At 33.2% G+C, this 60,948-nt stretch overlaps 2 protein-coding genes across 4 annotated transcripts in view; both read left to right on the top strand.

The window, feature by feature from the left end:
* The first annotated feature begins 8,860 nt into the window (after window positions 1-8,860).
* Window positions 8,861-38,486, top strand: LOC127708665 (fidgetin-like protein 1). 3 transcript variants are annotated; one of them, XR_007985349.1, is made up of 20 exons: window positions 8,862-9,029; window positions 11,560-11,734; window positions 13,108-13,193; window positions 13,807-13,860; window positions 14,275-14,357; window positions 18,170-18,437; window positions 19,021-19,067; window positions 20,762-20,881; window positions 23,287-23,378; window positions 23,847-23,906; window positions 24,843-24,975; window positions 26,423-26,523; window positions 26,820-26,899; window positions 28,701-28,771; window positions 30,554-30,715; window positions 31,429-31,484; window positions 34,335-34,498; window positions 36,665-36,700; window positions 36,891-36,955; window positions 38,273-38,327. XR_007985349.1 is itself a non-coding variant. In XM_052213747.1 (19 exons), exons 2-19 carry the CDS (start codon window positions 11,586-11,588, stop codon window positions 38,399-38,401), a joined length of 1,956 nt encoding a protein of 651 aa, XP_052069707.1. In that variant the 5' UTR covers window positions 8,863-9,029; window positions 11,560-11,585; the 3' UTR covers window positions 38,402-38,486. The 3 variants fall into 3 exon arrangements, 2 of the variants coding, with proteins under 2 accessions (XP_052069708.1, XP_052069707.1); XM_052213747.1 differs by lacking the exon at window positions 36,665-36,700 and having other exon boundaries at window positions 8,863-9,029; window positions 36,855-36,955; window positions 38,273-38,486; XM_052213748.1 differs by lacking the exons at window positions 36,665-36,700; window positions 36,891-36,955; window positions 38,273-38,327 and adding an exon at window positions 36,806-36,846 and having other exon boundaries at window positions 8,861-9,029.
* Window positions 38,487-54,509: 16,023 nt separating this feature from the next.
* LOC127708693 (uncharacterized) overlaps window positions 54,510-60,948 on the top strand; it is an 11,531-nt gene continuing 5,092 nt past the window's right edge. Inside the window, exon 1 of the mRNA XM_052213808.1 lies at window positions 54,510-55,561. Within this exon, the coding sequence (XP_052069768.1) occupies window positions 54,539-55,561 (1,023 nt within the window). The 5' untranslated portion in view covers window positions 54,510-54,538. The remainder of the gene's footprint in view (window positions 55,562-60,948) is intronic.

Raw genomic sequence — 60,948 nt, 5'->3', positions numbered from 1 at the left:
AGCCGGTTTATACAAATGAATGGGGAACTTGTTTAGACTTGAAGTGGTTGTACCTCTTCTCCTCCTCCTCCCCATTAAAAAACAAATACTTTACAGATAAAAAAGAAACGTTAGCACTAAGGAGCAGTCTGGAAAAACTGAGAGCAATTCGCAATAACAGGAACAACTCTAGTTAAATTAAGACTAGTACGTACCAACTCAAATGAAAACGAAAAAAGGAAATCACCTACAAAGAACTGACCACTTTCAATAGGAATCGTGGAAAACTGATAATTTCAACGACTGGAGATAAAAATCAGAAAACTGAAATGAATAGATAGTTGGTTTTTTTTATGGAAAAGACGGATTTAGCTAGAATAATATTTTGACCGAGAGAGATTAGTATGCAAACAGTTCTACAAACTTGAGGAGCAGATGGTTGTACATGGAATCGCCTAGCTTCACGTTTTGAAATCTCATACCAAAAGCAATGGAAAATTATGTAGAGGAATGAAATCTTTAATTTTACATATTAATCATGAATAACATAAAGGTTTGAGAATTTGTTTTAACTATCACAATAACTTATACCTGTCCATTTACAACATCAACAATTCCCCTCGATGTTATTTTAAATTAGAAACAGAATCATATAACAAACACTGTAACAAATGAAAAAAAGATTTTATAGCACCAGCGAAAAGTTGTTACCATCACCGCTTCTTCTACCATATACACCGCTTTCAATGCCGCCGATATGCGAACACCTCCATCAAATTTAGGCAAAGACACTAACATATGTGTTTGTAGCATTTTATTTTCTATTCAATCAGTTTCTTGAAAAACGCCTTCCTTTTCCCGTTTTTTTTTCCAATAAACATTTTTCAATATAAGTCTTAATTGAATTTTATTAAGAATAATGAATTCTTGTTTAAATGGAAACTGTGTCTTCGTAGTATGGCTTTCTCGTCAGATCTCATTTTTCATTCACAATACACCGAATTTAAAGTAAAACATCATCATACAGGGCAAAGTGGACAGTTGCATTGTGCCAAATTACGCAGCATTTAAAAAAAACTCTTCTGTCACCCATTGTATTCAAAAGTATGATTTTGATTATATTGAAATTTACACCGAGAATATAAAAAATATACTTTTATATATCAAAATATATATAAATATTTATAAAAAATTTAAACAATTCTTCCTGCATACCGATAAATGTAAAATTGTTTTGATTCGCCTTTTCAAGATTTCAGATGATGAAAGATAGTTTTGTAAAGTATATTATACAGTCTACCAATATTATATAAGCTACAAAATTAATAATACAAAAAGTTGTCAATCATCTTTATACCTGAAGTATAACTTTTGTTCTTATTTTGTAGGCTGGGCGCCTGATAAGTAGCTTACTACGTCATATTTTCCGTATAAGAGCGGTGCTTTTACTTCATTTACGTATTCAATCAGTTTAAAAATATGCAATCTTCATTCATTACGACTTGCGTGTTTGCATGTTACATTCTAAGAATCATCTTCTTAATTGCATGTTGCAGTATTGTTTCTGCAGTGACTGCTCATTCGTTTTTCAGACTTTCTTTTAACATGTCTTTGATTTGATTACTGGTTCTTTGTACAAGTATATTTACTACTTTTTAGTCACGCATTTTAAGACATGAGGGATATGTGGGTGGGAGGTAAAATATAACATTCCAACCAAATATTTTACCGTATGTCTCAGTCTTTTATCTACAATGCACAATCAATACACAAAAAGACAGACTTGCAACTATACTTACCGAAAAGTGGATACAAAGCCAAAATCAATGCCCTAGTACATTTCTACTTGTCATGAATATAATTATTTATGTTGAAAGGAATGGAAGTTCAATTCCGCATTGGGATACGAGTTGTAAATTAAGCGAACAAGTCTTCTTTAGGTTACGGAGAGTAACTATAAATTTTCTTAATGACATAACAATTAATGTAAACGGGAAAAGAATGCCAAAGAAAAAAAATCTCTCGATATTTCTTACTCGACATATTGACGTAAGATTATCTTGGAAACATTTCTTAATGGAAAATGGTTAATGTTAAACGCTTATATTAGAATCAGTGTCTGACATTGTTTATGTTTCTTAATGTCTCGCACATTATGATCAAAATGGGTAGAAATAGATTATCAAAACAAACAAAATAGTATACTTATAATTTGATAATATTATCACTATTTATAACAGTATAAAATTGGAGATTCAGTCCTTGGCATTTGTTCCATTACTTAGTAACACATCGATTATCATCAGAATGAAGTAGAAAAGATAGGGTTAATATCCTCTCAAATTATTTCATTCAATATTAAAATAAGGATACGCGGTACGATAGTCAATGTGACAACTATCCACCAAGGGACTCCGGAGGATTTAAAAAACTATAGTTCACCATAAGGCCTTCAAAAATGAGCAAAACCCTTACCGTATATTACAGGCTCATCACTTGTGACAGGGTGTCCATTTCTAAAATTAATCTTTACCTACATTCAAAATATTATAGCTTTCTTAACAACATTATGGCGTATTTTCTGGGTAGTGATATAGTAGAAAATATAAATGCTATATATGAATTAATGCTGTGATTTTGATGGATTTTGGGCAAGACTTGATAGTTTTATCCAGAAATTATTAATTGAGGGCCGAACGATGGCCTATTATAGTTCTTCACTAACAAAACTAGAAGGTATGTTTCATATCTTTATCTTTTCCTCGATATTGACACAGATGGACAACTTCAAACTAAAATCTATGAAAAACGTGATGATTTCAACTTTCCACTCTCAGCACTAACACATCTCAGTTAGACATAACGCTTGTACATGATCACGCTATACGGACTTCATTAGAAGGGTTATGCTCCTTACACAAAAAACTACTCCAACAGAGTTACGAGGAAGAATGACTGAAATCGACACTAAATAAGTTTTACGGTCACCACCACGAATTGGTTGACCGATAGGATATATCTGTGTTTCAACTTACTAACGACATGTTTTGGCATTATAAGATCTACATCCGAGTGTCGTCTTATTCGTAATTTTACCGATTGTATCCTTTTCCCGATTGGGACATATTTACGGAGAGTGGATCTGCATGGCGGGTAGCTGCGGAACCGTAACTCTTATGGTCCTTTTTATATTTTTTTTTGATTTTGCGGACCATCCCGCAAAATAAAAAAAAATATAAAAAGGACCATAAGAATTACGGTTCCGCAGCTACATGGCGGGTGATGCGTGCATAGCAAGAGTCGCTTACCCTGTCGACCAACACGGTCCTGCGCTCCTTTTGGAGTTCTTATTATTTTCTCAATTTTTTCATTTGTTTTCTCAATCGATTCATGAGATTTGAACATCGGTAAACTAATGTTGCCTAAATTTACATCCTCGTCCTTTGGTCTCTGATGGATAGTTGTCTCATTGGCAATCATACCACATCGCCTCCTTTATAAAGTTTACCTAGCTCGTTTTCTTTTGAAGGTCTTGGTTTGCATCGTAGCTCAGAACAATGATAAAACATACAAACTGATCTAGTAATCATTGATTTTGCCAAAGCATTTGATAAAGTGCCACACAAACGCTTACTTTACAAATTAAAACACTACGGCATTTCAGATGAGGCAACTCATTGAATTAAATCATTCTTTTCCAACAGAACTAAAACAGTCCTTCTCGAAAACACAACCTCTGAAATAATTTCAGTAACAAATGTAAGATCCTTAGAGTTTCAACAAAGAAAAAATTATACAACATGCATGCATGGTCATATCCTAGAAATTATTCACTGCGAGATTAATATTTCCAAAGGGCTGTGAGAAGACGAACTAATTACGGTTGACATAATTGGAAGGCCGTTTACGAATGATTCCGATAATAAAAAAAAATAGGCGTGGTATACACCATTTTGTAGATAATTCAATGTAAATTTACCGGATAACAAGTTTCAGTGCAAAAGACAACCGCAACAACGAAATATAACGGAAGTTCGCAACCGGTGACATTTCTCAAATATACGAGTTAGGTACCTTGTGTTATATTAAGGTATATAGAAAATAAAAAAAATTTCAGAGACAAGTGTCTGTGAGGCATGCGCCAGAAAGTAATCCTTAACACGTTGATGGTAATCCGTATCTAAAGAAGAAGAAGAGATTTATGTATGTATGAATATTTAATTTTTAATAAGGAGGTATCGGTTTCCGAGTGGTCTAAGTAGTTCATTTATAAATAGTGCTCAACCTGCAAACATTGAAGTTGTGAGTTCGAATCCCGATCGTGGAAAGATGTGTTCGATTCGATCTTAATTGAATATGATTGTAAATTTTCCTGTCGAAGACCGGTTGTTCTTTCTTGGTTCTCCGACTTCCTCAACTAATAAAATCGGACAGCCATGATAGTGTTCAATCTGTATCATTATTATTTTCACTTGACCGAAAACCAAAACTATACCGAAGTTGGTTTGTTATGGGAGTCCTTTGTTGCGAAATTTTGCAAAATCATGCAAAATTTGCAATATTGTATCAAAATTGTCTTCAATAGCAATATTAAAGATCGACTAACATTTTGATATTAATTATGTTTTTTGTCATATTGTAAACAAATTTCTTTACCAAAATAATAGACTATTTTATATTCCAGTGGGTTTAAAAACTTTCCAACCCGGTGAGTGAAACAAATACATAGAGATATTTTGCTCTACCTCTTTATAGTCTTTCCCAAATTGACCCGGGCGATTAAGAGCCTAGGCAGCTCTGTTTCTGAAGACCTCTTGATCTCTTTTTGTTTTTTGGGTGTCCTTGGTCTATACATTCATTTATCAGAAAATGCATACTCTATACCAGATGGAAATTGTTCATCATACGGTAACTGGTAAAGTATTTCAAAGTTGAACGAGAGGCAAACTTGGAGTTAAAGTTTTCGTTCGGGAAGCAATCAAGCTTTTCGATAGTGTTCAAAAATGGTTCGGTCACGCTGTTCGTGTCTTTTTTAATTTTTGTTATTTTTGAAATTTTATCCTCGATGCGTTCCAAGATTTTCAAGTGCTAAAAATGATTTCCTTTCCGCTGTTTATTGTTTTTTAAAGCCATAAAATCTAAAATTTCCAAGTTTGTTTTATGCAAAGAGGTATAGTCTTTAAAAATGTATATTATCATTCAGTTTATCAAATGTGTCCCAAAAACTGTTCTGAAGCAAAAATTATTTGAAAGCAAATTCCGTTTCCTTCTACTGTAAAAACAAAAAACTAGAAAAATAATATTCATTAATATAAGCTGTGAATTGATGTAAAAAAAAATCAATTTGACAGACTGACATTTTTTCTTTGAGATTTATCAAGCATGGAATAAAATTCGACAATATATTTTTTTTTTATTCAAGTAACATTTCCCATCAATTGTTAAGAAAACTATAGATAAGAATAGCGTAACGGAGAAAAAAGCTTGATTGCAACCTAACAAAAAAAAACACAATTCTTGTACGGGAAAAACCTAACAGGTGAAACTGTCATCTGAAATGGGAAGTGATTTATACGACTAAACAATACGGAGGAGAGCTTCTATCTAGACTATTAGACATATGTAATTGAAGTTTAGTTTGGTTGGTGCCTATTAAAACGTTTAAACCCGCTGCATTTGTTTGCACATGTCCTAAGTCAGGAACCTGATGTTCAGTGGTTGTCGTTTGTTGATGTGGTTCATAAGTGTTTCTCGTTTCTCGTTTTTTATATAGATTAGACCGTTGGTTTTCCTGTTTGAATGGTTTTACACTAGTCATTTTTGGAGCCCATTTATAGCTTGCTGTTCGGTGTGAGCCAAGGCTCCGTGTTGAAGGCCGTACTTTGACTTATAAAGGTTTACTTTTACAAATTGTGACTTGGATGGAGAGTTGTCTCATTGGCACTCATACCACATCTTCTTATATCTATGGTATACATAAAGTTGAATATATCTTATCCAGTCATGAAGCCACACAACGAAGAATCATTTATTTATTTCTACGTTTTAGTTGCCATATCTGGTCATTTTCATAGTGCACTCATATCTGTCAAAACCCTGGTATTGTCCGTGTCACAAGACACCGATGACGCACCGCATATATAATCCCCCACCCACGGGAACAGATAAATTGATTTACATGATTTGGTGCATATGAAGTTGTTAATAATTAGATTTATTAAGCAGTAGATATTGTACATATATTAATGTGAATTCCCGGTTGATTTATGACAAGATTGCCTATATTCCATTAATCTTTATAAAATTTCGTCCAGTTTCGGTTAATTTTCTGATTACTTTTTCAATAACCAATTGTGGTATGTACATGATATTTGCTCAAGATATGACTGGACCAGATTGAAACTTACACAAGAAAATGGATGGGAGCCCAGGGGTCATTCAATATATCATGCTGCCTTATCGAACATCGCTATACTATACTAAATAAGATTGTATATCAAGAACTACAGTAAAACAATCAATCTTTTTTTTCCATTATGATATCAAAAGTTATGATTGTGACAGTAAAACAAAGCTAGAAGCTATCAACCTTCACAAACAAAATTTATCAGTGCAAGAGTTAATTACAAGACCAATGCATCATTGTCTGTAGTTATGAAAACATCGAAACCAAAGAATACAAAATATTTGAATCTGAGGAAAATTAAATCAAATGGTCTGTTAATGACATTCCGTTATGATTCCGTCTGACTTTCCGTTATGATACCTTTGTATTCGACTGTCTGTAAATCATACCAAAGACTGTGATTGCGATACTCTAATGCAAATATTTTTGTCGCATTTAAATAACAATACAAAAGAATACTGTTGTCACCAAGGTGTTACATATAGGTTAATATATAAAACATGTTGAGTATACATCAATCAGACATCTGCATACAGTATTAAACAATATGAAAAGCACTAAATCAACCTATTCTAACAAAAACTTGTGAATAACTATAACCGAGACTGTTGAAGATCTGCCATCAACATTAACGTACCAAAAATAACACGAGGCGGTGTTAAACTAGTTTTTTATTATATAAACCGCCTTTTTTTTACTAGTTGGCTAAACTTGAAAAATGTATATAAAACAACATGCCAAAAAATGCTCACAGTGACTGAACGCAAGCTTAAACACTGAGCTTAAACTACTTAACTTGCTGATATCATATCGTCCTACATTCTTCTATCGGTGGTTGTAGATTTCATAATGCAACATCATTAACAATACAATATGCGTCTCTTATCATCGAGAAAATATGTCTTTGTATATTTGTCTTTGTTTTTTTGTTTGTTTTTGTATTTGTATTTTGTAATCGTCAGCTGGTATCATTCCTGTATTGGAATTTACACCAATAGAATTATTTGATTTGATTTTGATTTTATTACATGAATACACGATCGAGTGCAGTGCCCTTAACAAATCCGTACATATTTTCAATGTAGGATAACAAAACGAACATGGTTTTGCCGACTTTACCGCTAGTATGGGTTTTTCATTGTTGAAAGCCGTAAGGTGGTCTATAATTGCTTACATCCACTTCATTTGAACTCCAGTTTGTAGTTGTCTCATTGGCAATCATACCACATCTCCTTTTTACATCGGATGACCGTGAAGGCATTCCGGTGTATTGTTGCCACAGACATTTCTACCCACGTAACTTTAGTTTTTGACTGATAACCGAGCGCAAAATAACATTCCTTATCGCTTGTTATATATCAATTTCATCAATAAATATTCATGAAAATAATTTTTAAGAACATAGATAAATGATATGAAAATGTTTTGTCGTGAGAAATATATATATCAATAACAAATTAAGAATACCGAAAATGTGTGTTAACGCATGCGGAAGAATATCTCAAGAACGTTTTGCTGGAAAATATGAATGTCTACTCAAATCCAATCTATTAGAAAAATCGAATTATTACAGAAGAGTGTCCAATGCACTTGCACTGCACTGTTATTAGAATAGTAGAATAGAATGATATACAAATGGATGAAAATTATATATACATGTAACTGTAATATACAAATATTAATATAATATATAACAACAGACCAGAGTATACTGATTTGTATCACTACAGTATAATAGTTATGACGGTGAGGTTCAATTCCCTCTCATTTATTCATCATCCACGCACTAACTTGTCTCAGAAAAAAATATATCTATGGACCTTAACCTCACTTTCAGGTATAGAGATGTGATTTTTTTTCTGAGACAAGTGCTTGTGACCATCCGATTGCGGTCATCCGATGTTCAGTACTTCAGTACTTTGATTATTATATGTTAGTCCGGCTGGCTTCAAACTATAAATAAACGCAATGTTTGATTGAATGTTGCTTGCTGTCCAGTGGCAAATATTTCAAAACACAAAGTTATACAATGCTCAGAATAAATATATGTTTAATTTCAGGACAGACAAAAAATCATTTTAGTCTAGTATTTAACTATTTATAAGCAAACTGATTATACCCTCCACCCTTTTTTCCCTGAAAAAAAATATGCTATTTTGAAAATATGATTTTTATACAAAAAATGAGCATTTACCCCTATCATTTTTCCAATTTGACAAATTTGAAGGAAATATAAAAGTTATACAAAATTTGAGGTATTAAAGTCGAAGTTAATCATAGCAGGTCTGATTTTTTATTTGACGACTAACTATAGGAAATTTTTTATTTAAAAAATGATCAAGTATCATTAATTGAATTTAAGATCCAAAGGATATGCATATGAAAAAAAAAAGATTCATAAGTTTGTTTGCTCTATTGGGGGTCTTTTTCATCTCAGTGTTTTGGTCTTTAGTCGAACCTCGAATAACGAAATCTTCATTGAAGAGGCGATTTATAAATACGGCGGGAAATATTTGAGCTGGAAATCAAGACGTACGACCAGAAAGGCTAACTCCCAACAGCCCAACGAAAGAAAAATTATATGGAAATGTGTAGTACAAATTATATTCTTTGAACGTTTGTAGGGCGTTCTCTATTTTGAATTGTGAGTAAAATTTATTTTTTCTTTACGAATTATTACCAACTGATTTTGTAACTGTTAAAGTCAAAATTTCATTTTTAGAAACTCTTAATTTATGCAGGGACTTTCTGTACTAGTTAGTATAGACTGTCCCTGATTTATGACACTTTGAATTGACAATATACACTTTAACAAAAATAGCTGTGTTTACCCCATGAAATTTTCTCTGAGTACAGACAAAACTGTGTAATTTTAAAAGTTTTAATGCCTGGCAGCACCTAGATAAAATAATGTTACATCCAATTTATATTCTAAAAAGTTAAAACACTTTATGGATTTTGATGAACATTTTCTTCCCTTGCCACAGAAGATGGTGAAATAAACAAACACCTGAGTTTTCTTTGATACAGTCCACTCATTTACACTATTTAAATCACCTTTGTTGTGAGTAGATTTCTATTGTCCCTCTATTGTCCATATCAATCAATATGATACAATACAAACATTACCTGAGGGGGACCATCTCAGGACATCACATGACTTTGTTTATTTTTACACCACCTATAGCAAGGAAAGAAAATGTTTAGCAAAATCCACAAAAGTTTTTTTCTTTTTAAAACACAAAATGAATACAACTTGTATATATCTAGGTGCTGCCAGGATTTAAAACTATTAAATTTACACAGTTTTGTCTGCATTCAGAGAAAATTTCAGGGTGTAAACACAGCCATTTTTGTGGAAGTGTATAAATGAACCTTAAGGTTCATGTGGACCCTTTCAGGCTTTGGTTAAAATGGCTGCGTTTTTACCTCAAAATTTACTCTTGAGTACAGACAAACCTGTGCATCTGGAAAAGTTTAAGACATAGTATGCCTTAGATACATTGTAGATAAAATTCAAATGCATTTTATGTTTTAGAAAATTAAAGACTTAACTAGATTTTGCTGTGGACTTTTTTCGTCCTTGGAGAAGATGATAAAATTAACATACAGTTGAGTTTCATTTGATATGGTCCACTCAGTGACACAGTTTAAACCTCAAATTATTGTCAGGTATCTTTTGTCCTTCTATGGTCCATTTCAATCAATACAGTTCACTTCAATACGCTTGATTTCAATCGTTATCTTTCCAGTGTTTGGTTTTAGGTGACGTTATTTGACGTCATTTGTGCGTTTGTTGGGCATAAAATCTATTTCAGTACTTTGAGCTAAGGGATGAATGTTCAAATGGGGATAACTTTTTCATGACTACTTTGATAACTGTTTTTAAATGATAAAATTGATATATTTCTTAAGGCCGGGTTGGATTATAAGAATAAGGGTGTTTGAAAAATGTCAAGCAGTCACAATTACTTTATCAGTTCGAATTCAAAGATGCAGGGATCCAGTTAGCCCATAAAACGTTTAAATGATGTGATAGTAAAAATGAGCGTATAGTAAAAGAGTATTTCTGGTAATGGAAATGATATGGATCAAACGTATCATTACCTGTGGGGAAGTTCTCAAACCTCTTTCCAAACTTTGTTTATTTTATGCACCTTTTGTAGAAATGAAAAAAAGTGCACTGCAACATCCAGTTAATTTTTTAATTTTCTAAAACATAAAATGCATTTGAATTTTATTTACCTAGTCAAGAGCATGCTACTTTTAGCCAAAGAGTCCACATGAAGCATAATATCTGCACCATACCCATGTGGTTGGACCATATAATGAGTATATACGCATATGATCCAAATACTCATATGGTCTGGAACATATACATAATACATAATTTCATGATGACATCACAATTAACTGACCAATCAGTCATGTCAGATGACCCCTGTTGTTTAAATTAATTTCATTAATTTGATATCATTTTTCGTATTTATATTCCTATTGGGAATATGAATTTGAGTTTCATTTCCATATCAGCAAGAGTTTATCAGCAGTACCCTGAATATCTGAAAGCGTTTTTTTATATAACTCTAATACCGGTAATATTGACAATAAAGACACTATAATTTTGAGATATGTGTGCATGTCATTTTTACTATGTATATAACATTGTACATTTCAACTTCAGAAATACAATTTAATCAATGGTTTATTGTAATGATCCTTTATGAAGTGCAGAAAAGAATGAAACTGAAATAACACTTTGTATAAATTTTTTGTGCTTAGGTTTTTTCTCGATTTACCTTCATCATAAACGCTCAAAGACCAAAATATAAAAGCCAAGGATGTATGAATACAAGAATACTTAAAGAGCTATATGACCAAATGGGACCTAAAAACATAGTCGAAATCCATCTACATGTGTAAGTCCACTTTGACTGAGGAGTTAGAACCTTCGTTTCCTGATAATTTCTGAAGTAATATTGATGGAAGTATGTTATGAATTAAGTTGGGGATTTCCCAAATCTATCGCTGAGCACTTTTCATACAAAAAGTTATTTATTTGTAAACAAGTTAAGTACATGCATTTGGTATGTATTTGATAACTTTTCATTAAGTCAATTTTAAATAAAAAATGGTAACAAATATACAAGATTATATATATATTATTTTTATAGGGAAATTTTATCATAAATACACAAGAATGGACAAAGCAGAGTTAGGAAAACAGTTTCTAAATCAGTTTCAAAGTACTTTATTCTCCAGTAAAGTAGATGATGGTACTGCGACAGAAAAAGCAGACATATTGAGGAGGACACTGATGGAATTAAAAGTGGCAAACAATGTTAATTTGTAGGTTTTGACTATATATACATGATGACAAATGTAACTGTACAAGCTGTATTTGGCAAAACCTTTCAGAACTTTGGGTCTTCAGTGCTTTTCAACTTCATACTTTTTTTTGCCTTTTTGCCTTTTTTGATTAAGCATCACTGACGAGTATTTTATAGACGAAACACTTGTCAGGCTAACAAAATTTTAATCCTGGTATCTATGATGAGTTTATTGTACAAGGAAAAGCAGGTCATATTCTGAAAATATGTGCATAACATACATTTGTACATTATGGATTTATATTTCCTGACAAACATAATCGACTTGTTGCTTGAAATGTCAATGAATACACAGGATAAAAAGACATTAATATACAATTCCCTACAACAAGTACAAGAGTAACTCATTTGCTGATCTTGCATTATCATCAGTTAATGAATATTAACAATAATAAATTCAGAAATAAAATAAATTAATTTAGTCAATATTTTAAGCTAGCTAGGTAATCCAGTTCACCATGTCAGATATTGCTTTGTATTTATTTCTACCTTGTTCCTAGTTGTTTTATCTCTGAACTTGGGACATGTTTTAATAATCTTTTAATTTTCTTACATATAAAAAAAAAACAAAATTGATATATATATATAGGTTTGAACGTTGTTTTCAATTTAGACTTGTTTATATTTTTTCGTTTGGGCTTGTATTATATTTGCCTTCGGGTTTATATGATCCGTTCATCCTATTTTGACTCCTCAAAATTCAAGAGTCTATCCCAAATTGAGGTAAATTATGTGGCCTTCCAATAACCGTTTTGATTCCTAACATCACTGAAGAGACATTAATTGTCGAAATCCGGATATGGTGTACAAAAAATATTTGCACCTTTGTTTGCGGTATACCATCTTCGCCGCAAGTTTATTGTTTTCTGTTTGGTATTAAATTTAAAGTTAAGATCCATTTATTACACCTTGTGATCCGTTTATTTGGCAATCGCCAATGGCAGTCAGCAGGATTTAAGAACATTTGTTTTTACGACCTGTTAGTCAAATGCGTTTTGTTAAAATATACTTTTTCACTTTTTTGATCTTTTGGAAAATGTTGTTTGTGCTGTATTTAGACCCCTCTAACAAGAAATTTGTTTTTCATGCACACGTATAAAAATTGCGGTTTTTATCCAACGCAATCATAGGTTTGAACGTTGTTTTCAATTTAGACTTGTTTATATATATATATATATATATATGAGGGTTTCTTCCTTACAAATACTTCATATTTCACTGATTCTATGGAATTGAATATTTTTTAGAAGGTCTTGACGACATATCACACTTTTAGTATCTGTAGCGGCATATTTAATGAAATACATTTTACTTTGTGATTGCTATATTTAGAGTATCAGATGAGAGTTGTGGTCTCCTTTTGAAGAAATATGAGGATTCATATGCAGCTATTGTAGACTCCATGGAGGAAAATAATGGTATGAAAGTTTTTATTATTTCTTTTATTCAGTCAGTGAAAAATTTCTTGTTAGTCTCTTTTTTTCTGTTGATTGAAATATGATATACCGGTAATCTACAATAGAACAAGAAAAAGAACAGGTTCACATGACAAAAATGCATGAGTTAATACTGGTTTAAATAGACCTGTGAATACACTTGTAAGCAGTGTCTGAGATAAACATCAGTGATAAAGCAAACAATATTCGAAAATTTATAAAATTTAAAGTTTAAAAAACAATCTTCTAGAATGGTCAAAGTGCTCACACCACATGACACTGATAAGTTCGGAATAAATTCTGCTCAAATGACCATATGTGCCTGACAGCAACTGCATATTTTTCCCACAGCTGATAACTAGGTTCTCAACTTGAGACACCTAAATTGTGATTAAAAGATTTTTAGTTGAAAAGTAAGCTCAAAATTTACTTCATTTGGCCACATTAAGCTGCTAGTTTATTATTTTAAAGGATTTTTGAAGTAGTAATTTATAACTTTAACAAAGAGAGAAGACAATCAAGTTATCAATGAGAGGGGCACTTTTAGATCCCTTTTGGAATGTGTACAATCTGTCTTCATATATTTGTATTGTAGGTTTGAATAATTATGCAGAAGGAGCATTGGCAATATGTAGTCGTTTTAAAAATGGTAAGATTATTATAAATAAGATTCTTCTTACAGCAGAAAAAAATCAGAGAAACAATTATTTATGTTGAACCGCCTTTCTCCTTGTTAATGTTTGTTGGTGGCTTTTATCTTTGCAACAGCTGTGGAATTTGTTAATTCAGTTAAATTCTTAAAGGAAACTGCTTTTATTTCATTGATATTGTTGATTTGACAATGTTGGCATAAAATGACGACATCCTGATACAAATTAAATGCGAACATTTTATATTGATACATTTTATGTAAATACATGTAAATGGTTTTTACATTTTCATAATTTGTAAAGTAATAGTTGATCAACTTGACTTTTTTTAAATTTACACACTGAAATATACCCAAACTAAACCAGCTCTGTTGTTTATCTACAAATGTAAAATAAATATCTGGTTCTTTCAGAAAGTCATAACTGGAAGTCAAGTCTCTCAATGGACAAGATAAAACAGATGGAATGTTACAAAAACATAACAGCAAAGAATAAGGTAATATTTTAGGTTAAGTAAGGTCAGATGGCAGAAGTTTTAAGATTTAAACATTTTCCCGTAGTCATTTACCTACTACATTATTACACTCACTAAAACTTTTAGGTGGCCAAGTGGAAAAGTGGTTCATCTGCTGTATCACTAGCCTGTCGACACTAAGGTTCTGAGTTTGAACCCGGCACATGGCAGATGTATTCAACTCCAATCTTAATTGAAGAGGATTGCCAGTTTTTCTACCAAAGATTGGTTCTCTTCAGGGACTCTGGCTTCACCCACCAATTAAAACTGGCTGCCACAGTATAGCCAATAGTGCATAAAGTTGCATTAAACACCAAAAATTAACCAATTACTAATACATATCATGTGATTGTTTTATATTACTGATTGTTCAGTTGGTGTATGGAGAGGTCAGAGAATTTGGTCTACCTACATGAAAGTCACAAAAGGAGAGATATAGCTATAGGTGTCATATTTTTTATTTCTCTCATTCTGTATGCATTTATACTGGTTCTGACAAGTTTGATGAATTTTGATTAACCACCTGTCATGATTAAGAGAAATAGATTCTACCACTTAAACCTGTTTATTACAAATTGATCCCCTTCGATAATTAAAATTAATTTTTTTTTAGTTATCTTGAATTGATGAATATTGTAATCAACGGGCAGGGGTGTTAGAATCTATGTCTATGAAATATTTGTAAAATCTTTTTGTAAAAGTTGTGTTAATAAATTAAAAAAAAATTGGACTCTTTTTTGCATGTGCATCAGTAAATCTCATTTTCATGGATATGATATTACCCAGACTTCTCTGACATGGTCCATTGACTTAAGAATTTTTGTATTAATGATTAGTTAAAATTATTGTATTCAATTTGTACATCTCAATCCATCAAGGCATGGGATTTTTCACCCCTGACAAACATGCTCCTCTTTTTCCTTCTTAAGCATCCAGCTGCCGAGTGAAAGTTATCTTTATCAATACTTTCTCTATTCAGATGGTTATAGAAGAAGTATAGTCATTTAACTTGATCAGCACACACACTTGAATATTTTGTCATAGCTTTAACACAACTCAGACATGTTTAACATTAAATATCACCAGAAGTATAGCTACTAAATGTCCACTTTATTTTGCAAAAATTTGTCACTCATAGCTTTATAGTTGCATTATATCTTGTTTTTAGCTCACCTGGCCCGAAGGGCCAAGTGAGCTTTTCTCATCACTTGGCGTCCGGCGTCGTCCGGCGTCAGCGTTAACTTCTTCTAGAGAACCACTGAATGGAATGGAACCAAACATGGCATGAATGTTCCTTATGAGGTGCTGACCAAGTGTTGTTACTTTGTAACCGATCCATCATTCAAGATGGCCGCCAGCGGGGGACTTAGTTTAACATAGGACCCTATGGGAAATACATACAAATGTCTTCTTTTAGAGAACCAATGAATGGAATGAAACCAAAAATGGTATGAATGTTCCTTATGAGGTGCTGACCAAGTGTTGTTACTTTGAAGCCGATCCATAATCCAAGATGGCCGCCATCGGGGGACTTAGTTTAACATGGGACCCTATGGGAAATACATACAAATGTCTTCTTTTAGAGAACCACTGAATGGAATGAAACCAAACATGGCAAGAATGTTCCTTATGAGGTGCTGATCAAGTGTTGTTACTATGAAGCCGATCCATAATCCAAGATGGCCGCCTGCAGGGGACTTAGTTTAACATGGGACCCTATGAGAAATACATACAAATGCCTTCTTTTAGAGAACCACTGAATGGAATGAAACCAAACATGCCATGAATGTTCCTTATGAGGTGCTGACCGAGTGTTGTTATTTTGAAGCCTATCCATAATCCAAGATGGCCGCCAGCGGGGGACTTAGTTTAGCATGGGACCCTATGGGAAATACATACAAATGTCTTCTTTTAGAGAACCACTGAATGGAATGAAACCAAACATGGCAAGAATGTTCCTTATGAGGTGCTGATCAAGTGTTGTTACTATGAAGCCGATCCATAATCCAAGATGGCCGCCTGCAGGGGACTTAGTTTAACATGGGACCCTATGAGAAATACATACAAATGCCTTCTTTTAGAGAACCACTGAATGGAATGAAACCAAACATGCCATGAATGTTCCTTATGAGGTGCTGACCGAGTGTTGTTATTTTGAAGCCTATCCATAATCCAAGATGGCCGCCAGCGGGGGACTTAGTTTAACATGGGACCCTATGGGAAATACATACAAACGTCTTCTTTTAGAGAACCACTGAATGGAATGAAACCAAACATGGCAAGAATGTTCCTTATGAGGTGCTGACCAAGTGTTGTTACTTTGAAGCTGATCCATCATCCAAGGTGGCAGCCAGCGGGGGACTTGGTTTAACATAGGACTCTATGGGAAATACATACAAATGTCTTCTTTTAGAGAACCACTGAATAAAATAAATTCAAACATGGCATGAGTGTTTCTTATGAGGTGCTGACCGAGTGTTGTTACTTTGAAGCCGATTCATAATTCAAGATGGCCGCCTGCAGGAGACTTAGTTTAACATGGGACCCTATGAGAAATACATACAAATGTCTTCTTTTAGAGAACCAATGAATGGAATGAAACCAAACATGGCATGAATGTTCTTATGAGGTGCTGACTGAGTGTTGTTATTTTGAAGCCGATCCATAATCCAAGATGGCCGCCAGCGGGGGACTTAGTTTAACATGGGACCCTATGGGAAATACATACAAACGTCTTCTTTTAGAGAACCACTGAATGGAATGAAACCAAACATGGCAAGAATGTTCCTTATGAGGTGCTGACCAAGTGTTGTTACTTTGAAGCTGATTCATCATCCAAGGTGGCAGCCAGCGGGGGACTTGGTTTAACATAGGACTCTATGGGAAATACATACAAATGTCTTCTTTTAGAGAACCACTGAATAAAATAAATTCAAACATGGCATGAGTGTTTCTTATGAGGTGCTGACCGAGTGTTGTTACTTTGAAGCCGATTCATAATTCAAGATGGCCGCCTGCAGGAGACTTAGTTTAACATGGGACCCTATGGGAAATACATACAAACGTCTTCTTTTAGAGAACCACTGAATGGAATGAAACCAAACATGGCAAGAATGTTGCTTATGAGGTGCTGACCAAGTGTTGTTACTTTGAAGCTGATCCATCATCCAAGATGGCAGCCAGCCGGGGACTTAGTTTAACATAGGACCCTATGGGAAATACATACAAATGTCTTCTTTTAGAGAACCACTAAATGCAATGAAACCAAACATGGCATGAATGTTCCTTATGAGGTGCTGACCAAGTGTTGTTACTATGAAGCCGATCCATAATCTAAGATGGCCACCAGCGAAGGACTTAGTTTAACATAGGACCCTACGAGAAATACGTACAAATGTTTTCTTTTAGAGAACCATTGAATGGAATGAAACCAAACATGGCATGCATGTTCCTTACATGATTTCCAAAACCAAAGTAGAATCAGGTGAGCGACACAGGCTCTTGAGAGCCTCTAGTTTATACCTCCACCGCAGAGGAGGGCATTAAGTGTTACCCTTGTCCGTCTGTCCGTATGTGTGTACGTCCTGAAATTGGTTTCCATTCTCTAATTTTAGTTTGCCTCAACCAAATGTTATGAAACTTATACACAATGCATATTACCACAAAACAAGTTTGAATTTGGATGGCGTCACTTTTACCGTTCTTGAGTTATGTCCCTTTATAAGGTTATATGCAAGCGGGGCATCATGTGTGTCCCATGGACACATTCTCCATTTATTTTAATTGTTTTTCAGAAAATATCAGATGAACTTGTTCCTCCACAAATGTTAAACAAAATACTGTCATCTGAATCCAAGGAGGATCCAATACAGGGAACCAGTAATCCAACATTTGTAACAGGGTTTTCAAAAACCGATCAGCAGAATTCAAATCGAGGACCACAATTCAGTCAGAAAATTGAGAGCAGTAATACTGGACAGAAGAATGGATGGAATTTTCACAATAGAAAACCATTATTTTCTGGAGTTCAGCAGTCATCTTCCTCTGATGTCATTCAGCAAAGTAAGTTTATATTGTTTATCTCTATCTCTGTGATAATAAGTGAATTGATGTCAGACATTTTTATTGAAGTACAAAATGTATCAACTTTTCTGCACTGGTTGCTGTGAGTTGAATCCTCAAACAATTTGATTGAAATTTCCACTTTAACCAGGATAGCTTGTTCCAATGTTCTATGCATTGCTATCTTCTCTTCCCTTTAGTTTTTACCTTACATTAGTACTAACGATGAGCAACATGATGGGTGCCACATAAGAAGCAGGGTCTGTTTACTCTTCCAGAGCACCTAATTCCTCACAAAGGGCATTTTCTGTGACATCACAATTGCATTTTAAGTTTTGTATTACCTCAATTTTAAAACAGATATAAACAAAAATCAAAAGTCAAAATTTTGTTTAAAATTAGGGAAAAAAAGACCCTTATCAATCTTGTCCTTATATTTAAAAAAAAAATAACATTCCAAAAAAAATTTTGAAGAAATAAATGAGTAATTTGATTAAGCCCATTACATTATATTCAAATGTTTCAGTGCTAATTTGAATTCTATTTCCTAAAACTAGTAATTATATTCTTGTATATTACACAGATTCTGCCAGACCAAGTTATAGTGGGAGTTATCAGAGAAAAAATGAGGTAAAATACATTTTATAAGTTATAAGGTGTCCTGCATTTTTATTATACCCCGCTTTAAAAAAGGTGGGGGTATGCTGTTTTACCCCTGTCTGTCCTTCTGTCAGTCCATCCGTCAGTCCGTCCATCCCATGAATATTTTCGTCGCATTTTTCTCAGTAACTACTTGACAAGGATTTCTGAAATTTGGTTTCAGGGTTTATATAAGTAAGTTACACTGTGTGATGCGTTTTCAGATTCATCACTCAACAGCTTCCTGTTTACCGAACACTTGTATTATTTTACACATGATAGCCAAGTTGAAAATTTTCGTCACATTTTTCTCAGGAACTACTTGACAAGAATTTCTGAAATTTGATTTCAGGGTTTTTATAAGTAAGTTACACCCTGTGATGCGTTTTCAGATTCATCACTCAAAAACTTCCTGTTTACCGAAATATTTCAGTGGGGGTATCATCAGTGTTACTTCTTGTAACTACATTTATAATGGTCCATCTCAGATTTAATATTAGAAAATATTTATCTAATCCAATGTCATTGCTTTACATCAATCTATAATCATAGTTTAAACATTGGTTATTTTAATGTTCACATCAAACACTCTTTTCAATAATCTTACTTGGTAAGGATGATGTATGGAAAATTATGATTTCCTTATTTTATCATTCTGTAAAATCCTACCACTAGAGGCAACCAAATGTAGTACTTTCTTTTCCTTAAAAGAAATTTACCATTTTTCCCTTTCCATCCATCTGTTGATCCCAAAGTTTGTCACTGCAAAATCTTTTATTGTTTATAAAGGAATGGTTAGAAACTTGACAGAATAACACATGGTCTTAGCTGTAGGATTTTTTGTTTACTACAAGTCACAGCCGTGAAGGATATAATTCATTCACCTCCCCCAACTGTTTCCAAAAAGTTTCTATACTCATTAGGATTGTTTATTGCACTTGAAACTATATAGGATATTTACTACATTGGGCTTTTGTTAGTAATTGCATAGTTCAATAAAATGCTTTGTTATTAAAAAATCATATTCCCCATCCAACTAGAGTATAGAACAAAATGGAGCTGTTTTGTAACATATAATTTTTCATTTTAGTATTTTGAGTGGAATGGTTCAGATATTTTTGTATAATCCAACTCAAAGAACAGGGGGGTTTATTGCATTCATCTTGTCAGCTCCTAAAGATATTTCTGTCACATTTTTCTCAAGAACTACTTAACAGAATGACTTCATCTTTAGTCAACAGCTTGACCATGATGAGTTGTAATGTGTGACCACTTTACAGATGTGTCATGCACCTACTTCTTCTTTGCCTATATTTTGATTTTGTTCAATGTGCTTAAGGAATTTATTTTTGGTCACACATTTCTCCAGCACCACTAAACAGAATGACTTCATATTTGGCCAACAGCTTGGTATTAATGAGTTGTAATGTTTGGGTGCTTTTCAGATCTGTAAGACACCCACTTCCTGTTAAACGATTCATATGTGTGTGGTGGTATGCCGAGAATGACAACATGTGCATTCTTGTATAAAGTTGATGTTCATAGTTGCTTAGACAATAGAAAGGAGGAGACATTTTTGTGGTAAAAAGAAAATAAAATTTTCAAATGATCTTTCAACTGATACTGCAAAGATGAAACCTTTGAAATTTTTCTTAATCTATATTATTTACTTTTTCTATTGATAGAACTTTTCGAGTGGAATAAAACGTCCACTGAACAATGAAGATCAAGAAGATGAAGACAATACAAGAGATAATCCTGTAGGAGGAGGGTTCAATGTGTTTAAAACTGCCAAGGAACAATTGGTAAATAATATACTAAATACACTATACATACTTTTCTATGTGTTCAAACCTCTTCAAAAGGAGCAAAAAATCACAGTATAGGTATATTCAGCATCATTGATCACAAATGACCACAAATAATTGATTCAGATTCTATGTCAAATTTTGAGGCAGAATTACTATTTATTCATGAGATATTTCATTTATGTGAAAAAAAATTAATTCTATTTTATGGTTAAAACCTTTTGTTTAAAATACAAAAAAAATCTGATAAATTCAAAAACTTAAAACTTTACATTATAAGGGGAGCTACTCTAATAATTTATTGTTGTAATAGAATTATACATTTTGTTAAACAGCAAGAACCTTGTTATTTTATTAGCCCCTGATAGCAAGGGGCTTATTGTTTTCTGGTCTCTGTGTCTGTCCACTAGTCCTTTAATTTTTCAGTTCGTTTTTCATTTGTTTGTCAGTCCCCTATAGGTTAAAGTTTTGATTTAGCGTCAATTTAGATTTTTCACCCAGATGTGGCAATTCAATGATAGTGAGAGCTGGGCATGGTGTCCTATGGACATTTTCGTGTTTAAATTCTGAGATATGTATGACATAATTTGATTCAGTTTAAATTTGAATTTGGCATGAATTTTGTTGTTTTTCAGTCATTCATCAAAATTATTTTGGTACAAAACATCTTTCATGTTGCTAGTTCAGTGTAAACGTTAAAGAGACACTCACCCAAACACACAAAAAACCAAAAGACATCTAGAAGTCAATATACTGTCTTCTTGAAATAAAGCAGTGTATTTACCATTTCTCAATCTCTAAATTTCCCAAAGTCTAGAAAAGTTGTGAATAGAACAGAAACTAACAACAGTAAATGACAAAAAAACATTAAGATATAACTAAAGAAGGCCACAGTTGAGATGCCTTTTCATACTCACTAGCAATTTGATTTTTCTTATCAGATTTATATTTGTTTTTTTGTATTTGCATAGTTTTTTGTCGAGCCTGCAACTTTTGTCGCAGAAAGCTCGACATAGGGATAGCGATCCGGCGGCGGCGGCAGCGGCGGCGTTAGCTAACTTCTTAAAAGCTTTATATTTTAGAAGGTGGAAGGTCTGGATGCTTCATACTTTGTATATGGATGCCTCATGTTACGAAGTTTCCGTCAGTCACATGTCCAATGTCCTTGACCTCATTTTCATGGTTCAGTGACTACTTAAAAAAAAAGTTAACATTTTTTGTAATGTTAGATTCTCTCTTATTATAAGTAATAAGATAACTATATTTGGTATGTGCGTACCTTGCAAGGTCCTCATGCCCGTCAGATAGTTTTCACTTGACCTCGACCTCATTTCATGGATCAGTGAACAAGGTTAAGTTTTGGTGGTCAAGTCCATATCTCAGATACTATAAGCAATAGGTCTAGTATATTCGGTGTATGGAAGGACTGTAAGGTGTACATGTCCAACTGGCAGGTGTCATCTGACCTTGACCTCATTTTCATGGTTCAGTGGTTATAGTTAAGTTTTTGTGTTTTGGTCTGTTTTTCTTATACTGTATGCCATAGGCCTACTATATTTGGTGTATGGAATGATTGTAAGGTGTACATGTCTAGCGGGCAGGTGTCATCTGACCTTGACCTCATTTTCATTGTTCAGTGGTCAAAGTTAAGTTTTTGAGTTTTGGTCTTTTTTTCTAATACTATGTGCAATAGTTCAACTATATTTGGTATGTGCGTACCTTGCAAGGTCCTCATGCCCGTCAGACAGTTTTCACTTGACCTCTACCTCATTTCATGGATCAGTGAACAAGGTTAAGTTTTGGTGGTCAAGTCCATATCTCAGATACTATAAGCAATAGGTCTAGTATATTCGGTTATGGAAGGACTGTAAGGTGTACATGTCCAACTGGCAGGTGTCATCTGACCTTGACCTCATTTTCATGGTTCAGTGGTTATAGTTAAGTTTTTGTGTTTTGGTCTGTTTTTTCTTATACTATATGCAATAGTTCAACTATATTTGGTGTATGGAAATATTTTATGATCTATTTGGCAGTCACGCAGGTTTTATTTGACCTTGACCTCATTTTCAAGGTTCATTGCTCAGTGTTAAGTTTTTGTGTTTTGGTCGGTTTTTCTTAAACTATAAGCAATAGGTCAACTCTATTTGTTGTATAGAAGAATTGTTAGCTGTACATGCCTGCCTAGCATGGTTCATCTGACCTTGACCTCATTTTCATGGTTCATTGGTCAATGTTTAGTTTACTTGGTTAATGTTAAGTTTATGTGACAGTTGTAATAAAGCTTTATATTTAGGACTATCAACATAATATCAATGATTAGTAAAGAAGGCGAGACATTTCAGCGTGTGCACTCTTGTTTTCATAGTGTATAGGCTACCAGAGTTTAACATATTTACTTTCAGGCTATTGATAATCAGAAAAAGTTTGGTCGAGGGAAAGGATCAGTTGGTTCATCATCATATGGTAATGCTAAAAAATCTCTAGGAAGTACTAGGTAAGTATTATTCTTATTACTTTCTTTTACATTTTGTATATTGAATATAGAGGTAATGAAGATTTTTATGCCCCACCTAGGATAGTAGTAGGTGCATTATGTTTTCTGGTCTGTGCGTCCGTCTGTCTGTCCGCCTGTCTCTCCCGCTTCAGGTTTAAGTTTTTGGTCATGGTAGTTTTTGATGAAGTTGAAGTCCAATCAACTTGAAACTTTGTACACATCTTCCCTATGATATTATCTTTCTAATTTTAATGCCAAATTAGAGTTTTGACCCCAATTTCACGGTCCACTGAACAAAGAAAATGATAGTGCGAGTGGGGCATCCGTGTACTATGGACACATTCTTGTTTTCCAAATTTCTATAACCAATTGTTGATGTTGAAATTAATGGAAAATTTAAATTGTTCCTCATATTCGGATTTTGCTATGACATATAGTTGAACTTTTTATAGAATTTCTTTATTCCAGGAGAGGATTAAACAGTAAGTTCATTCCTCCTGTTGCTAACAGAGAAGAAGAGGAAGATAGGTATTTCTATTAAGAACAATAGTTATTACATCAAAACAAAATATATCATGTATATGTAGCAAAATAGTTATTAGAATAAAATTAGGGCCTTGGTGTTTGAGTGGTTAAAGTAGTTGATCTACTGGGATCACCATCCTGTCAACACTGAGGCTGTCAGTTTGAACCCCACTTGTGGCTGGTGCATTTGACTGCTATATTGAGGATACTACGGCTTCCTCTACCAATAGAAACTGGCCACAACGATAAGGCAAGTCAGCTGAAAGTGGTGTTAAGCACCATCAATCAATCAAATTCAATCATGGAATAAAATTTTAAAAATTGGAAATCGATAGCAGGTACAGTCATCAAGAAAAAGACAAAATTATAACATAAGAAGAGCAGCCTTAAATATGGAACTTTGACTTTGTCAAGTATTCTTGAAAATTTCTTGTTCATAGTGATCCTCTTGTCGATTGTTCTGTCACAACAACCATCAGTATATTTCTTGAAGATAATGATAGTGTTTCTCAATCAAATGCTTTACATGTTCTACATGCTGCTATGGATAGAAGTCCTGTTCAGTTTTCATTATTTAAACTTTAACTTGCTGCAGAGTTATTACCCGTCACTAGAAGTGTTCATGAAAACTGATGTTTACAGATGATTAGAAAAATACTGCCAGGACAAATGATTTCAGAGATAAACAAAAGAGATTTCAGGAAAACATAAGTGCTACTGTTTGTGGGATACCAATATTTCTAGATTTTGTAGATAAAGGTTAACCATGAATTTAATTGTTGAAGGAAGTACAATTTTACTATAGGTTTGTTTGTAGATTGAAGCAAAACCACAAAATCAAATATCCACAAAATTATGAGTTTTCCTCAATCCATGAAATAAATGAATCCACAGTATTGTAACACATGGTCTTATTTTTTGTTCAAAATTATTTTGTAGTGTTACTATGAATGCTGTAACTAAGTCTGTATTTGGTGGAGGGAAACCTTCAGGATCTAACAACACTGAGGAACCTACTGATGAAAGATTAAAGGGAATAGAACCTAAAATGATAGAACTTGTCATGAATGAGGTATGATTTGAAAGAAGGATTGTTACAAGTTGAGATTTTTAAGCATTGTTTCTATTCAATATTTCATTACTTACTCATGATCAACAGATGATTAGTTCGGTTTATTTTTTTACAAATAATGAAAGAGATTTATAATTTAATTCTTTTCATTGAAAATATCTTTAGAAATGACATAATTAATTTAATGATATTGAACTTTGTACTTGACGTTTAATAGCATTAGTATGTTGTTGTCTTTATACCATTGCAGATCTATTTTTGGCAGAAATGTTAAGAGTATTTTTGATGAAACAGGTATCCATATTCCCAAATTTTGAAAAAAAATGGCCTGTGATTAAAAATAGATGAGGACAGCTCCAAATGCCATAGTCTTCATAACAAATTATGCAAAGTCTGTTTAAGAAATACAGTTGACTCTCATTATCTTGAAATCTATGAGAATTTGATAAAATTTTGACTAAACCCGTTTGACTCTTTGTAAGCTAACATGAAATCCATCAAGGGAGACAACTCAAATTGCCAATACAGTCTGTCTTTGGAACATTAGAAAGTGAAAATATGATGGTATTAGTTTGTTTGAACACTCTATGATTTCTACTGACCCAAGCATAACATTATGCACATGACCTTTCTTCACATCTGATAGCATAATAATTAAGACAATGAATTTTATGCTATAAACCATCTCATATCTAATTCAAAATGCAATAGGTAGATAATAAACTTGTCCAACTATCTTATTTTCCCCAAAATTATGGATTATTAGATGCAGTTGTAAATAAAAGGGATAAAGACATTTATTCCATCATCTATTTTTTAGAAAAAATTCAGAACCAGGTTTTAATAAATTTACATTTATGGGGCTACTCTATCAAGTAAGTATCTAATTGGTTTTAGCCTAGCTTAGGCTCATTGTTTCTTTATTTGTAAAATTAAAAGTTGAAATATTCTCTTTCAAACTTTTTTATTTAAATTTGAAAAATGCTTCTTTTTGGGATTCTGTCAAAGTTTTTTGACTTTATTACTTCAAAAGTTTTCATTTTAATTTTTATGCCCCACTTAGGGGCATTATGTTTTTCGGTCTGTGCGTCCGGTCGTTTGTTCGTTAGTCTGTTCATCCGTCTGTCCCGCTTCAGGTTAAAGTTTTTGGTCAAGGTAGTTTTTGATGAAGTTGAAGTCCAATCAACTTGAAACTTAGTACACATGTTCCCTATGATATGATGTCTCTAATGTTAATGCCAAATTAGAGTTTTGGCCCGAATTTCACGGTCCACTGAACATAGAAAATGATAGTGTGAGTGGGGCATCCGTGTACTATGGACACATTCTTGTTTATTGTCATTTCTTCTTGAATATAGTATAGTAAACTATGCATTACATTAAATCTATATCCCCCTGGCCCCCCTAAATCCGCCTCTGAAATCTTTCAATATGGTTTATTTGATAGATAATGGATCATGGACCCCAGATGGTTTGGGATGATGTTGCTGGTCTAGAATTTGCCAAAAAAACAATAAAAGAAATTGTAGTGTGGCCAATGTTAAGACCGTATGTATTTTGACTTAAATTAAATATTATTTTTTTTACTCGTAAGAAATTGATAGATTTTTAATTTGGTCTTGTTCATGAAAAAGTCATAGACATGCACATTTGCATCTCACAGGTTTCATTAATTCTTTGAATAATGAATCTATAATTTTGTTAGAAAAGAAAAAAAATGTAAAAAAGTGTTTATTTCAATATCTAAAGGAAGCAACAATTCAACCAATCAATTAATCGATATCAAAGTTATCATAATATGTTGAAAGTGAAAATGTATTACTAAAATATCTTTTCTTCTGTAGGGACATTTTTACAGGTCTTAGAGGCCCACCTAAAGGTCTCCTGTTGTTTGGTCCTCCAGGGACAGGAAAAACGCTCATTGGCAAGTTATGAAGATATTTTGCATTCCCTTCCATTACTTAGAGCTAATTTCCTAATGTTGGTTGAGTAAGACTTTGGTTTGCATGCTTGCTTTGTTTGTATAAACATTTGCTCAAGCATTGTAATTAAGATTGACACCTGTTAGCAATATAAATAGGCGGAGTTAAACCTGTATTATACATTAAACTTTAGTGACACTCATATAAATCACACTTTGTTTTTTTATCTACAATTGGTATTGTTTATATTACTGTAAATTCATTCAGAAATTAGTTTGTGCATTTTAATGCCCCCTTTTAAAATTTTCTTGTATTAGAGAAAACCAACATTCAATTTTCAACAGATTCACAGATGATAGCCACTCTTTATTGCACGATGTGTTTAGAGCATTCTGGAAAGTTCTATAAGAGTTTGGTTTCAATTTAATTTTCAGCCCCTGCTGAGTGCCGCGGGCAATAAGTTTAACCCCAGTCCTTGCATCTTGTCTGTAAGTCCCAAAATTGATTTCCCTTCTCTAACTATACTTTGCCACAACCAAAAGTTCTGAAACTTATATACAATGCTTATAACTACAAAACACAGATCAAGTTCGAATTTGGGTGGTGTCACTTTCTCCATTCTTGTGTTATGACCCTTTATAAATGGAAAAATTAGTGAATTTGCCGTTTCCCCACTCTTACTTTACTTTGCCTCTACCAAATGTTATGAAACACATACACAATGCTTATTACCATCAAACACAGATCAAGTTCAAAGTTGGGCTGTGTAACTTACACTGTTGTCGAGTTACCCCATTACTGTTTGTTAATGAACAAGGAGAGCACTCAAACACCCAAGCAATCTCTAATGACAACATACAGAAACAAATGTTAAATTCAAGGAAAACAAAATGTCAACAGGTATGAATTAGTACATTAACCTTGCATATTTACATGTGGGGCACCTGTGTCCCATGGACACATTCTTTTTTATTTCTTATCTTTCAAAGTATGTTCTTAAATACCATGTTGTAATAAAACATTACAAATGTAAATTTAAATTTAAGTTTACAACAGTTTGATAAGTGTCCTGTTCTATGGTGGCCTTGGGCTGTTTTCTGCTCTTTGGTCTGGTTGTTGTCTCTTTGACACGTTTCCCGTTTCCATTCTCAATTTTATCAATCAGAATAATTAAAACATCACAAAAATTTCTGAATATACAGTATACCCAATACAAGTAAGCCACCAATAATGAATGAATTTTTTTTTTTTTTAATTAAAAATAATGAAGTAGTATACATAAAGTGTGAAAAAATATTCTTACCTCATCAATTAAGACTTCTTTTACACTTTAGTCGTGTAAGCTTAAAAAAAAGAGTTCAAAATTGGCAATCATCGCAAAAATCAACTAATCAAGAGTCATGCTAACTAAAGATCATCCTCAAATTCGCAGTTCAGTGAAGCTTTAATAAAATAATCAATATAGGTGTTGAAATGTACCATATTCCTGAAAACATTGGATTATGTAAAACTGTTCTAATGTATAAATATATCTAACTTTATAGATATTTAATAACTAATATATAGGGATACCTAATTGAAGCTGTAGATTAAGTAAATTGTTTTAAACAGTAAAGGTGCAATAAAATTGATTTTATTTTTCAGAGTGAAATTCAGATTATGCTAAAAACCAAAATAAGTAAATCATAATTTTTGGAGAATTTAATGTTGGAATTTAGAGTAGTTGAAGCTGGGTGAATATAAATGTTGAATTGCTTCTGTTTCATGATTTAAATTTAAGAAAGTATATGTTTATAATTTCAGGAAAATGTATAGCAAGTCAGTCTAAGTCTACCTTCTTCAGTATTAGTGCTTCTTCACTCACCTCAAAATGGGTAAGAATATTTTTGAAATATTATGTAATATCAAACTTATAATTATTTTACCAGAACAGCAAAGAACACCTTTTTCAGGGGTGGGGGAGGGCACTTCCTATATACAAGGTGATAGGACGTGCCACTGGAATAGGTCACATTTTATATATGTGAATAGGTGGGGAAAACTATCAGAAATATATGATAAGGCCAATAAAGTTTTCATTACTTGTTATATGAAAAACCCTGTAACTTTCTTGGTGTTATGGCTTTGCTTTTATCCACTAATTTTCCCTCTTTTGACACTTTGGTATTCCACTTTTCCAACACATCACACATGAAACCCAACCAATATGGGAAAAGGTTACATATTTACCTACACAATATATGAAAAGGTATTTTTTAAAAAACTAAATTATATGAAAAGGGTGGAGTAACAGAACCCCAGCGGCACCCCCTATCAATTAAGTATTGAAGTGCCCCCCCCCCCCCTAAGAAAATAAAAAACAATCAGAAATACAGGTCTGTATATTCTTGAGTATAAACCAATCTGCTTACAGGTTAGTTGATGTTTTGATGTTAGGAATCCAAGAATTTAGCCTTGACCCTCCTATATATATATATATATATATATAGAATACATGTATGTAATGGCATTTTTGTTTTGATACTGAATTTATTAGCAAGAATATCAAGTAAGCCCACTAGGGTGAGCTGATGTTCTAGCTGATGAAGTCAGTATAAAAGAATACATACCTATAACTGAGCCGTATTCTGCGGGTGTTATCCGTAAATTTCATCTCTCACCAGGGATTTTTTAAATACCTGACGTATTGTTAAATTTGGGTTACTTCCCCTTTTTTGTCACTTTTCACAGTATACTCCTTAAAATAATGTTGTTTTTTTTTTTGTAAAATTATTAAATCTCAGGCAAATTGAATGCAAATACATATCAGAATATTACTTTAAATGATTTTTTCTATCTTGGAACAATTTAAAATTTAAAATTTGAAAATTATTTTTTTTCATCTCTACTTCCTTTAAATATTAATATTTTAAAGTATATATTCTATTATCAACTGCAAATAAACATGGACCAACTGTGCGAGGGCTGAACAGCCAGTCAAGGTCGTTAAACACTTCCAGTAGTAGTAATAAACATGGGTAGTCAAGGTCATTATAAACCCTCCTTGTTGTTAATATACCTTCCTATGGAGTATTAAGTAAAGCTATATATAATGATTGCTATATTATTTGCCTTAATATATTGTGAAACTTGTGGCTTGTTGGTTGATTTAAAACTATTAAGGAAACACAATAAGAGGTTTGAATTGATATAGTATAATACATTAATATTTCAATGGTTTATAAATGCAATGAAAAAATAAAAAGTTTTAAAAAAATCAGTTAATACTTAACCATGTGAACATGTTTTGGAAACTGTTTGATTTGAAATATAAAAAATGTCCCCTAAATACTTAAATTCAGCTGAAAAAAGTTTGTACGCGTTGTGACCTGAGATTTTCTTCTTCAATGCAGGTCATGACCTGCCTTTTCATTTTCATAGGCTGACAGGTATGAAGAATATCAGATTCTATGTTAAGATGGTGAGAGCTCAGCAGTGGCAAAGGTACAACAGCCACCTGTAATATTTTAGACTGTCTAATGCAAGAAGGTGAAAGATTTGCTTGTAAAAGACAGGGTACACTAACCAGTTGTACTGTTTATAGGTTGTCTTATTTTAGATTTTTTGGCCCAAGTACTTAGGTAAATTTTATATAAATTGTCTGTCTATGTTCTTAGGTAGGAGAAGGGGAGAAGATGGTGAGAGCTTTGTTTGCAGTAGCCAGAGTACATCAACCAGCTGTGGTATTTATTGATGAAATAGATTCTTTATTATCCCAGAGATCTGATGGAGAACATGAAGCTTCCAGAAGAATTAAAACTGAATTCCTTGTTCAATTGGTAAAGTATTATTGTGTTGCTTGCTATTACTTTTCTGACAATGAGGCAAACAGTTTTGAAAGTGGCCAATACTTATTTGCAAAAACAATAATAATTTATCCTTACTCCCTATTCTTACTGAGAGTAAAAAAATATTTTTGGAGTTTGTATTTTGTGATGAGACCTTGTCATCCATTGTTTGTTACCTGACCTTAAAAGGTCACATATAATATAGACAAAATAAAATGGGTATTTCAATTTTAATTTTTTTAACAAATTTTGAAGACTAGGAATTTTAAGAGTTTGCTATAGAGTGTTGGGACTTTCCATTTTATAATCATCCCTTCATTTCGGTTTCAATGCTCCGAGTTTTAGGCTTCACAATTTAGTCTTGCTTCCGCAATGATGGACTTTTCCACTGTTCAAATAATAAGTTTATAAAAGTTGATATAAGTTGTCAGGTGTGCTTTTAAAGTAGTACCAATTGATGGTTAGAATTTTATTTTACTAAAAAAATCTTGTCCATTTATAATTAGCAGCCTTTTCATTGATTTGATAAATTCATAAAAAAAGTCAAAAATAGAAGGTTTTTAGTGATCTATCTATTTACTATGCTTAAAAATGATTAGGGAAAAAACCAACCTTTCATCTATGAATTAAAAAAAGTTCCCTTCAATATCAATTTTATAAAAAAAATTAAATTTTATACTTTTTAATATCTTAAACTATTGTAGGATGGTGCTGCTACTCTTTCAGAAGACAGGATACTTGTGATAGGTGCCACTAACAGGTAAGAAATATGCATCAGTGTTAAAACAAGTTGGTAGTGGGTCTTTGAATTACACATTGTTTATGGGACTTATTTATCTGGCATTATGTAAAGTTTAAAAAACAACTATTGTCTTCAGTCATTGTTCTTGTTGTGAGTCGTAGTTTCACATGTGCTGTTTGCAATGATTTCGTTGGCTGCACCTGAAATTAATATCAAAAAGTGTTTGCATCCCCAGTGTGTATATTCAAACAATTCTAGAGTCTGAATGTTGTGAAGTAAAAGATGTAAGAGTTGATTTCATGAGGGATGTTGCTGAAAAAAGTTTCACCATTTGGAAATGCTGCAAATGTGTACATAACGTAAGATGTATATCTTCAATGTATATCCAAACATTCTAGAAAATTTGAAGGCGCTGGATTGAAAAGTGTAGGAAAATTTAGTATGCACAAATCAGGTACCATGTCTTTTCTGCCCATCAGACATTGAGCAATCTATAATCCAAATTTGACTTCTTTGTTTAAAGGTCTGAAATGTATTCACTGAGTATCCTGAAAAATAAACTTGGACATTAAACTTCAGATTTAAGTCAATGAAGTGTCATATGTAGGTCAGAATGTCCAAACTGGAATACCTTTTCTGAACACAGTTTCATCTCAAATGTTGTCTAGTGTTTTAGAATTATGTTTCAAGTACATGCACCAATGTATGTTTACATTTCTGGAGAATTGTTGTTTATTATAAGTAATATCTCAAATGGAAACTGCAGTTTTCCCTTAAGCATATAAAATACTTATCAACTGCTATGGGTTTTTTGTCGAGCCTGTGACTTGTTGCAGAAAGCTTGACATAGGGATAGTGATCCGGCGGCGGCGTTAACTAACTTCCTAAAAGCTTAATATTTCAGAAAGTAGAAGATCTAGATGCTTCATACTTTGTATATAGATGCCTTATGATATGAAGTTTCTGTCTGTCATATGTCCATTATCCTTGACCTCATTTTCATGGTTCAGTGACTACTTGAAATTTTTTTTTAGATTTTTTGTTATGTTAATTCTCTCTTATTATGAGTAATAGGATAACAATATTTGATATGTGCGTACCTTGCAATGTCCTCATGTCTGTCAGACAGATTCACTTGACCTCGACCTCATTTCATGGATCAGTGAACAAGGTTAAGTTTTCATGGCCAAGTCCATATCTCAGATACTATAAGAAATAGGTCTACTATATTTGGTGTATGTAATGATTGTAAGGTGTACATGTCCAACTGGCAGGTGTCATCTGACCTTGACCTCATTTTCATGGTTCAGATGTAATAGTTTAGTTTTTGTGTTTTAGTCTGTTTTTCTAATACTGTATGCAGTAGGTCGACTATATTTGGTGTATGGAAATATTTTAGAACATATGTCAGTCTGGCAGGTTTTATTTGACCTTGACTTCATTTTCACAGTTCATTGCACAAAGTTAAGTTTTTGTGTTTTGGTCTGTTTTTCTAATACTGTATGCAGTAGGTCAACTATATTTGGTGTATTGAAATATTTTACGATGTACATGTCAGTCTGGCAGATTTTATTTGACCTTGAGCTCATTTTCATGGTTCATTGCTCAATGTTAAGTTTTTGTGTTTTGGTCCATTTTCTAATACTGTATGCAGTAAGTCAAATATATTTGGTGTATGGAAATTTTTTAAGATGTACATGTCAGTCTGGCAGGTTTTATTTGACCGTGACCGCATTTTCACAGTTCACTGCTCAATGTTAAGTTTTTGTGTTTTGGCATGTTTGGTCTGTTTTTCTAATGCTGTATGCAGTAGGTCAACATTTGGTGTATGGAAATATTTTACGATGTACATGTCAGTCTGGCAGGTTTTATTTGACTTTGACCTCATTTTCATGGTTCATTGCTTATGTTAAGTTTTTTTGTTTTGGTCTATTTTTCTTAAACTTTAAGCAATAGTTCAACTATATTTGGGGTATGGCATGATTGTTAGGTGTATATGTCTGTCTGGCAGGTATCATCTGACATTCACCTCATTTTCATGGTTCATTGGTCAATGTTCAGTTGTCCTGGTTTACTTTGTTTCTTAGATACTATAAGCAATAGGTCAACTATATTTGATGCATGGAATGATTTTAAGGTGAACATGTCTGTCTGGCAGGGTTCATCTGACCTTGACTTCATTTTCATGGTTCAGTGGTCAATATAGAATTTCCATGGTTTGGTCTGTTTCTTTTATACTATAAGCAATAGGTCATCTATATTCTGTGTATGGAATAATTGTATTAAAGGTGTACATGTAATTCTGCCTTGGTTTATCTGACCTTCATCTCATTTTCTTGGATCAAAAATGTTAATGTGATACTTGTAGTAAAACTTTACATGTAGGACTATCAACATAAAATCAATGGTCAGTATAGTAGGCGAGACATTTCAGCGTGTGCACTCTTGTTTAATTTGGGAATAAACATTTCATAAGAAATTATACTGCTATAAAAGTCAGAATTATTATTTTGAATTAAAAAGTAATATAGTTCTGTGATGTTATTATGTTGTAACCATTTCTTAAAAATCCTGGGAATGGAAGTACTATATATATAGAATGCTCAGATATTTTATGAATTATAAGTTCTGGATTTCATAAGTAAAATATACGAATTGTTGAAGAATTATCATACAGGTTATTGAGAATTGACAAATGAATTAATTGCAATTTGAGGAGAGACCCCAGAGAATAGTAAGTTACAAAAAACACACCATCAGTACTTTTATATCCTAGATTCATAATCCAAACATTTGTTTATTATAACTTATGAAATTTAATAAAGTGTATTGTTTACGGAACATTTGTTATTTCTAAATGTGTTTTAGGCCTCAGGAAATAGACGAAGCAGCTAGACGTAGATTTGTAAAACGTTTGTACATCCCATTACCAGAGAATGCAGCCAGGAAACAGATTGTAGTTAATTTGTTGTCACAACAGAAGTATCATCTATCTGATCAGGAACTAGATTTTATCTGTCAGAAAACTGATGGTTTGTTATTAAATATTTATATGCTTATCAATTAAACTGGTCAGTAAAATGAATACATCTGTGTATCATTGTTTATATTGAACATTCATTCCATTAAATGTTTTTTTTCTAATTTGAATATTCACAGAACTTCACATCCTGTTAAAAACTATGTAAATGGAAATTTTTTTAATTTTCGGTATTTGTAAAACAAGTTTCAAGTTAATACTTGATTAAAATTTCATTCATTCCTCGGAGAGGCAACATATGGGAATAACCTATAGCTAGTAACATTTTTTTCATTTTGTACTACATTGTTCTATAAGGGAATCTTTAAATGAACAAAGCTATAGCATCAGGGGAGACAATATTAAACACATTATTTTCAATTATGGTTTTTTTTCATAAGATTGAACAGGAAACAGTTAATCTTTAATGGAAGGAAATGTAAACTATTAAATTGCCAAGTTGTAATTTTCATAGTCCTCTTGGTTAGGAGAAGTTTAAAATTTACTTTATATTGTATTTCTCAATAACCAAAAGCAGGATTTTATTTTCTAAAAAGTTTTTATATCTTTTTTTCTTCTTCTTTCTTTCTTTTTTTGTTTGGTTGTATGATATATTAAGATTTGAAGAATTTTAAGCTTATAATGAATAAGTTTAGCATTAAAACTGTTATCTTAACAGAAGCAAAATCATTTTTTGTTGTTGTTAAACTTACTCATATATCCTTTTAGTCAATTTGACTTTCATTGAGATATGAATTTAATAAATATTGAATGATTTTCATAAAAAATATTAGCATAAGATATTTAAAGATCAAGAAAAAAAGAAGTTGAGACTCAGACACAATTGACTAGGTTGAACTGATAATACATCTACTCTAAAAAGTAGTTGAGTCTTTTATTAGTAATTGTCTTTTGTTATATTTTGATGTGTTGACCTTTTTGGGACTTTGCTGTTTTTTTGGCCCGAGAACACAGTTATTTCGTAGTGCATTTCTTTTTGACAATAAAGTCAAATTAAAAAAATCACACCTGCTCTATCTCAAAAAGATTTTTACAGTGTAGTGTACTACTATTAGGACAAATAATATCAAAATTATAGAAAAATCTACCAGCTCTAACTCAAAATATTGACAATTCTATGTAAAGGGGGTCTAAAATTCAGTTTGACAGCTTCAGACATACTAGTTTTTGACCTTTTTTTACTGGACCAAATCACTACTTAACATAAAGATTCAGGAACCAAATTTTTTAACATGTAATTTCATCCCCTTACTTAATATTTCATGCATAAAATATAAAGAAATAAATTTGGAAAGTGTATGAAAAAAATTTGCAAGTTATACACTGTCCACACTAGGGACTATATTTGTAGACAACGAAATTCTAAGGACGATAACTGTGTCCTCGGACCTTTTGACAGACAATTTATAATCACTGTAAAAAAAAAATTTTTTGCTTAAAGGCAAATTAGAGTTTTAACATATTGTATGTACACTAGTTTATTGTTCAAGACCATATCTTTAAATCTAGTTTATTGGGAACCACTAGTGGTAGGTTAATGATATTTGGTATGCAGCTGTATTGGTATTGGCACATCTCATTTTCATGGAGATTATTTGGCCTGCCCCCTCCTCCTGGCTCATTGAATTTGAAAATTTTGCATTGTTTACATGTTCAAAGTATCTGTTCAAATCATTTTATATGAAACGACTTATGATAAGTCAATGGTATTTGATTTGTAGTTGTATTAGCACAACTGCTGATACTATAAATAGACATAAGGCACTAAAATAAAAAAAAATTGCAAGTCATAATTCAATAAGAGTTTAAATGCAACTCAGCTTATGAGAAATTAAACATATTAAAACAATAAGAATTGTGAATTATGTAAAGAAAAGCAAGTGGAGTCCAAATTGCTCTGGAGCTGACATTGCTTATGTTTAGGTTACTCAGGAGCTGACATGGATAATCTATGTAGATTTATGTTTTAGGTTACTCAGGAGCTGACATGGCTAATCTATGTAGATTTATGTTTTAGGTTACTCTGGAGCTGACATGGCTAATCTATGTAGATTTATGTTTAAGGTTACTCTGGAGCTGACATGGCTAATCTATGTAGATTTATGTTTTAGGTTACTCTGGAGCTGACATGGCTAATCTATGTAGATTTATGTTTTAGGTTACTCAGGAGCTGACATGGCTAATCTATGTAGATGTATGTTTTAGGTTACTCTGGAGCTGACATGTCTAATCTATGTAGATGTTTGTTTTAGGTTACTCTGGAGCTGACATGGCTAATCTATGTAGATTTATGTTTAAGGTTACTCTGGAGCTGACATGGCTAATCTATGAAGATTTTTATGTTTTAGGTTACTCTGGAGCTGACATGGCTAATCTATGTAGAGAAGCAGCATTAGGTCCTATCAGGTCAATGGCTTTTGGTGAAATTGAATCAATATCAGCTGATCAGGTAATATTCTGAATAAGAACAGAACTTAAGGCCAATTTAATGCTAATTTTGTTAGGTTCATTGATTAATAGCAGTAACCAATCTTTACAAAAGAGGAAACAAGAATCAGATAGATTATGATGGTTTTATCAAATGCAGGAAATAAGTAATTTTTTTAAATAATAAGAAAGCAACACGCGACCAATAAAGAAGAGAGATATTTATGATACATATCATTGCAAAGTCTGAAAAATTATTGAGCTTTCATTTCTGGAAAATGGGGAAAAAATCTTCAAACGATTCCATAGAGGCAGGTACACAACTTCTGTATGTTCGCAATATTCCTGTGAAGTTTTGTTGTGGGTTGAAAACTGGAGAAAGAGTTGGTTACACAAAATATGTACTTTCTTTTCCCTGCCTGCAAAAAAAACAACCTTCTGTCCACCTACTCTGCCCAACATTACCATACTATAAGCCAGTTTTGTTGTTTGTACAACATCCAAAAACGCAATAATATTTCTTTTTTTCTCATGATTTGTTGGGGGAAATCTTCAGTCCTCTTCTTTAATAAATTTTCTGTAGATTGTACAGATTGATATAACTTTTGTTATTCAACAAGAAGACAAGAATGATGACTCCTATTTTCCCTTTTTTCCCTCCAAATTTGTGTTTTCATAAATTTATTTTAAATTACAATTTGGGTTTTTCCTTTATGATATTTATATTACATTTCACAAATTCTTTAGATGAAAACAAGGATAATGACATATATTTCGTACAACCCCACAAAGTTGAAGGGACTCATGGAGTATCCCTATTATCCATGTTGAAAGCACCTGGCTGCTATGTCCAAAATCAAACAAAAGGCTAAATTAAGGTTTTTGTCTTATAATTTAATTTTGGATGTAACACGTCTTCTGATTGGCTGAAAGTGTTTTGTCTATCAGCTCATAGACATAATTTTGTCATGTGACCGTGACGTCATCAACGTTTTAATCATGATTTACTCCTTTTTAGTATTAAATTATAAGAAATGACTAATATTTTTTCTGTCTATTTGAAATAACATAAAAATGTGGTGCACACTTTTAAATAACCCGCTACGCGGGTTATTCAGTGTGCACCATATTTTTTATGTTATTTCTTCATAGACAGAAAAAATATTACAGTCATTTCTTAAATATCTTGTTAAAACAAATCTGGCAAAAATCATGAGAATGTAAAACTCTAACTACGATTCAGGCTCCTATGAGTCTAGTTGAATTAACAAATACTAATACAGCTTCCAAATGTTTTTAACAATATCCATATTGATAGTTATTTTTGTTATGTTGATAGGTTAGACCAATCACATTTGAGGATTTTGAAGATGCTTTACCCCAAGTGCGAGCCAGTGTATCAAACAAAGATCTAGACTTATATATAGATTGGAACAATTCATATGGTAGTGCTGGTTCAGTGAGATGATATATGATTTATTATGATTGTTCAGTAACATTGTCATTAAAAGTGCCAAAAAACAAGTTTGTTTGTCAAAAATCATTAAAAAATTAAAAAGGTTAGAAATGTTATATATTGTTAAGAAACAAACAATGAAAAGAAGTATGAAATTTTATCTTCTGTCATTGTAAAGAGTTCGATACAATATGTAAATAGAATTAAAAATCTTGTTGCATTGAAAATGTGAATTAATGAAAATATGGAATTATCTTTTTAAGTTAGCTAGAATGCCCATATGCGTACATTGTCGCTAGATGTCTTTGTAGTTTTGTTTTGTGTTGTTGGAAAAAATGGCTGATTTCTAACCCTCATCTACTTTTATTCAAATTAGCCATAATAAGAAATAGACAAATTTGTCAAAAAACTTATGTTTTCACACCTGAAAAAACTGCTGTCATTAGCTAACCTGGTCCAAAGGGCCAAGTGAGCTTTTCTCATCACTTTTACAAAATTCTTCTCCTCTGAAACTACTGATCCAAATTTAACCAAACTTGGCCACTATCATTATTAGGGCATCTAGTTTTAAAAATGTGTCCGATGACCCCGCCTACCAACCAAAAATAGAACTTAGTGGTGAAATGCAAGTTTAGTCTATTATCTTGAAAACCACTTAGAAAAAATAGAGAAAATCTGACTGGGCAGAAATGTTATGAATGATCAGATCTACCTATTGTCCATTTACCTCAAAACTGTCAGATGACTTTTTATAGGAGTTATTGCCCTAAAATGACGAATTTTACCAATTTTTTAAATTTTTGCCTACTATCTTGAAAATTATAATAGATAGAGAGTATTGCCCATTAATGATGGTTCTGACCAATTTTTTGCGTATTTGCCTTATGTCTGAAAAAACTATAATAGATAGATAGAAACTTAAATAAACAAAAATTATCTGCAAGACAAGATCTACAAATAAGTTAACATGGTTTAAATCTTCTGATTACCCCTTATTGGAGTTGTTTTCTTTAATAACGATTTTTATCATTTTTTTGCATTGATGCCTACTATCTGAAAAACTATATTAGATAGATAGAAACTTAAATAAGCAAAAATCATCAGCAAGACTAGATCATCAAAGAAGAGAATTTTGTCATGAATTCTGTTCTAGTCCACAAAGATGGAGAGTATCCATTGGTGAAGATGCACATAGACCTAGGTGAGCGACACGGGCTCTTAAGAGCCTCTAGTTTTTGGGATACAATTGCTGTTAAGCAATCTGTAGACTTTTACCATTGACTCCTTTCCAAGACTCTTACATCAACCATTTTGTGCTTTATATTGAAAAACAACTCAGATTCTTTTATTTTACAATACAGAACATCAGTATTAAGCAGTTGGGCTTTATATATTTAGCATCACGTCAAAATGGGAATTTCGCTGTTTTGATAAAATGCAAGAGTGGTTCCGAAATGAAACTATTTTCGTCAGATAAGTTCTGAAGTGGTGGTGTTCCTATTAGGTTACCTTATGAAACTTTGATAAGCACTAAGAAACTACATACCACTTGATGCTCAGTGTTGATCAAATGTTTTAAAGTAAAATTCATTCAACATATTTTAATATATAAATAATCATTAGCTGTGTTTATAAATCGCACTACCTTTAAAATGTCTTTCCATGAACAATCCAGGTGAAAACATGGATAATTTCAAAAAAGGTATTCATTATAAGGTTACAAATAAGTTTTTATGACCACTGCCATGTATGTCTCTTAGGATATAGTTATTCTGTCTGTACCAAACAAGTAAAAAATTACAACTCAAGAGACTGTTTTCCCAAAAGCTTTTATACATGGTAGAATTTATAATCTTGACCATGAACTCTATTGTCATTTCAATTTCTTCAGTTTTGGAAGATGTCTAGGACTTGTAACATTTTGGCCATATGAACCCTAAAGCCAAAGAAAGAACAGATTGACTTTTTATACAACCGCAAAAAAAATTTGCGGTCGTATATTGGTATGTCGACGGCGTCGTCGTAGTCCGAAGACGCATTAGTTTTCGCACAATTTCTTCAGTTAAAGTGAATGGATCTCTATGAAATTTAACCAAAAGGTTCAATACCACATAAGGATAGTTGGGATTGATTTTGGGGGTAATGATACCAACAGTTAAGGAATTAGGGGCCAAAAAAGGGCCCGAATAAGCATTTTTCTAGTTTCCAGACAATAACTTGTTGAACGGTGTATGAATCTCTCTGAAATTATACCACAAGTTTCCATACCACAAAGGGATGGTAAGGATTGACTTTGGGGGGTTATGGCTCAAACCGTTTAGGAATTAGGGGCAAAAAAGGGGGAAAAACAAGGGTTTCCTGGTTAATGGACAATTTAAAAGCAGTGTAAGGGAGGTAATCCAAATACATTTAGAGTATTAAAAATAAAATTTGGATTACCTCCCTAACATTGCTTTTAAATTATGTATAAAGATGTTGTAATGTCTTGAGGTGATTAGCTGTCAGTTAATTTTTAGAAGTTACTATTAAAGGAATATTAATTTTAGCCATGATTATGTATGTAATTTTTTTATTTTAAGACTTTTATGATGTATTTAAATTGGTAATTATATGGTTGCAAACTCCATTGGAAATTTGAATTGAGATTATGACCATATCTTGAGGGAAAGAATTTTTTTTTTGGAAAAAGGAGGGGGGGGGAGGTGAGAAAAATGAGGGGGGGGGGGCAATTTTTTTCTTATTTCAGATTTCAGAAATTAAAAAGAAAAAAAGAAAATTTCTTCAAATATTTTTGCAAAATAAAGGGGGGGGGTCAATATGCAACAGCATGGTGTATTGCACAAAAGCAAAAAATTTAATATAAATTCAAATCATATAACCAATTCTAAGTTCTTTGACTACAGTTATTCTGTGTCAGAAACCTATTATGTGTCAAATATTTAATTACAATCCAAATTCAGACCTGTATCAAGCGCGAATATTGTGTCCATTTTTGCCCCAACTGTTCAGAGTAGGACCTCTGCGGTCGTATCCAGCTGCGCTCAGCTAAGCATTTTATTTTATGCTTGTACAAATGTTTATTTGACACTCAGTATGTGGGATTGATAAGAACATTCAAAAGGAATATTTTTAAAATGAGTGTTTGAATTTCCAAGAATGAGAAAAATGTAGAGCAAAAATTAAAACTATAAATAAACACATGAACCATAGCTTGGCAAATTTTTAAAGTTGAAAAACTGTATTCAGATTGAATCAAATAGGGAATACATGTGAAGTTGAATTATTTTTAGAAAGAATACCAATATCAATGGAAACAATGGCAATCATATCCCTCAGAGCAATTCAGCTCTTTGATTTATGGCCCTGCTGCCAGGCGAAGGGGACATTAAGTGTTACCATTGACTTCTATACATCTTTCCATCTGTCCCATTTTCTTTTCTGCACTCCAACTTGAGTTTTCCTCTCCAAATTTTATGAAACTTGTACACAATGCTTAGAACCAAAACTGACAGACAAAGTACAAATTTGGACAGTGAGTTACTTACTGTTCTAGAGATATGCCCTTTATAACTTGGAAATTGCAAAATTTTTCTTGGAAAATTGCAAATTTGTTTGTTTCCACACTGTAACTGGCAGTGACATCAAATGCTCTCAAAAAGTATTTTCACGTATTATAAGCAAGCTTGAGCGAGGGCATTCGTTTCCTCAGACACATTCTTTGTTTATTTTCTCAGAAGAAAAACATAAATGAGTTCAAAAGCAAATGAAAATCATTTTTTTCCTGTATTTCAAAAAAAATATGGAGCATTTTGCAAGTAATGTAAACATCAAAATTGGAGACATTGAGAAAAATAAGCTTATATAAGATTCAGATGACTAAGAAAGAACTCTTTCTTCATTAGCTGCCTTGTGGGCAGTATTTGCTTTTCAAGGAAATTGAACATAAATTGAAACCAACAGAAATGCCAACAGTTAGTTGAAAACATGTTGGAAATTTGTTAAATTTGGAAGTAATTTCATGGGTTAAATCTATTGGAAGAATACATGAGTAAATCTTATATTATGAAATAAATATGAGTAATGTCCTGTCATATGGAACAAAAAATGTAATTTGTAGTTTAACTTTCATAGATCTAATCAAGAACAACTGATCATTGTTTGTTAGATGATACAAACTTTCAAAAATATATGCCAAGTAAAGACCTAGAACAGGGCATGATGTTTAATGGACACATATTATTATTCAGACTTTTGATATTAAGATTTCTCACTGTAATCTCCATTCCATAATTTTAAAATTTTAAATAAACAAGACATTTCCTTTCCTATTATTTGTTTTCCTTTCGTAGATGATTGCAGAGACACATCTTGGTTATGCATTCACCACCCCATCCCAACCAACCCCCCCCCCCAACCACCACCACCTCCACCACCAACCACCCGCCACCCTTTTACTACCAATGAAAAAAATCATGATCACTTTCAGCAGATGTTCTATACCAATAAACCAAGTCTTTATGATGACTTCAAAATTAAACTTAATTGAGATTGAAATGATTTAAGCTTTACTTTTTTTTTTTTAAAACGGGTAGAAATGCAGCTGTTTGTTAAAAAAATGTCTTGAATAAATTTTTTGGAGTTGGAAATGCATCAAAAATTGAACTTAATTCACAGGCTGAATCCATGGTATGCATAAATGAGCCATAATTAAAAAATCTGATTAAAGTTTTGTCATATAAATCAGTTTGGACTTTTTTTAAATCCAATCCAGAACAACTGACTATAGTTGTCTCGCCTGCGACGAAAATCACAGTATACGCGATGTAGGTATTACTATCTGGCAGCGGTGGCAGCGTAAACTATTTGTATAAAGCTTTATATTTCTAAAGGTAGAAGACCTGGATGCTTCATATCTTGTATACAGATACCTTATGTTACGAAGTTTCTGTCAATCCTTCCATTGTCCTTGACCTCATTTTCATGGTTCAGCGACTGCTTGAAAAAAATTTTGAATTTTTTTGTCATGTGAATTTCTCACTAATTATGAGTAATAGGATAACTATATTTGGTTTATGGGTTCCTTGCAACATCTACATGTCCATCAGACAGAGTTCACCTGACCTCAACCTCAATTCATGGATCAGTGATCAAGGTTAAAAGTTACGTGATTAGGTCTGTTTCTCAAATACTATAAGCAGTAGGTCAACTATATTTGGTGTATAGAATGATTGTAGTGGGTGCATGTCAGTCTGACAGGTTTCATCCGACCTTGACCTCATTTTCATGGTTCATTGGTCAATGTTCATTTTTTGTGTTTTGGTCTGCTTTTCAAGTACTATAAGCAATAGGTCAACTATATTTGGTGTATAGAATAATTGTAAGGTGTATCTGTCTGTCAGATATCATCTGACCTTGACCTCATTTTCATGGTTCATTGGTCAATCTTAAGTTTTTGTGTTTTTGTCTGTTTTTCAAGTATTATAAGCAATAGGTCAAATACATTTGGTATATGGAAAGATTGAAAGGTGTTCATGTCTGTCTGGCAGGTATCATCTGACCTTGACCTCATTTTCATGGTTCATTGGTCAATGCTTAGTTTTTGTGTTTTTGTCTGTTTATTAAGTATTATAAGTAATAGGTCAACTATATTTGGTGTATGAAATGATTGTAAGGTGCGCCTGTCTATCTGGAAGGTTTCATCTGACCTTGACCTCGTTTTTATGGTTCAATGGTCAATGTTAAGTTTTGTGTATTGGTCTGTTTTTCAAATACTTATAGCAATAGGTCAACTATATTTGGTGTATGGAATAATTGTAAGGTGCACATGTCTGTTTGACAGGTATAATCTGACTTTGACCTCATTTTCATGGTTCATTGGTCAATTTTAAGTTTTTGTGTTTTGGTCTGTTTTTCAATAGCATACACAATAGGTCAACTATATTTGGTACATAAAAAAATTGTAAGGTGTACAAGACTGTGTGACACAATTTATATGACCTTGACCTCATTGTCATAGATTTTTAAAAATGTTAAGTTTCTGTAATGCTTTTAGCAAAACCTTTATCTTTAAGACTTTCAGCATAAAATCAATGATCAGTAAAGCAGGCGAGACATTTCAGCATGTGTACTCTTGTTCCTATTTATACCTTAATAATCTTCATAACAAAATATATGACGAAAGAGATGTTTCCTTTCATATAGTTTATTTTTCTTTGCTTGATGATTCTAATCTGTTGATGCCTTATTTTGGGTTGAACATTTTATTTGTTTGGTAGGATTTTGCACTTGTTTTACAATGACCTGTTTGATTTAGTCAGTCAGCTTATTATTCTCTTTGATGAAAAAACTGATTTACCATAGGGATAGAGATATCATAAAATGGTAAACAAATTTTTACTATTGTTTATCACGAAGATTATTGTGGAAAGATGATTCCTATTGTAGGAATTGAATAGAAAGGAAACAGGTATATAGTTTTTAGCTCACCTGGCCCGAAGGGCCAAGTGAGCTTTTCTCATCACTTGGCGTCCGTCGTCCGTCGTCGTCCGGCGTCGTCCGTCGTCGGCGTAAACTTTTTACATTTTGAACTTCTTCTAGAGAACCACTGAATGGAATGAAACCAAACATGGCATGAATGTTCCTTATGAGGTGCTGACCAAGTGTTGTTACTTTGTAGCGGATCCATCATCCAAGATGGCCGCCAGCGGGGGACTTAGTTTAACATAGGACCCTATGGGAAATACATACAAATGTCTTCTTTTAGAGAACCACTGAATGGAATGAAACCAAACATGGCATGAATGTTTGTTATGAGGTGCTGACCGAGTGTTGTTACTTTGAAGCCGATCCATAATCCAAGATGGCCGCCAGCAGGGGACTTAGTTTAACATAGGACCCTATGGGAAATACATACAAATGTCTTCTTTTAGAGAACCACTGAATGGAATGAAACCAAACATGGTATGAATGTTCCTTATGAGGTGCTGACCGAGTGTTGTTACTTTGAAGCCGATCCATAATCCAAGATGGCCGCCAGCGGGGGACTTAGTTTAACATAGGACCCTATGGGAAATACATACAAATGTCTTCTTTTAGAGAACCACTGAATGGAATGAAACCAAACATGGCATGAATGTTTGTTATGAGGTGCTGACCGAGTGTTGTTACTTTGAAGCCGATCCATAATCCAAGATGGCCGCCAGCAGGGGACTTAGTTTAACATAGGACCCTATGGGAAATACATACAAATGTTTTCTTTTAGAGAACCACTGAATGCAATGAAACCAAACATGGTATGAATGTTCCTTATGAGGTGCTGACAGAGTGTTGTTACTTTGAAGCTGATCCATAATCCAAGATGGCCGCCAGCGGGGGACTTAGTTTAACATGGGACCCTATGGAAATACATACAAATGTCTTCTTTAAGAGATCCACTGAATGGAATAAACCAAACATGGTATGAATGTTCCTTATGAGGTGCTGACCGAGTGTTGTTACTTTGAAGCCGATCCATAATCCAAGATGGCCGCTAGCGGGGGACTTAGTTTAACATGGGACCCTATGGGAAATACATACAAATGTTTTCTTTTAGAGAACCACTGAATGGAATGAAACCAAACATGGTATGAATGTTCCTTATGAGGTGCTGACCAAGTGTTGTTACTATGAAACTGATCCGTAATCCAAGATGGCCGCCTGCAGGGGACTTAGTTTAACATGGGACCCTATGAGAAATACATACAAATGTCTTCTTTTAAAGAACCACTAAATGGAATGAAACCAAACATGGCATGAATGTTCCTTATGAGGTGCTGACCGAGTGTTGTTACTTTGAAGCCGATCCATAATCCAAGATGGCCGCCAGCGGGGGACTTTGTTTAACATGGGACCCTATTGGAAATACATACAAACGTCTTCTTTTAAAGAACCACTGAATGGAATGAAACCAAACATGGCAAGAATGTTCCTTATGAGGTGCTGACCAAATGTTGTTACTTTGAAGCTGATCAATCATCCAAGATGGCCGCCAGCGGGGGACTTAGTTTAACATAGGACCCTATGGGAAATACATACAAACGTCTTCTTTTAGAGAACCACTGAATGCAATGAAACCAAACATGGCATGAATGTTCCTTATGAGGTGCTGACCAAGTGTTGTTACTATGAAGCCGATCCATAATTTAAGATGGCCGCCAGCGAAGGACTTAGTTTAACATAGGACCCTATGGGAAATACATACAAATGTCTTCTTTTAGAGAACCACTGAATGGAATGAAACCAAACATGGTATGAATGTTCCTTATGAGGTGCTGACCGAGTGTTGTTACTTTGAAGCTGATCCATAATCCAAGATGGCCGCCAGCGGGGGACTTAGTTTAACATGGGACCCTATGGAAATTCATACAAATGTCTTCTTTAAGAGATCCACTGAATGGAATAAAACCAAACATGGTATGAATGTTCCTTATGAGGTGCTGACCGAGTGTTGTTACTTTGAAGCCGATCCATAATCCAAGATGGCCGCTAGCGGGGGACTTAGTTTAACATGGGACCCTATGGGAAATACATACAAATGTCTTCTTTTAGAGAACCACTGAATGGAATGAAACCAAACATGGCATGAATGTTTGTTATGAGGTGCTGACCAAGTGTTGTTACTAGGAAACTGATCCATAATCCAAGATGGCCGCCTGCAGGGGACTTAGTTTAACATGGGACCCTATGAGAAATACATACAAATGTCTTCTTTTAAAGAACCACTAAATGGAATGAAACCAAACATGGCATGAATGTTCCTTATGAGGTGCTGACCGAGTGTTGTTACTTTGAAGCCGATCCATAATCCAAGATGGCCGCCAGCGGGGGACTTTGTTTAACATGGGACCCTATTGGAAATACATACAAACGTCTTCTTTTAAAGAACCACTGAATGGAATGAAACCAAACATGGCAAGAATGTTCCTTATGAGGTGCTGACCAAATGTTGTTACTTTGAAGCTGATCCATCATCCAAGATGGCAGCCAGCGGGGGACTTAGTTTAACATAGGACCCTATGGGAAATACATACAAACGTCTTCTTTTAGAGAACCACTGAATGCAATGAAACCAAACATGGCATGAATGTTCCTTATGAGGTGCTGACCAAGTGTTGTTACTATGAAGCCGATCCATAATTTAAGATGGCCGCCAGCGGAGGACTTAGTTTAACATAGGACCCTATGAGAAATACGTACAAATGTTTTCTTTTAGAGAACCATTGAATGGAATGAAACCAAACATGGCATGCATGTTTCTTTTGAGGTGCTGACCAATTGTTGTTACTTTGATGCTGATCCTTCATCCATGATGGCTGCCAGATGGGGACAATGTTTAACAAAGGACCCTATGGACAATACATACAAATGTCTTCTTTTAGAGAACCACATACTGAATGGATTGAAACCAAGCATGGCATGAATGTTCCTTATGAGGTGCTGACTAAGTTTTGTTACTTTGAAGCTGATCCTTCATCCATGATGGCCGCCAATGGGGGGACTTCCTTTAACATAAGAACCTATGGGAAATACATACAAATGCTTCTTCTAGAGGTGCACTGAATGGAATGAAACCAAAACATGGCATAAATGTTTCTAATGAGGTGTTGATTAAGTGTTGCTACTTTGTTGCCGATTTACTGTTCAAGATGGCCACCAGGATTTTTTTATTAAATTACAGGACCAATATTAAACCAAATTTGGCCTCACTCATTATTAGGGTATCTGTTATGATTTTAATCTATTTTTACATGATTTCCAAAACCAAAGTAGAATCAGGTGAGCGACACAGGCTCTTGAGAGCCTCTAGTTTTTTTTACCAGTTCCTGATTATAATGAGAGAAAGATTCCTATTGATTTTAAGTTGCTATGCAAATTAACTGTTGACTAGAGATAACATATAATAAAGAGAAGTCCTCTAATGATTTTTGGGTCAAGGTCATACTTAAAATATTTAAATATGAGTACAGAAAAGGGGTTGTTTCCATATGATAACTCTAGGACATCACATGGGATTGTAATCAAACTTTCTTCTTCTACAATTATTTTGTCTCGTACGAATTTGATGGACCTCAATGAATTGGCTATTTAAAGTTTCTTTTTGAAGCAATACTTTCATTTGTGTTTCTGCATTGGAGTATAATATTTGGTCATGTCTTCCTTTATTATTTATGTAAGTTGTTGCTGTATGAAATTGTCTCAAACATTTGAATATGGGGCGACATGATTTCACATCAGCAGATTAAGTACTTTGAGCTTGCTTTTGGTAACTGTGAGCATTCTTTGATCTGATATAATATTGTTGACCCCCACGTAACGCGTTGAGGGGGACATGGAAAAACCGGGCGTCCGTCCATCCTTGTGTCCTTCCTGGCTTGTTAGCGCTCTCACAGGAACAATTCTTGCCAGAATTTTATAAAACTTATACTATAGGTTAATATCAGCAATATCTCGGACAAGTTCTATAACGGTGAACGATCCACTTTTTTCAAAAAGATTTATGCCCCTTGGAAATATTAAATTTATGGAAAATGGCTTCGTTAGCGCTCTCACGGGTACAATTCTTGCCAGATTTTTATTAAACTTATACTATAGGTCAATATCAGCAATATCTCGGACAAGTTCTATAATGGTAGACGATCGACTTATTTTAAAAGAGTTATGCCCCTTGAAATTTTTAAAATATATGGAAAATGGCCTTGTTAGCGCTCTCACAGGTACAATTCTTGCCAGATTTTTATAAAACTTTTTCTATAGGTTAATATCAGCAATATCTCGGACAAGTTTTATAATGGTGGATGATCGAATTTTTTTAAGAGAGTTATGCTCCTTGGAAATATTAAATTTATGCAAAATGGCCTCGTTAGCGCTCTCATGGGTACAATTCTTGCCAGATTTTTATAAAACTTCAAAAAGTATATAAAACTTAGTATATTTTAAACTATTAAATATCAGCAATATCTCGGACAAGATCTATATTGGTGGACGATCGACTTTTTTTAAGAGTTATGCCCTTGGAAATAAAAAATATGCGCAACGCGGGGGACATTGGAACTCTGTTCTACTATTTGATTTTGTTACGTTTGTTGTATATTTTTATAATCATAAAAGTTGTTAATTTTTGTTTTTTGTTACTTACTAGTATTATACCGTTATTTTAGAGTTTAGTGATTTTTCTGTACTGGTTTTTATTTTATGTTCTTTTATGTACCTTTTGCTAGCCCACTGATCAAGATTAAAATCTTAGAAAATGGTTTCACCCTGCCACATTTATAATTTCCCATCACAACCGACCATATATTTCATATGTTCATATATATGAGTTATATTTATAATTCCTATCAGAAATGATTTCTAACAAAGGAGTTTTTGTCATAAGGTGAGACCATGATTTATTGATTAGTTGTAATTGGCTTTAGTTAGCTTTCAGAAACTGCGAGTACTCACGGTTATTGCGTTGCTTTGTGTCTATTGTTTTTATATTAGTTGTGTTTGTCCCTCGTACCGATCTTTTGAGTTAAGCCAACTGCAACTGATTTTTACAGAGTGTTCCAATGTTACCGTGTAACACCACTGTCCCAGGTTAGAGGAGGGTTGCACGCTCACAAACATGTTTAACTCTGCCACATTATGTGCCTGTCCCAAGTTAGGAACCTGCAGTTCAGTTGGTTTATGTCTGTCATAATTGTTTTTCTTAAATTGTTTTGTTATGAATTAGGCCGTTAGTTTTCTCTATTGAATTGTTTCACATTTTTCATGTCGGGGCCTTTATAGCCAACTATACGGTAAGGATTTTTCTTATATGGTTGCCTATAATTGCTTACAGCAACTCATTTGAACTTTGGTTGATAGCTGTCGCATTGGCAATCATACAACATGTCCTTATATAGATATAAGAAGATGTGGTATGAGTGCCAATGAGACAACTCTCCATCCAAGTCAAAATTTATAAAACTTATGTTTATTTTGTATCAAAATTATCAATTATAGGCAACCGTACGTACAAAAAAGACACTAAGTACAGAAAAATCTAACAAAAGACAAGAAGTACAGATCTGAGAGTACTCGAAGGTACTAACAGCTAGTTCAAAGTCAATAACAACTAATAAAAAAATCATGTATCTGAGACCAAAATATCAATCAGTACACATCTTGGAGTACTCGCAGTAGCTATATATTAGAAAATTCCTGCAATGGATAATTCTTGGCGATGAGTCTTCATGGTGAACTTTTAAACGTTGACGCTGACTACGACAACAAATTACGGAAGCCGATAAGGGCCATTAAAAAAATTTTTTTATGTCGTTATAACGACATGGCTATGTCGTAATTACGACATCACTATGTCACGACATCACTATGTCGTAATTTCGACATAACATGTCGTTATAACGACATCACTATGTCGTAATTACGACATAGCTATGTCGTAATAACGACATTGCTATATGTATATAAGAATATGTATTATGATTGCCAAGAGACTAAATGACACAGAAATTAACAACTATAGGTCATCATAATGCCCTCAATAATGAGAAAAGCCCCCGCATAGTCAGCTATAAAAGAGGGACGAAAGATACCAGAGGGAGAGTCCCCGAAATGACAGCTGTTTAACAATTTAATTCAAACGAGTGAAAATAACGGTTTTAATAATGTACAAACAAAGACCGAAACACGAATATGTAACACAGTAACAAATGACAACCACTGAATTACAGATTCCTGACCGCTATCTGATTATAACGACAACCTTATAGTTTAACTTTTCACTTTTTGAAGCGATAGGAATTTCAAAATGGTCGCCAGTAAAGGCAAAGTTTGAAGCGTAAACAAATTCATCTTTTTTTTTGAGAATATTAAACACTTTATGCAACCAAGCTTAATTAAAGTTATTCACTAGCACCTCAGACTTGCACATACTAGAACTTTATTTATAATCAAGTCAAATGAAATCCAGTTGAATAGGGGAGAAATTCAAGCTCCCTGGAGCCTCTAATTATGTTTGGCATTGCAGGTTCTGAATAAGATGAATTTTAAGCTTTTCCCAATAAAGACTATGTTAAACTTTGGACTCATAGTGCTCAGACCCACGGATCTCTGTACCTTCATTTGTACACACTTGAATCTTAATGTACTGCTGAGGCTTATTGCAAATTATAACTGCATTGCTATTGTTGGTTCTTAATGAGATTCTTCAAGCGTCCTCCCCATTGAAGCCCTATTAAAACTTTGTACCCCAAGTTCTTTTAACCACTGTTCCCCAGGACAACTATTCCTACAAACTTAGAGGGAGGGTTGGGATCCCGCTAACATGTTTAACCCCGCCACATTCTTAATGTATGTGTCTGTCCAAAGTCTGTAATTTACATATTTGTTTTTCGTTTATTTTTGTACATAAAATAGGCCGCTAGTTTTTCTCGTTTGAATTGTATTACATTTGTCATTTCGGGGCCTTTTATAGCTGACTATGCGGTATGGGTTGTGATCATTGTTGAAGGCCGTACGGTGACCTATAATTGTTAATTTCTGTGTCATTTGGTTTCTTGTGGAGAGTTGCGTTTTTGAACAAACCAGGTATCCCAAAGCCTTGCTAACCTCTATAGGCCCCAAATAAGACGAAAAAACATCAAAATCGGAGAGAAAACTGAAAATAAATGGTTTCTAACCTCAGGGATATTAACCTTTGGCATGCTGAATTGTTATCAGAAATTGTCTAAATTTCGAGTATTTGTAAAAATATGCAAATGATATGCAAATGAGCTGTACCCTGATGCTGATGCATACTGATTGCATTAAATCTAAGATAGCCAAGGGTTAGGATGAAAAATGTTGTCCTGCATTTTTGTCGAGCCTTCGACTTTAGTCGAAAAAGCGAGACATAGCGATCCTACATTCTGTCGGCGTCGTCGTCGTCGTCGTCGTCGTTGTCGTCGGCGGCGTTCACAAATATTCACTCTGTGGTTAAAGTTTTTGAAATTTTAATAACTTTCATAAGCTATACTGGATTTCTACCAAACTTGGACAGAAGCTTGTTTATGATCATAAGATAGTATCCAGAATTAAATTTTGTAAAAATAAAATTCCATTTTTTCCGTATTTTACTTATAAATGGACTTAGTTTTTCTGCCGGGAAATATTACATTCACTCTGTGGTTAAATTTTTTAAAATTTTGATAACTTTCTTAAACTATCCTGGGTTTCTACCAAACTTGGACATAAGCTTGTTTATGATCATAAGATAGTATCCAGAAGTAAATTTTGTAAAAAAAAAATCCTGTTTATCCGTATTTTACTTTTAAATGGACTTAGATTTTCTGCCAGGAAACAACACATTCACTCTGTGGTTAAAGTTTTTAAAATTTTAATAACTTTCTTATACTGTTTTGGATTTGTACCAAACTTGGACAGAAGCTTGTTTATGATCAAAAGCTAGTATCTAGAAGGAAATTTTGTAAAAAAATAAATCCATTTTTTCAGTATTTTACTTTTAAATGGACTTAGATTTTCTGCCAGGAAACAACACATTCACTCTGTGGTTAAAGTTTTTAAAATTTTAATAACTTTCTTATACTATTTTGGATTTGTACCAAACTTGGACAGAAGCTTGTTTATGGTCAAATGCTAGTATCTAGAAGGAAATTTTTTTTTTCTTCCAGTTAACATTACATTCAGTCTGCAGTTAAAGTTTTTAAACATTTATTAGATTCATAAACTATCCTGGATTTTTACCAAACTTGGACAGAAGCTTCTTACAATCAAAAGATAGAATCAAGAGGAATATTTTTATTGATTTACTTCCTCATTTTTGTTGAGCCTGCGATTAACAGAAAAATTAGGCGAGACACTGGGTTCCGCGGAACCCTTACGAATTTTTTTTTAGGTGTAATCTCTGTCCTGCCTTTTTATTTTTCACTCTATTCGGTCCTGCGTTTTTTTTTTAAAGCTTATCCTGACTTTTTTTTACCTAAATTGTCATCCTGACTTTTTTTTTTGCAAGTGTCTCATCCTGCCTTTTTTTTTACTCAAAACTCCTGTCCTGCCTATTTTTTTCAAATTTCATCCTAGCCCCCCCCCCCCCCCCCCCCCCATAAAAATCAAATGGTAGCTCCCTTATTAAGCAGCTGCCATGTCGGGGACTCTCCCTCTGGTATCTTTCGTCCCTCTTTTATAGCTGACTATGCGGGGGCTTTTCTCATTATGAAGGCATTATGATGACCTATAGTTGTTAATTTCTGTGTCATTAAGTCTCTTGGCAATCATAATACATATTCTTATATATATATATATATATATATAGTGATGTCGTTGTAACGACATGTTATGTCGAAATTACGACATAGCGATGTCGTTGTAACGACATGTTATGTCGAAATTACGACATGCTATGTCGTAATTACGACATAATTTTTTTTTTGAATGGCCCTTATCGGCTTCCGTAACAAATGACTTTGGTTAATAATTGAATGATAGATTGTGTTCATAACGTCAATACAAGGTTTTTACATGCTTATGTGTTTAAAGCAATGTCTGCTTATAGTGAAATGTATCGTTGATTATAACATTGTTTCGTGTCAAATAATCTTAAAAACAGTTTAGAATTATAAGTTTATTAGTAGTCTACGACTGATAAAAACATTTTATTAAAAAAACAGAACAAATTTAAGTTCTGAATTTAGAATTTTAATCATTACATAATATGATGGCACGTTAAACGTGCTTTTGCATGTACTATGTCAAGTTTCCAGTAACATTTTGCATTGGTACAGTTAATGTTTCTAAAGTATGAAAAGGTATCGTTTTACTCTTAAAAGTGTCCTTTAAGCATGATTCAATATTTACGTTACGGATTAATTGAAAACAATATGTTTGCTTATTGTGCCGATAGACTGACCCCTTGTAATAGTAAACCGTCTTTGTAAACATGTACCATACAGTACTATTTGTTTATAATCCATCAAATTATTTCAATATGATTTGTATTATATCAGGTTCAGGAGAAGTAGTAAATCAGAAGCCAATCCGCACATGCAATCATCATTATATGAATTTTATAAACGTTTAGTATAAATAATCATATTAGTTCGTATAAACCATTTTCCAGATGCCATTAAAATGCCAAGCAAGATTTACCCGTTTACATTGGCGAGAACATCCATAGATTTAATACCTCGCAAAATGGCATGGATAAACCAAAATTCGTTTTGTCAGTCGATGAAACCCTTGTTATGGTGTTTGAAGATAACTGGCCTTCTACCCGGGATATCGTTGATAGGAGGAAATACGGATTCGGATAATAATGAAATAACTCCAGATCGTGTGAGGATTAGATCTTGTTCCGGAAGAGTATATACAGTTTATTCGATTGTTGTGATTTTGATTTTATGGTACAATTTAGCACTCTCATTGACAGCATTTGTTAGCGTCACGCAGTTTAATGGCACAGTTTGTAATCAGATTATCACTTCAATGTGGTTTCTACAAATTGCATATTGTTCAGTTTGTAACTTTTTCGTCTGCAAACACTTGAAAGTCTTTTGTGACCAGTTTGACGATGTTGCCAAATCTATCAACTTTACTGACTATTATTTCATAAGAAAATGTGCAATAGGTGCAACAGTTTTGTACATCATATGGCTGTTGATTGCGTTCACGTTCACTGGACTTGGTTCTTATTTTCTAGCCGGTAATGTTGCCGGACCGTTTGGAAATGTCAGCGTTGGAGTTGAAATTATTGTTCGCATTGCATTTCTGGTAACATACTTTTACTTCACGTCTACATGGTATTTGATCGTGGCTTCATTTTTCGTGGTCTCTCTTGTTTTAACTAAATCGTTTAGACATTTCAATCGGAATTTTAAGAAATGCTTTGAAGATGGAAAATTTAAAGGTGACATTGAAACGATCCGAATGCAGCATGAGCACATGACAAGACTACTTTTTCAAGCCGACAAAGTATTTTCTATGTATGTAATGTCATCTATTGGCACCGTGATCCCGTTGATAATTTTTACCCTTTATTTCCTCCTGTTTGAATCCATTGACGTTTTCTCGTTTATAGCCACATTGTGGTCAGCATGTCTGAGTATAATACAGATGATGGTAGTTTTTCTTGGAGGAGGTTTTGTTAACCATGAGGTAAGAATGAGTCCTTAATTCAAATATCTTTCTAAAATAAATTACAACAGTTACTTAATAATTTATCCTTGTGAATATTCTTTTCAAAATTTATGGAGTTCAAATTGGTATCCTGCGTGTTATTATTTTATCAAAAGTGCTAAACTTTTTTGTCAAGCGATTTGGAAAATAAGTTAATGGTAAAATCGTAATTATTGAAATTAAAAAAGGAATAATGCTAAATTTTATATAAACGGAAATTTATGTATCAACAACATACAGTTTTTTAAGAAAAATCTATGTAGTAGAAATGAGAGATTTGATATTCTAAGACAAATTTTAGAAGTTTTTTCGCCGATTTTAGGTGCTTTCTATACAAATGTTCACCTATTTTGAAAGAACTAAATCAGTAAGATGTCAGATAATAAAAGAGATAAATGCATTATTTTTTCGATTTTCAGTTATAGTTCAACGAGCCAAGGTTGTATGTAAAATTTTAGCAAAATCTGTGACATAGCCCATTTACTATTCCTTGACCTTAAAGTCTAGTATGTGATTTGTAAAGAATTGGTACAAAGTTCCAAAGAAAGATAAAATTGAGAATGGAAACGGGGAATGTGTCAAAGAGACAAAAACCCGACCAAAGAGCAGAAAACAGTTCAAGGCCACCAATGGGTCTTCAACACAGCGAGAAAATCCCGCACCCGGAGGCGGGAGCAGTATATAAAAACCATATTATACTTTAAGCTCATATATCAAATATTGTCCTATACATGAGAGAAAAAAATATCAAAATTACTAGACAATATAATATGTTTAGATGTCAGAATTTATCATAAAATTAGTCCACATAAAGCAATAATTTAAGTTCTACAAAAGCATGCTACATGAAACATGCAAAATTAACAAAATGCGGAATATTTTTCAAATCCAGAATTTATTACAAAATCAGTCTATATAAAGTTATTGTGATCTAGGACTAATACATGACTTGGTCTTATCTATGTGTCCTACGTGTATGTGCGATGCAAGCGATCATCTAGTTACTGTGGATCATTTTACTTTTGAGTGTTAAATCAAAGTACTGAAGTACTGAACATCGGATGACCGCAGGTTCTTGTGGATGGTCAAAAGCACATGTCACAGAAACAGATCACATCTCAATACCTGAAACTGAGGTTAATTTACAGAGATTTTTTTTCTTATACAAGTTCGTGCTTGGATGATGAATAAATGACAGGAAATTCAACCTCACCGTAATAACTATTATATTGTAGTGATACAAATCAGTATACCTTAGACTATTATACTAATATAATAATAGTTCCAGAGAATACACTGGTTTGTTGTTATATATTATATTAATATTACGGTTGCATGTATATATAATTTTCATCTATTTGTATATCATACTATTCTACTATTATTATAGTGTAATGCAAGTGCATGGTGGACACTCTTCTGTAAAAAAAAATCAAAGTCTTAAAGGCTGTAAAAGCAATTGCTGCCATTTTAATGTTTTGTGGACTTTTGTTTTTCATCCATATATATAAGAATTAAACCTGACAGGACAGGAGTGTTGACTAGTGAGAAGCAAGACGGTTTTAACTTTATATCAATATAAGACTTTAGCAGGAAATCATTTTAAATATGTTTTATATTTTACAAGGAGACAACAAGTTTACCAGGCTAAAGTTGGGGTTAATTAAACATGTGCTGAAACATATAACTGAAAAAAAAATCATTATGGATTATCCCCTGGTAGTGTTTGTAACTGGGCAATAATTTCCTTTATTGATTTAATTTTAACCATTTTCATAATTAATTTAAATTAACCATTCAGTTAAAACATTTCAACTTTCCAGACGCTAATGTTGTAAAACGGGACAGAAATAAAATATCTTACAAGACATAAACATGTAAAAAATAAATATATATTTCAGCTTACTAAAAATATTTTCATAATGTTACTTTGACACCATTTCTTAAAACTAAGTCCCAAACATAATTGCTCAGTTGACATGTGTCATCCTCATGTGATACGAGATAACTATAATTCTGACGCAATCCCGAAAAGGGGGGTCATCACAAACAAACATGACATTAAATTGTCATTATACGAACTAGAACAAACAGCACTATGTTGCTTTGATATTTATCAATTTTCAGGAAACATGTGAAATAAATTTCAGGTCCATTTCATTATAGTGCCTAACAAGATTGTGTGAGGTAGACGAAATTGACCTTAAAACGATCGTATTGTCTTTTGATGTCCAAAAATAGGCAGATCGGACATATACGGACTTTATCTAATGACTACATAAATTTGGGATTTATTATTATTATAATATTCTAATGAAACTGAAAATTGTATTTTTTTTTAGGATAAACAACAATTTTACCTGGCGTAGCCGTTCATAAATGTTTTTCTGCATTTATCTTCGAAAAATGGCGTATTTAATGGAATAGAACGTTAATACAGTAAACTTTCTCTTTTTTCTCCGCAATAGGCTATCAAAAATAATTTATCTAATGTGTATGTGGAAAATTATGTGAAAAGATAAAAAGTGGCAATTGTTACCTTTCATACCTTAAGTTTCGTTCATCTGATTCTGACCAATGCTTATATACTAAATATCTATTTATATGCCGCTATTATTGTTGTTGTTACCAATTATGTAAATCAATTGTATCTGATTTTATGCCCTTTATGGGCCCTGTAATTTGGGAAATAAAAAAAAATCTATTCATTGATAAAACGTAATATGGACTGGTCCAGTGTCCAGTTTGCAGGTCATTTAATTTTCTGTACACATTCATGCACGCTCTGATTTAATCAATATACTCGTACGAAAAAGCATGAACAGTTTAAAGGTAATCTAATAATAACTTAATCCAATCAAATTGCATAAGATTCAATAACAATGTCAAGTCCACATCATAATGAGTAATAGAGGTAAACTGGGTAGGGAGAAAATGACAGATATTTCAAGTTAATATTTATGCAATAACGAATTAAAATTTGTCAACCAAAAGTTTTGCTACAATTTCAAAAACATGGCGTTCTGTATGGGTATAGTTTTCGGATCTTTCATTAGCGTATTTAAGGCTATAAAAAGTTTGGGCTTCAAAAGTTCACACAATTATTGACTTTATACAGAAAATTCGTCCTTGTAAAACATTTAATAGTTCACAAATGATACGCGATTTTAAAGTAAAATTATTTCTTAAAACACTGCAAAAAAATTCATTCATATTGATAAAGTGGTATCGTCATAAAGTGCGTTGAAATGAACAGTACTAGTGGTATAGCAAACATCGAATTCCCTCACAAAATGTTATCACACACTACAGTAAGGGGAGTCAGTTAAGTTTGTCTATTTTTAGATACTATACAGGTAATCTTTTGACTACGTATACAACCTGTGTGACCTGTGTAGTGATTTTGATTTTACGATAAATTCATGAATGAACGATAATTTTATGAATGAACATGAGCACCTGACCTCTTTCTTAAACACCTATTAAACATATAAAACCGTATTTAATAAGGAGATAATTCAGTCAAATTTTCAGTACTAAATCAACAACTGAAATGATTCCATTTTTTGATGAAACATCGTACGAACGGAGAACGGAATCGCAGGTATAAAAATGCACTTTTTCCCTTGTAATGACCGCGGATCTATAATTTTTATAGATCGGTTGAAATCCCAAAACTAATTTGCATAATGGAAATTTAGGCGATAGCAATACATCGGAGTGACCTCAAGGTCATCCTCTGTAAAAATATATGAAGTGAAGGTAAAATTTGGCTTTGCCTATTCAACCTTATACTTTTGTAGCATTGATCCCAGCATTATTGCTGTCTATAATGAAGATTTCAGTTCAAATTTTAACTATATTTGTAATATGTATAATTTAATTTGAATTTTTCTTCTCTGTATTAAGCCTTTTCTTCCTCATTTTTTCATGCTATATAAATTCAAAGTACATTTCTATATTTAATTTTCTATATTATCCTCTGCAATGCATCCATGTTTTTATCTTTATTATAATTCTTCAGAAATAAGTAAAAAGGGTGTGATTTTTTTTCTCTCATTTAATTACCTGCACATCAATTAAATCTAAATTGTAAAAACAATAAACTACCTTATAACAACAGCTATTGTACTTTGTTTGTAGGAATAGAAGGAATATGTATTTTTAAAATGTAGTGTTTGTAGGAATAGAAGGAATATGTATTTTTAAAATGTAGGAATAGCAGGAAACACCGTTTTATTGAGAAATGCTGTAAAACGTTTATCTCTAAGTTGTACTTAGAACGCAGAAAAGATAGCATTACTTTATAACGACACACAATGCAGTGAGGTTAATCCAGTGTTGCGTGTAACTTAAACGGTTATGCATCTTTTATTCGCACCTCTATTGATTTAGACAGCATTAATTCATATATATTACGAAGACAAATTAAGGCAACAAACAAAAAATTGAAGGAATGACATTAACTTTAAAAGGAGTGAAACCGGGTCCGTCGACAGAGTAAGCGTATCCTGCTATGTATGCATCACCCGCCATGCAAATCCAATCTCAGTCAAAATGTCACAGGAATCATAAGACACGCTCAGTAAAATTACAGATTACACGACTTTTCTGATATCTAATTAACTAAGACTGCGAAAACATGCCGCTAGTGAGTTGAGACACAGACGTATCGTATCGGTCAACCAATTCGTGATGCTGACCCGAAACATGTGTAGTGTCGATTTCAGTCGTTCTTCCTCATAATCCTATCGGAGCAGTTATGGTGTAAGGGGAACACCTCTGGCAACGAAGTCTGTATAATGTGAACATGCACGAGCGTAAAGTATCAATTCGGATATGTAAACGCTATACGATTTTGGCAGAGGGTATGTTGCGTCTGAGAAATGGGAAGTTGACTTTAGTTTTTCAAAATCATCGCGTTTGTCATCGATCCTAGTTTGAAGTCAAAAGATCAAAATATGAAACAGACCTTCTAGTGACCGTGAGTAATATCCTTAATCTCAAGTGCTGTGGGATATATGAGATGCATATGTGAAATAAAAGAACTGTGCAAGATGGTTATGTTTCTTTTGTCTTTCGGGTTTGGAATATTTTGCTTCATATATGAGTACATTAACAAGTCGGTCAGTAGGCGAGCACAATTCGAACCCATTGGAATACCGACTGTGTTGAAAGATTTCATCAAACTCAACAAATATGTTGTCGATCAAAAAGTCAAGTATTTTGTTTTGAAAATTTTATCTTCGGTGTATTTGTTTCTGGAATCAGTGCGGTTCTTCACTAAGTAATATTTTTGATGCCCTAAAACAAGAAATTTGTATCTACGATTTTAAAGAGAAGGTGTATTCGATCTTTCAATGACC

This window comes from Mytilus californianus, unplaced genomic scaffold, assembly GCF_021869535.1.
Source record: "Mytilus californianus isolate M0D057914Y unplaced genomic scaffold, xbMytCali1.0.p SCAF_7, whole genome shotgun sequence".
Classification (NCBI taxonomy): domain Eukaryota; kingdom Metazoa; phylum Mollusca; class Bivalvia; order Mytilida; family Mytilidae; genus Mytilus; species Mytilus californianus.
Note: the sequence above shows the minus strand (reverse complement) of the source record. Positions and strands in the feature narration are given on the sequence as shown.

Bases quoted from the DNA above. Each gene is read 5' to 3' on its own strand.
- LOC127708665 (XM_052213747.1), top strand. From the start codon at position 11,586: ATGGACAAAGCAGAGTTAGGAAAACAGTTTCTAAATCAGTTTCAAAGT. The intron at 14,358-18,169 runs GTAATATTTTAG...ATTGTTTTTCAG, and splicing joins ACATAACAGCAAAGAATAAG to AAAATATCAGATGAACTTGT. The intron at 19,068-20,761 runs GTAAAATACATT...TTCTATTGATAG, and splicing joins GTTATCAGAGAAAAAATGAG to AACTTTTCGAGTGGAATAAA.